Source organism: Oncorhynchus gorbuscha, unplaced genomic scaffold (assembly GCF_021184085.1).
Source record: "Oncorhynchus gorbuscha isolate QuinsamMale2020 ecotype Even-year unplaced genomic scaffold, OgorEven_v1.0 Un_scaffold_714, whole genome shotgun sequence".
Lineage (NCBI taxonomy): Eukaryota > Metazoa > Chordata > Actinopteri > Salmoniformes > Salmonidae > Oncorhynchus > Oncorhynchus gorbuscha.
The window spans coordinates 236,374-308,462 of record NW_025745776.1 but is presented as its reverse complement, the minus strand read 5'-3'; the positions used below and the strand labels follow the sequence as shown (position 1 = coordinate 308,462).

The 72,089-nt window shown below is 45.5% G+C and overlaps 3 protein-coding genes across 4 annotated transcripts in view; 1 reads left to right on the top strand and 2 right to left on the bottom strand.

Annotated features, from left to right (window-relative positions):
- Window positions 1-15,907: 15,907 nt before the first annotated feature.
- Window positions 15,908-23,595, bottom strand: LOC124019885 (26S proteasome non-ATPase regulatory subunit 13-like). The gene is made up of 11 exons (XM_046335330.1): window positions 23,368-23,595; window positions 22,560-22,673; window positions 22,364-22,419; window positions 22,090-22,220; window positions 21,538-21,709; window positions 21,269-21,348; window positions 20,911-21,036; window positions 20,552-20,614; window positions 18,084-18,164; window positions 16,936-17,052; window positions 15,908-16,504 (listed from the first exon to the last, which is right to left on the bottom strand). Exons 1-11 carry the CDS (start codon window positions 23,466-23,468, stop codon window positions 16,409-16,411), a joined length of 1,137 nt encoding a protein of 378 aa, XP_046191286.1. The 5' UTR covers window positions 23,469-23,595; the 3' UTR covers window positions 15,908-16,408.
- A 285-nt stretch (window positions 23,596-23,880) lies between these two features.
- LOC124019886 (NAD-dependent protein deacetylase sirtuin-3-like) lies at window positions 23,881-30,821 on the top strand. Its single transcript, XM_046335331.1, has 7 exons — window positions 23,881-24,185; window positions 24,341-24,584; window positions 24,801-25,033; window positions 27,126-27,223; window positions 27,370-27,531; window positions 27,816-28,028; window positions 30,266-30,821. The coding sequence occupies exons 1-7, from the start codon at window positions 24,089-24,091 to the stop codon at window positions 30,284-30,286; spliced, it is 1,068 nt and encodes a 355-aa protein (XP_046191287.1). The 5' UTR covers window positions 23,881-24,088; the 3' UTR covers window positions 30,287-30,821.
- Window positions 30,822-52,895: 22,074 nt separating this feature from the next.
- Window positions 52,896-72,089, bottom strand: part of LOC124019884 (D(4) dopamine receptor-like) — a 34,593-nt gene continuing 15,399 nt past the window's right edge. The window contains exons 3-4 of one of the 2 annotated variants that reach the window (XM_046335328.1): window positions 69,111-69,721; window positions 52,896-53,684 (exon numbers count right to left, since the gene is read on the bottom strand). In XM_046335328.1, the coding sequence (XP_046191284.1) occupies window positions 53,476-53,684; window positions 69,111-69,721 (820 nt within the window). In that variant the 3' untranslated portion in view covers window positions 52,896-53,475. The remainder of the gene's footprint in view (window positions 53,685-69,110; window positions 69,722-72,089) is intronic. The other variant, XM_046335329.1, reaches the window with a different exon arrangement.

Genomic DNA, 72,089 nt, shown 5'->3' with positions numbered 1-72,089 from the left:
ACTCCTCTCTTTCCCCATCACTCCTTTCTCCCCCCCCACTCCTCTCTCTCTCCCCTCACTCCTCTCTCTCTCCCCTCACTCCCCTCTCTCCCCCCCTCTCCTCCCCCTCCTCCCCCTCCTCCTCTCTCTCTCCCCTCACTCCTCTCTCTCCCCCTCCTCACTCCTCTCTCTCTCCCCTCACTCCCCTCTCTCCCCCTCACTCCTCTCTCTCTCCCCTCTCTCTCCTCTCTCTCTCCCCTCACTCCCCCTCTCTCCCCCTCACTCCTCTCTCTCCCCCTCACTCCTCTCTCTCCCCATCACTCCTCTCTCTCCCCATCACTCCTCTCTTTCCCCATCACTCCTTTCTCCCCCTCCTCCTCTCTCTCTCCCCTCACCTCTCTCTCCCCCCTCACTCCTCTCTCTCTCCCCTCACTCCCCTCTCTCCCCTCACTCCTCTCTCTCCCCTCACTCCTCTCTCTCTCCCCTCACTCCTCTCTCTCCCCTCACTCCTCTCTCTCTCCCCTCACTCCTCTCTCTCTCCCCTCACTCCCCTCTTTCCCCCTCACTCCTCTCTCTCTCCCCTCACCCCTCTCTCTCCCCCTCACTCCGCTCTCTCCCCCTCACTCCTCTCTCTCTCCCCCTCACTCCCCTCTCTCCCCTCACTCCTCCCTTTCCCCATCACTCCTTTCTCCCCCTCACTCCTCTCTCTCTCCCCTCACTCCCCTCTCTCCCCCTCACTCCTCTCTCTCTCCCCTCACTCCCCTCTCTCCCCTCCTCCCTCTCTCTCCCCTCACTCCCCCTCTCTCCCCCTCACTCCTCTCTCTCCCCCTCACTCCCTCTCTCCCCCTCACTCCTCTCTCTCCCCATCACTCCTTTCTCCCTCCTCACTCCTCTCTCTCTCCCCTCACTCCCCTCTCTCCCCCTCACTCCTCTCTCTCCCCCTCACTCCCCTCTCTCCCCCTCACTCCTCTCTCTCTCCCCTCCTCCCCTCTCTCCCCCTCACTCCTTTCTCCCCCTCACTCCTCTCTCTCCCCATCACTCCTCTCTTTCCCCATCACTCCTTTCTCCCCCCTCACTCCTCTCTCTCTCCCCTCACTCCTCTCTCTCCCCCTCACTCCTCTCTCTCTCCCCTCACTCCCCTCTCTCCCCTCACTCCTCTCTCTCTCCCCTCACTCCTCTCTCTCTCCCCTCACTCCTCTCTCTCCCCTCACTCCTCTCTAGCTCCCCTCACTCCTCTCTCTCTCCCCTCACTCCCCTCTTTCCCCCTCACTCCTCTCTCTCTCCCCTCACTCCTCTCTCTCCCCTCACTCCTCTCTCTCCCCCTCACTCCTCTCTCTCCCTCTCACTCTTCTCTCTCTCCCCTCACTCCCCTCTCTCCCCTCACTCCTCTCTCTCCCCTCACTCCCCTCTCTCCCCTCACTTCTCTCTCTCCCCTCACTCCCCTCTCTCCCCTCACTCCCCTCTCTCCCCTCACTCCTCTCTCTCCCCCCTCACTCCTCTCTCTCTCCCCTCACTCCTCTCTCTCCCCCTCACTCCTCTCTCTCTCCCCTCACTCCCCTCTCTCCCCTCACTCCTCTCTCTCCCCTCACTCCTCTCTCTCTCCCCTCACTCCTCTCTCTCCCCTCACTCCTCTCTCTCTCCCCTCACTCCTCTCTCTCTCCCCTCACTCCCCTCTTTCCCCCTCACTCCTCTCTCTCCCCTCACTCCTCTCTCTCCCCCTCACTCCTCTCTCTCTCCCCTCACTCCTCTCTCTCCCCCTCACTCCTCTCTCTCTCCCCTCACTCCTCTCTCTCCCCCTCACTCTTCTCTCTCTCCCCTCACTCCCCTCTCTCCCCTCACTCCTCTCTCTCCCCTCACTCCCCTCTCTCCCCTCACTCCTCTCTCTCCCCTCACTCCTCTCTCTCCCCTCACTCCCCTCTCTCCCCTCACTCCTCTCTCTCCCCTCCTCCTCTCTCTCCCTCACTCCTCTCTCTCTCCCCTCACTCCTCTCTCTCCCCATCACTCCTCTCTTTCCCCATCACTCCTTTCTCCCCCCTCACTCCTCTCTCTCTCCCCTCACTCCTCTCTCTCCCCCTCACTCCTCTCTCTCTCCCCTCACTCCCCTCTCTCCTCCTCACTCCTCTTTCTCTCTCTCTCCATCCTCTCCCTGTTTCCTCTTTAAGATAAACAACTGGAAAGTTAGCTATGTATTTAGTTGTATACTAGTGGCTCTGTGTCTGTGATTGTCTGATTCGTAAAGTGTACTTCGGTCTTCATTTCTGTATTTATAACATTGTAATAAAACAAAGCAGACAAACTGATGAGATCACTTCTGACTGACATGACCTTTAGTTGGAGTTCTCCTGCTCTTCTTCTGGCCAATTGCATGTCAGAGAGTCAAAAGATCTTTACTGTGCATCATGAGATCCATTGTCTTCAGAAAGCATTCATACTCCTTGACTTATTCCACATCTTGTTGTGTCACAGCCTGCATTTAAAATTGATAAAAACATTTTCTTCACCCATCTACACACAATACCTCATAATGAAATATTGAAAACATTATTTTATAAATTTTTGCTAATATATTGAAAATACAGAAACATCACATTTACGTAACCACTGCTAAGGGCACTGCAGCGCCAGCTGTGCCACCAGAGAATCTGGGCCCATACAGGAGTTGTAGCGATGAGACAAGATAGTAGCGACTAACAATTGGATACTTCGAAATTGGGAAGAGAAAAAGGGGGTAAAATTATTCTTCTTTTAAAAAAAAAGTATTCACACAGTCAATACTCTGGGATGTAGAACCACCTTTGTAGGCGTTTACAGCTTAGAGTTGTCTTGGGTATGTCTGTATCAGCTTAGAGTTGTCTTGGGTATGTCTGTATCAGCTTAGAGTTGTCTTGGGTATGTCTGTATCAGCTTAGAGTTGTCTTGGGTATGTCTGTATCAGCTTTGACTTGTCTTGGGTATGTCTGTATCAGCTTAGAGTTGTCTTGGGTATGTCTGTATCAGCTTAGAGTTGTCTTGGGTATGTCTGTATCAGCTTAGAGTTGTCTTGGGTATGTCTGTATCAGCTTAGAGTTGTCTTGGGTATGTCTGTATCAGCTTAGAGTTGTCTTGGGTATGTCTGTATCAGCTTAGAGTTGTCTTGGGTATGTCTGTATCAGCTTTGAGTTGTCTTGGGTATGTCTGTATCAGCTTTGTACATCTGGATTTAAGAATTTTCTCCCATTCTTCTCTGCAGATTTTGTCTCAGGCTATGTATGTTAAGTTAGATGGGGAGTGGCGGTGAACAGCAATCTTCAAGTCTTTCCAAAAAATGTGGGCTTTGGCCACTCAAGGACTTTCACATTCTTATTCTGAACCTTAATAAAAACACATGTGCAGAATATAAAACCAGATGTATTTCCTGTTGAAGCTTCTGTTTCTTCCACATCCCAGTCAGCCTGTCCATAAGACATCCTAATGTATGTAGCACTCTATATCGTGTACAGTGGGAAGAAAAAGGTTGTGATACCCTTTAGAATTATCTGGCTTTCTGCATAAATTGGTCCTAAAATTGTATCTGATCTTCATCTAAGTCACAACAACAGACAAACACAGTCTGCTTGATTAAACTAACAACACACAAACAATCATATGTTTTCATGTCTTTATTGAACACACCGTGTAAACATTCACAGTGCATTGTGGGAAACGTATGCTGACGCTCCTGTGGCAGCAATAACCTCAACCAAACATTTTCTGTAGTTGCGGATCAGAACTGCATAACGGTCACGAGGAATTTTGGACCGTTCCTCTTTACAAAACTGTTTCAGTTCAGCAATATTCTTGGGATGTCAGGTGTGAACTGATCTCTTGAGGTCATGCCACAGCATCTCAAATCGGGTTGAGGTCAGGACTCTGACTGGGCCACTCAGGTTGAGGTCAGGACTCTGACAGGGCCACTCCAGAAGGTCAGGACTCTGACTGGGCCACTCCAGAAGGTCAGGACTCTGACAGGGCCACTCCAGAAGATCAGGACTCTGACTGGGCCACTCCAGAAGGTCAGGACTCTGACAGGGCCACTCCAGAAGGTCAGGACTCTGACTGGGCCACTCCAGAAAGTCAGGACCCTGACAGGGCCACTCCAGAAGATTAGGATTCTGACTGGGCCACTCCAGAAGGTCAGGACTCTGACTGGGCCACTCCAGAAGGTCAGGACTCTGACATGGCCACTCCAGAAGGTCAGGACTCTGACTGGGCCACTCCAGAAGGTCAGGACTTTGACTGGGCCATTCCAGAAGGTCAGGACTCTGACTGGGCCACTCCAGAAGGTCAGGACTCTGACTGGGCCACTCCAGAAGGTCAAGACTCTGACTGGGTCACTCCAGAAGGTCAGGACTCTGACTGGGCCATTCCAGAAGGTCAAGACTCTGACTGGGTCACTCCAGAAGGTCAGGTCTCTGACTGGGCCACTCCGGAAGGTCAGGACTCTGACTGGGCCACTCCAGAAGGTCAGGACTCTGACTGGGTCACTCCAGAAGGTCAGGACTCTGACTGGGCCACTCCAGAAGGTCAGGACTCTGACTGGGTCACTCCAGAATGTCAGGACTCTGACTGGGCCATTCAGAAGGTCAAGACTCTGACTGGGTCACTCCAGAAGGTCAGGACTCTGACTGGGTCACTCCAGAAGGTCAGGACTCTGACTGGGCCATTCAGAAGGTCAGAACTCTGACTGGGCCAGAAGGTCAGGACTCTGACTGGGCCATTCCAGAAGGTCAGGACTCTGACTGGGCCACTCCAGAAGGTCAGGACTCTGACTGGGCCATTCCAGAAGGTCAAGACTCTGACTGGGTCACTCCAGAAGGTCAGGACTCTGACTGGGCCACTCCGGAAGGTCAGGACTCTGACTGGGCCACTCCAGAAGGTCAGGACTCTGACTGGGTCACTCCAGAAGGTCAGGACTCTGACTGGGCCACTCCAGAAGGTCAGGACTCTGACTGGGTCACTCCAGAATGTCAGGACTCTGACTGGGCCATTCCAGAAGGTCAAGACTCTGACTGGGTCACTCCAGAAGGTCAGGACTCTGACTGGGTCACTCCAGAAGGTCAGGACTCTGACTGGGCCATTCCAGAAGGTCAGGACTCTGACTGGGCCACTCCAGAAGGTCAGGACTCTGACTGGGCCATTCCAGAAGGTCAGGACTCTGACTGGGCCACTCCAGAAGGTCAGGACTCTGACTGGGCCACTCCAGAAGGTCAGGACTCTGACTGGTCCACTCCAGAAGGTCAGGACTCTGACTGGGCCACTCCAGAAGGTCAGGACTCTGACTGGGCCACTCCAGAAGGTCAGGACTCTGACTGGGCCACTCCAGAAGGTCAGGACTCTGACTGGGCCACTCCAGAAGGTCAGGACTCTGACTGGGCCACTCCAGAAGATTAGGATTCTGACTGGGCCACTCCAGAAGGTCAGGACTCTGACTGGGCCACTCCAGAAGGTCAGGACTCTGACATGGCCACTCCAGAAGGTCAGGACTCTGACTGGGCCACTCCAGAAGGTCAGGACTTTGACTGGGCCACTCCAGAAGGTCAAGACTCTGACTGGGTCACTCCAGAAGGTCAGGACTCTGACTGGGCCATTCCAGAAGGTCAAGACTCTGACTGGGTCACTCCAGAAGGTCAGGTCTCTGACTGGGCCACTCCGGAAGGTCAGGACTCTGACTGGGCCACTCCAGAAGGTCAGGACTCTGACTGGGTCACTCCAGAAGGTCAGGACTCTGACTGGGCCACTCCAGAAGGTCAGGACTCTGACTGGGTCACTCCAGAATGTCAGGACTCTGACTGGGCCATTCCAGAAGGTCAAGACTCTGACTGGGTCACTCCAGAAGGTCAGGACTCTGACTGGGTCACTCCAGAAGGTCAGGACTCTGACTGGGCCATTCCAGAAGGTCAGAACTCTGACTGGGCCACTCCAGAAGGTCAGGACTCTGACTGGGCCATTCCAGAAGGTCAGGACTCTGACTGGGCCACTCCAGAAGGTCAGGACTCTGACTGGGCCATTCCAGAAGGTCAAGACTCTGACTGGGTCACTCCAGAAGGTCAGGACTCTGACTGGGCCACTCCGGAAGGTCAGGACTCTGACTGGGCCACTCCAGAAGGTCAGGACTCTGACTGGGTCACTCCAGAAGGTCAGGACTCTGACTGGGCCACTCCAGAAGGTCAGGACTCTGACTGGGTCACTCCAGAATGTCAGGACTCTGACTGGGCCATTCCAGAAGGTCAAGACTCTGACTGGGCCACTCCAGAAGGTCAGGACTCTGACTGGGCCACTCCAGAAGGTCAGGACTCTGACATGGCCACTCCAGAAGGTCAGGACTCTGACTGGGCCACTCCAGAAGGTCAGGACTTTGACTGGGCCATTCCAGAAGGTCAGGACTCTGACTGGGCCACTCCAGAAGGTCAGGACTCTGACTGGGCCACTCCAGAAGGTCAAGACTCTGACTGGGTCACTCCAGAAGGTCAGGACTCTGACTGGGCCATTCCAGAAGGTCAAGACTCTGACTGGGTCACTCCAGAAGGTCAGGTCTCTGACTGGGCCACTCCGGGTCAGGACTCTGACTGGGCCACTCCAGAAGGTCAGGACTCTGACTGGGCCACTCCAGAAGGTCAGGACTCTGACTGGGCCACTCCAGAAGGTCAGGACTCTGACTGGGTCACTCCAGAATGTCAGGACTCTGACTGGGCCATTCCAGAAGGTCAAGACTCTGACTGGGTCACTCCAGAAGGTCAGGACTCTGACTGGGTCACTCCAGAAGGTCAGGACTCTGACTGGGCCATTCCAGAAGGTCAGAACTCTGACTGGGCCACTCCAGAAGGTCAGGACTCTGACTGGGCCATTCCAGAAGGTCAGGACTCTGACTGGGCCACTCCAGAAGGTCAGGACTCTGACTGGGCCATTCCAGAAGGTCAAGACTCTGACTGGGTCACTCCAGAAGGTCAGGACTCTGACTGGGCCACTCCGGAAGGTCAGGACTCTGACTGGGCCACTCCAGAAGGTCAGGACTCTGACTGGGTCACTCCAGAAGGTCAGGACTCTGACTGGGCCACTCCAGAAGGTCAGGACTCTGACTGGGTCACTCCAGAATGTCAGGACTCTGACTGGGCCATTCCAGAAGGTCAAGACTCTGACTGGGTCACTCCAGAAGGTCAGGACTCTGACTGGGTCACTCCAGAAGGTCAGGACTCTGACTGGGCCATTCCAGAAGGTCAGGACTCTGACTGGGCCACTCCAGAAGGTCAGGACTCTGACTGGGCCATTCCAGAAGGTCAGGACTCTGACTGGGCCACTCCAGAAGGTCAGGACTCTGACTGGGCCACTCCAGAAGGTCAGGACTCTGACTGGTCCACTCCAGAAGGTCAGGACTCTGACTGGGCCACTCCAGAAGGTCAGGACTCTGACTGGGCCACTCCAGAAGGTCAGGACTCTGACTGGGCCACTCCAGAAGGTCAGGACTCTGACTGGGCCACTCCAGAAGGTCAGGACTCTGACTGGGCCACTCCAGAAGGTCAGGACTCTGACTGGGCCACTCCAGAAGGTCAAGACTCTGACTGGGCCACTCCAGAAGGTCAGGACTCTGACTGGGCCACTCCAGAAGGTCAGGACTCTGACTGGGCCACTCCAGAAGGTCAGGACTCTGACTGGGTCACTCCAGAAGGTCAGGACTCTGACTGGGTCACTCCAGAAGGTCAGGACTCTGACTGGGCCACTCCAGAAGGTCAAGACTCTGACTGGGCCAGAAGGTCAGGACTCTGACTGGGCCACTCCAGAAGGTCAGGACTCTGACTGGGCCACTCCAGAAGGTCAGGACTCTGACTGGGCCACTCCAGAATGTCAGGACTCTGACTGGGCCACTCCAGAAGGTCAGGACTCTGACTGGGCCATTCCAGAAGGTCAGGACTCTGACTGGGTCACTCCAGAAGGTCAGGACTCTGACTGGGTCACTCCAGAAGGTCAGGACTCTGACTGGGTCACTCCAGGACTCTGACTGGGCCACTCCAGAAGGTCAGGACTCTGACTGGGCCACTCCAGAAGGTCAGGACTCTGACTGGGTCGCTCCAGAAGGTCAGGACTCTGACTGGGTCACTCCAGAAGGCATATTTTCTTCTGTTCAAGCCATTCTGTTGTTGATGTACTTCTGTCTTTTGGGTTGATGTCCTGTTGCATCACTATCTTCTGTTGAGCTTTAATTGGCGGACAGATAGACTTACATTCTCCTGCAAAATGTCTTGATAAATTTGGGAATACATTTTTTCATCGATGATAGCAAACTGTACAGGCCCTGAGGCAGCAAAGCAGCCCCAACCCATGATCCTCCCTCCACCATACATTACAGTTGTGATGAGGATTTGATGTTGGTGTGCTGTGCCTTTTGTTCTCAACATATAGTGTTGTGTGTTCCTTCCAAACAACACAACTGTAGTTTCATCTCTCCACAGAATATTTGGCCAGTAGCGCTGTGGAACATCCAGGTGCTCTTTTGCAAACTTCAGACATGCAGCAATGTTTTTTTGGACAGCAGTGGATTCTTCCATGGTGTCCTCCCATGAACATAGTGTTTTACATTTACATTTACATTTAAGTCATTTAGCAGACGCTCTTATCCAGAGCGACTTACAAATTGGTGCATTCACCTTATGACATCCAGTGGAACAGTCACTTTACAATAGTGCATCTAAATCTTAAAGGGGCGGGGGGGGAATACTTATCCTATCCTAGGTATTCCTTAAAGAGGTGGGGTTTCAGGTGACTCCGCTGACCTGGCGTCGTGAGGGAGTTTGTTCCACCATTGGGGGGCCAGAGCAGCGAACAGCTTTGACTGGGCTGAGCGGGAGCTGTACTTCCTCAGTGGTAGGGAGGCGAGCAGGCCAGAGGTGGATGAACGCAGTGCCCTTGTTTGGGTGTAGGGCCTGATCAGAGCCTGGAGGTACTGAGGTGCCGTTCCCCTCACAGCTCCGTAGGCAAGCACCATGGTCTTGTAGCGGATGCGAGCTTCAACTGGAAGCCAGTGGAGAGAACGGAGGAGCGGGGTGACGTGAGAGAACTTGGGAAGGTTGAACACCAGACGGGCTGCGGCGTTCTGGATGAGTTGAAGGGGTTTAATGGCACAGGCAGGGAGCCCAGCCAACAGCGAGTTGCAGTAATCCAGACGGGAGATGACAAGTGCCTGGATTAGGACCTGCGCCGCTTCCTGTGTGAGGCAGGGTCGTACTCTGCGGATGTTGTAGAGCATGAACCTACAGGAACGGGCCACCGCCTTGATGTTGTTTACGTTTTATAGACTCGTCAACAGAGATGTATGTTAGCATGTTCCAGAGATTTCTGTATGTCTTTAGCTGACATGCTTAACCTCATTCAGCATTCTGCACTGTGCTCTTGCAGTCATCTTTGCAGGATGGCCACTCCTAGGGAGAGTAACAACAGTGCTGAACTTTCTCCATTTATAGACAATTTGTCTTTCCGTGGACTGACTTTTAGAGATACTTTTGTAACCCTTCCCAGCTTTATGCAAGGCAACAATTCTTAATCTTCGGCCTTCTGACATCTATTTTGTTTGCGGCATGGTTCACATTAGGCAATGCTTTTTGTGAAAAGTAAACTCACATTTTGTGAGTGTTTTTTATGGTGCAGGGCAGCTCAAACCAAAATCTCTAATCTGGTCTCATTGATTGGACTCCAGGTTAGTTGACTCCTGACTCCAATTCGCTTTTGGAGAAGTCATTAGCCTCGGGGGTTCACACACAATTTTTCCAACCTACACTGTGAATGTTTCAATTATGTTTTCAATATAGACAAGAAAAAATACAATAATTTGTGTGTTATTAGTTTAAGCAGACTGTATTTGTCTACTGTTGTGACTTAGATGAAGATAAGATCAAATTTTATGTCAAATTAATGCAGAAATCCAAGTAGTTCCATAGGGTTCAAGGTTCACATACTATTTCCTGCCACTGTACATAGTAGGGTTGGGATCCATTACATTTCAAGTCAATTCAGGAAGTACATTGACATTCCAATTCCAACTCTCTTCAATGCTTTTCAATGGGGGAAATTTGGTTTTGGAATTTGGTTTACATTTTTGGGAATTGACTGGAATTGAAATGGTACTGAACCCAACCATAGAATATAGCATTTTAATTACATCAAAGGCAGGGGAGGCTGCTGAGGGGAGGACGGCTCATAATAATGTCTGGAACGGAGCGAATGGAATGGCATCAAACACACAAGATCCACTTTTTCTGCTCCGACCGTTACCACGAGGCGGTCCTCCACTGATTCTGCTCCGTTACCACGAGGCCGTCCTCCACTGATTCTGCTCCGACCATTACCATGAGGCCGTCCTCCACTGATTCTGCTCCGACCGTTACCATGAGGCCGTCCTCCACTGATTCTGCTCCGTTACCACGAGGCCGTCCTCCACTGGTTCTGCTCCGACCGTTACCACGAGGCCGTCCTCCACTGATTCTGCTCCGTTACCACGAGGCCGTCCTCCACTGATTCTGCTCCAACCGTTACCACGAGGCCGTCCTCCACTGATTCTGCTCCGTTACCACGAGGCCGTCCTCCACTGATTCTGCTCCGTTACCACGAGGCCGTCCTCCACTGATTCTGCTCCGTTACCACGAGGCCGTCCTCCAATGATTCTGCTCCGACCGTTACCACGAGGCCGTCCTCCACTGATTCTGCTCCGTTACCACGAGGCCGTCCTCTACTGATTCTGCTCCGACCATTACCACGAGGCCGTCCTCCACTGATTCTGCTCCGACCATTACCACGAGGCCGTCCTCCACTGGTTCTGCTCCGACCATTACCACGAGGCCGTCCTCCACTGATTCTGCTCCGACCGTTACCACGAGGCCGTCCTCCACTGGTTCTGCTCCGACCGTTACCACGAGGCCGCCCTCCACTGATTCTGCTCCGACCGTTACCACGAGGCCGTCCTCCACTGATTTTGCTCCGTTACCACGAGGCCGTCCTCCACTGGTTCTGCTCCGACCATTACCACGAGGCCGTCCTTTGAACAAAGTTATCTTTATATTGCAAAATACATGACATCATAGTCAATGAAAGATACTTCTGAACAATGGACATTCTACCTCAAATCTTTTAGAAAGGCCCGGTTCAACAGGGTGATTATAGTGTAGGTATGATATGACCACATTACTGGTAGTAACATGTATAATGACATGGTAGTTCCATTAGGTCGGTTCAACAGGGTGATTATAGTGTAGGCATGGATTGTTCTTCCTGTTTACAGCATGTTGATTCTGTGTTAAACAAACTCATTGATTGTGGCTACACCTACCAGTCTAGGATTATTGATTTAGTTTATTGATTTTGGCTACACCTACCAGTCTAGGATTAGTGTATTAGTTTATTGATTGTGGCCACACCTACCAGTCTAGGATTATTGTTTTAGTTTATTGATTTTGGCTACACCTACCAGTCTAGGATTAGTGTATTAGTTTATTGATTGTGGCTACACCTACCAGTCTAGGATTAGTGTTTTAGTTTATTGATTGTGGTTACACCTACCAGTCTAGGATTATTGATTTAGTTTATTGATTGTGGTTACACCTACCAGCCTAGGATTATTGATTTAGTTTATTGATTGTGGCTACACCTACCAGCCTAGGATTATTGATTTAGTTTATTGATTGTGGCTACACCTACCAGCCTATAGGATTATTGATTTAGTTTATTGATTGTGGCTACACCTACCAGTCTAGGATTATTGATTTAGTTTATTGATTGTGGCTACACCTACCAGCCTATAGGATTATTGATTTAGTTTATTGATTGTGGCTACACCTACCAGCCTATAGGATTATTGATTTAGTTTATTGATTGTGGCAACTGTATTTACACTGTGTTCAGTATGTAGCCATTTAACATGGATGACATCACAGTCTGCGACTCAAATGGCCCCCTATTCCCTGTATGGTACACTACTTTCCACCAGGGACCGTAGGGCTCTATAGGGAATAGGGGTCCATTTGAGTCGCACCCACAGTCAATAACACAATTCACTTTGATAACAGCGCAGATAATCAGAACCTCCCACGTCTTTCGCCGTCTGCCAATATGAAGCTATTGGGAGAGTCTTGAACCGTTTTCTTGGATAAGAACCACACATTTTCCACATTTTCTCTCTTATAAAGTGCATTAAAATAAAAGCAAGGGCATCTTCATAAATTAAGATGATCTAATAATTTTAATAATGATTAAATACCTGATTAAATCAACGTTTTCCATTTTTATATTTGTTTTCTGTTTTCACATCATATTTATGTTAATTCATAACAGTTTCAGATGTTCAATTACATGTTTTTTTTAATCACCTCAATGTTTCCCCTATGATAATCAAGGTGGCATTTTGACAATGTGGTTATGTACAGTGGTTCATGTCCTGATAATGTGGTTATGTACAGTGGTTCATGTCCTGATAATGTGGTTATATAGTTCATGTCCTGATAATGTGGTTATGTAGTTCTTAGCCTGATAATGTGGTTATGTGGTTCATGGCCTGATAATGTGGTTATGTAGTTCATAGCCTGATAATGTGGTTATGTAGTTCATAGCCTCATAAAAATTTATTGATTGAATGGAAGACTTTAATGAATCACCTTGGAAACCACGTAGTGAGCTGGTGGATGTGTTTGTCACGATCTCCTCTCGTTGTTGTTGGTTGCTGTTCCTTTACCTCAGGGACAATCTAAGACTAATTTAGCTCAATAGATTTCCTGTAGACATTTTCTGAAAACCCTTCATTATTAAGATTGAATTAAGATGCTGCATTAAGAATGTTGCAGTTAGAATAGATATTCATAATACCGTTTCTATAAATGTAATGCATCGATTTAATAATTTGTTGTATGGTAAATCAGTGGTGATAATGTTGCCTACGTTTACACTGAGTGGACAAAACATTAGGAACACCTGCTCTTTCCATGACATAGACTGACCAGGTAAAAGCTATGATCCCTTTTTGACGACACTTGTTAAATCCACTTCAGTCAAATTAAGATTTAAGTGCCTTTGAACGAGGTATGTGCCAGGCGCACCGGTTTGAGTGTGTCGAGAACTGCAACGTTTTTTCATGCTGAACAGTTTCCCTGTTTGCATCAAGAACGGTCCACCACCCAAAGGACATCCAGCCAACTTGACACAACTGTAGGAAGCATTGGAGTCGACATGGGGCCAGCATCCCTGTGGAAGGCTTTCAACACCTTGTAGAGACCCTGTGGAAGGCTTTCAACACCTTGTAGAGACCCTGTGGAAGGCTTTCAACACCTTGTAGAGACCCTGTGGAAGGCTTTCAACACCTTGTAGAGACCCTGTGGAAGGCTTTCAACACCTTGTAGAGACCCTGTGGAAGGCTTTCAACACCTTGTAGAGACCCTGTGGAAGGCTTTCAACACCTTGTAGAGACCCTGTGGAAGGCTTTCAACACCTTGTAGAGACCCTGTGGAAGGCTTTCAACACCTTGTAGAGTCCCTGTGGAAGGCTTTCAACACCTTGTAGAGTCTATGCACTGATGAATTGAGGCTGTTCTGAGGACAAAAGGGGGTGAAACTAAATAGTAAGCAGATGTTCCTCATGTTTGGTACGTATAGTCAGCGTATATCAGGAGGCTTTTAAGCTCAGTAGTCGAAGAGATGAATAGAAAATAACTGAAATGATGGAATATTAATTATATGAACAGTTTCCCCCATGTACCCCTGGGTTCACCATACCCCTCTAGTCCTGGACCTCATGTAACCCTGGGTTCACCATACCCCTCTAGTCCTGGACCTCATGTACCCCTGGGATCACACCCTTCTAGTCCTGGACCTCATGTAACCCTGGGTTCACCATACCCCTCTAGTCCTGGACCTCATGTACCCCTGGGATCACACCCCTCTAGTCCTGGACCTCATGTAACCCTGGGTTCACCATACCCCTCTAGTCCTGGACCTCATGTAACCCTGGGTTCACCATACCCCTCTAGTCCTGGACCTCATGTACCCCTGGGATCACACCCCTCTAGTCCTGGACCTCATGTAACCCTGGGTTCACCATACCCCTCTAGTCCTGGACCTCATGTAACCCTGGGTTCACCATACCCCTCTAGTCCTGGACCTCATGTAACCCTGGGTTCACCATACCCCTCTAGTCCTGGACCTCATGTAACCCTGGGTTCACCATACCCCTCTAGTCCTGGACCTCATGTACCCCTGGGTCCATACCCCTCTAGTCCTGGACCTCATGTACCCCTGGGTTCACCAAAACCCTCTTGTCCTGGACCTCATGTACCCCTGGGTTCACCATACCCCTCTAGTCCTGGACCTCATGTACCCCTGGGTCCATACCCCTCTAGTCCTGGACCTCATGTAACCCTGGGTTCACCATACCCCTCTAGTCCTGGACCTCATGTAACCCTGGGTTCACCATACCCCTCTAGTCCTGGACCTCATGTAACCCTGGGTTCACCATACCCCTCTAGTCCTGGACCTCATGTACCCCTGGGTCCATACCCCTCTAGTCCTGGACCTCATGTACCCCTGGGTTCACCAAAACCCTCTTGTCCTGGACCTCATGTACCCCTGGGTTCACCATACCCCTCTAGTCCTGGACCTCATGTAACCCTGGGTTCACCATACCCCTCTAGTCCTGGACCTCATGTACCCCTGGGTCCATACCCCTCTAGTCCTGGACCTCATGTACCCCTGGGTTCACCAAAACCCTCTTGTCCTGGACCTCATGTACCCCTGGGTTCACCATACCCCTCTAGTCCTGGACCTCATGTACCCCTGGGTCCATACCCCTCTAGTCCTGGACCTCATGTACCCCTGGGTTCACCAAAACCCTCTTGTCCTGGACCTCATGTACCCCTGGGTTTACCCCCCCCCCCCGTTAGCCACATGAACTGACCTTAATGTGAAGGTGCCTTGAGTGTATTAGAAATGTCTTGGAAACCAGTGTTATGGCATATGGGCAGAGCAGGGTGCAACAGAGTTTTATACCTTCTGGATCCAAACTGTCACATTTAATATAACCTAAACTCCTCAGGATCCAGGAAACAGTCATTATATTAGTCAATATAACCTGGTTAAACATTTAAACATACCTCAGGATCCAGGACACTGTCACTCTATTAGTTAATATAACCTGGTTAAACATTTAAACATACCTCAGGATCCAGGACACTGTCACTCTATTAGTTAATATAACCTGGTTAAACATACCTCAGGATCCAGGAAACAGTCATTATATTAGTCAATATAACCTGGTTAAACATTTAAACATACCTCAGGATCCAGGACACTGTCACTCTATTAGTTAATATAACCTGGTTAAACATTTAAACATACCTCAGGATCCAGGACACTGTCACTCTATTAGTTAATATAACCTGGTTAAACATTTAAACATACCTCAGGATCCAGGACACTGTCACTCTATTAGTTAATATAACCTGGTTAAACATACCTCAGGATCCAGGACACTGTCACTCTATTAGTTAATATAACCTGGTTAAACATACCTCAGGATCCAGGAAACAGTCATTATATTAGTCAATATAACCTGGTTAAACATTTAAACATACCTCAGGATCCAGGACACTGTCACTCTATTAGTTAATATAACCTGGTTAAACATACCTCAGGATCCAGGAAACAGTCATTATATTAGTCAATATAACCTGGTTAAACATACCTCAGGATCCAGGACACTGTCACTCTATTAGTTAATATAACCTGGTTAAACATTTAAACATACCTCAGGATCCAGGACACTGTCACTCTATTAGTTAATATAACCTGGTTAAACATACCTCAGGATCCAGGGTTGGGGAAACTGTCATTATATTAGTCAATATAACCAATAGGTCTAAAAACACAGTCACATCCACAATTCATGCTTGAAGGGTAATGTTTCATCAACAAACATTTGTAATTTTTATTTCAAAATTGAACAATGTTTTCTTGTATTTATTTACTGCTATAAAGTAACAAGAACGTACACAGAACCCCAACAAAAATACAAAAACACTGAAAAAGTTGGATGCATCAGTCCTTCTGGGAGATAAGTAGGTAGAGGAATGAAGAGAGGATTCCTGTGATGGGGGGTCTGTTCTAGGGGTGAACAGGCTGGGGGAAGGGCCCTGTCCAGAAGAACATCCTGGCACCTACACCCTAGACCCTTGTCTGAGAGGATCTAACTGGTGGAAGCAATATGGCCAAAACTCTACCTAGACTATCAGAGGGCAAGGTACTATCATCATACTGCATAAACCTATCAAATGTTCTCTGATCTCTACAAGTGTCTAGAGGTTAGGGGGTTGTTCTGGACAGGGCCATGGAGGAGACCAGAGGGAGGAGGCCTGTCTAAGTGATGCTAAACCAAGGGGGAGGAGGCCCGTCTAGGTGAGGATATCGTGGGCCTGCTGTTCCACCAACACAGCCATGTTTTTCACATCCCCACACCAGAGGTCCAACCGGTCCTTCATGCCCTTGATCTGAAAAAGGACAAGGAAGAGAGTCAGGGTCAAAGGTTAACATTCAAAAAGCTTTTCCATATGTCGAGCATGATTTCTATAGCTCAAAGCCACTTTAACTACAACTAGGATTGGTCTCAATGTCTTGTTACAGAGGACATTATAGTCCTTCTGTAGCTCAGTTGGTAGAGCATGGCGCTTGTAACGCCAGGGTAGTGGGTTCGATCCCCGGGACCACCCATACGTAGAATGTATGCACACATGACTGTAAGTCGCTTTGGATAAAAGCGTCTGCTAAATGGCATATATTATTATTATTATTATTATTATGTCCCGGTTTCTGGTCCAAACCAGGAGTCATGTCCAGCCTCTGAGAACCGGTGCTTCTCATTGATTGATTATTATTCCTTGGCCCGTGAATATGAATATGTTAAAGGGTGGTATGCATTTACCTGCTGCAGGTCCAGTACTCGGGGCTGCACCCAGGTCATCTGAACCTTCTGGTCCACCTCGTCAATGTTTCCTTTGATCAGACCCACAGACAGAGCTTTCATCACTAGCAGCTCCACCTGCAGGGGACAACCAAGAATCACAATCAGACCCAGTCAGGAGGTTCAAACCGGTTTAAACAATCAACTCTCCCCAGATAAAACCCTGGTGCCCAGATAAACCCCAACCCTGGTGCCCAGATAAACCCCCCTGGTGCCCAGATAAACCCCAACCCTGGTGCCCAGATAAACCCCAACCCTGGTGCCCAGATAAACCCCAACCCTGGTCCCAGATAAACAGATAAACCCCAACCCTGGTCCCAGATAAACCCCAACCCTGGTCCCCAGATAAACCCCAACCCTGGTCCCCAGATAAACCCCAACCCTGGTCCCCAGATAAACCCCAACCCTGGTCCCAGATAAACCCCAACCCCCCAGATAAACCCCAACCCTGGTCCCAGATAAACCCCAACCCTGGTCCCCAGATAAACCCCAACCCTGGTGCCCAGATAAACCCCAACCCTGGTCCCCAGATAAACCCCAACCCTGGTGCCCAGATAAACCCCAACCCTGGTGCCCAGATAAACCCCAGTTGTCACCAACCCTGGTGCCCAGATAAACCCAGTTGTCACCAACCCTGGTCTCCAGATAAACCCCAGTTGTCACCAACCCTGGTCCCCAGATAAACCCCAGTTGTCACCAACCCTGGTCTCCAGATAAACCCCAGTTGTCACCAACCCTGGTCCCCAGATAAACCTCAGTTGTCACCAACCCTGGTCCCCAGATAAACCCCAGTTGTCACCAACCCTGGTCCCCAGATAAACCCCAACCCTGGTGCCCAGATAAACCCCAGTTGTCACCAACCCTGGTGCTCCAGATAAACCCCAGTTGTCACTAACTCTGGAGGTGGAGCCACAGGATGTGCAGGCCTATAGTTCCAGACAGTAAAGCACCGACTCAACTAAATGTTATGTTAATTAGTTGTTATTGTGCTGGGCAAATCACCTGTGGACCAGGTGACCACGGATACAGACCTATGTTCATAAGAAGCCTCCAGATATTAATGATTTGTTATAAGTGACATACGATTGGTGGATTGACGACCAACTGACCTCGTTCACGGGGATCTTGGCACTCTGTCCAATCTCATGGAAGGTCAGCTGTCTGTTGTTGGCGGGACGAGTGAACGTCATCTAGACGGAGGAGAGAAGAAGAGGTAGACCTGTTAGGGCTGTTTGGGAACATCACTTAAATTTATCCTCGTCATTAAGCAGGCGCTGTGACCCAGAGAGACTGACCAATCAGTGCATCCAACAGTAAGCTGGTAAAAATCAGGTGTTGGAACCTAATTTATTTTCATTCTGAACCATAAAAAAAAAAAAATTGGCTCAGCAAAAAAAAGAAGTCCCCCTTTTCAGGATGTAATAAATGTATCACTAGCCACTTTAAACAACGCCACTTCATATAATGTTTACATACCCTACATTACTCATTTCATATGTATATACTGTACTCTATACCATCTACTGCATCTTGTTTACATACCCTACATTACTCATCTCATATGTATATACTGTACTCTATACCATCTACTGCATCTTGTTTACATACCCTACATTACTCATCTCATATGTATATACTGTACTCTATACCATCTACTGCATCTTGTTTACATACCCTACATTACTCATCTCATATGTATATACTGTACTCTATACCATCTACTGCATCTTGCCTATGCCGTTGGGCCATCTCTCATTCATATATTTTTATGTGCAAATTCTTAATCATTCCTTTACACTTGTGTGTAAAAGGTAGTTGTTGTGAATGGTCAGAATGAGAAGCACAAGCATTTCGCTACACTCGCATTCACATCTGATAACCATGTGTATGTGACAAATAAAATTTGATAACTATAGTATCATTAACTAGCATTCTTCTGTTTTCATGCCTGTTTTCATGCAGTAGGCTCCAGTAGCCATGCTTCAGAGGGGGAGGGGCTCCAGTAGCCTATGCTTCAGAGGGGGAGGGGCTCCAGTAGCCTATGCTTCAGAGGGGGAGGGGCCCAGTAGCCTATGCTTCAGAGGGGGAGGGGCTCCAGTAGCCTATGCTTCAGGGGAGGGGCTCCAGTAGCCTATGCTTCAGAGGGGGAGGGGCTCCAGTAGCCTATGCTTCAGAGGGGGAGGGGCTCCAGTAGCCTATGCTTCAGAGGGGGAGGGGCTCCAGTAGCCTATGCTTCAGAGGGGGAGGGGCTCCAGTAGCCTATGCTTCAGAGGGGGAGGGGCTCCAGTAGCCTATGCTTCAGAGGGGGAGGGGCTCCAGTAGCCTATGCTTCAGAGGGGGAGGGGCTTATGCTTCAGAGGGGGAGGGGCTCCAGTAGCCTATGCTTCAGAGGGGGAGGGGCTCCAGTAGCCTATGCTTCAGAGGGGGAGGGGCTCCAGTAGCCTATGCTTCAGAGGGGGAGGGGCTCCAGTAGCCTATGCTTCAGAGGGGGAGGGGCTCCAGTAGCCTATGCTTCAGAGGGGGAGGGGCTCCAGTAGCCTATGCTTCAGAGGGGGGAGGGGCTCCAGTAGCCTATGCTTCAGAGGGGGAGGGGCTCCAGTAGCCTATGCTTCAGAGGGGGAGGGGCTCCAGTAGCCTATGCTTCAGAGGGGGAGGGGCACCAGTAGCCTAGCTTCAGAGGGGGAGGGGCTCCAGTAGCCTATGCTTCAGAGGGGGAGGGGCTCCAGTAGCCTATGCTTCAGAGGGGAGGGGCTCCAGTAGCCTATGCTTCAGAGGGGGAGGGGCTCCAGTAGCCTATGCTTCAGAGGGGGGAGGGGCTTCTTCAGAGGGGGAGGGGCTCCAGTAGCCTATGCTTCAGAGGGGGAGGGGCTCCAGTAGCCTAGCTTCAGAGGGGGAGGGGCTCCAGTAGCCTATGCTTCAGAGGGGGAGTGGCTACAGTAGCCTATGCTTCAGAGGGGGAGGGGCTCCAGTAGCCTATGCTTCAGAGGGGGAGGGGCTCCAGTAGCCTATGCTTCAGAGGGGGAGGGGCTCCAGTAGCCTATGCTTCAGAGGGGGGAGGGGCTACAGTAGCCCACTCACTCACACACTGGCAAAGATCTGACAGGCAGACACTGGAAGAAGTTTCTGAGTGACAAAGTGAGGGCTTCAGAAGGAGGGGGAGGGGCAGGTAGACACTGGAAGAAGTTTGAGTGACAGGGAGGGCTTTGGAAGGAGGGGGAGGGGCAGGCAGACACTGGAAGAAGTTTCTGAGTGACAGAGGGAGAGCTTTGCATAGCCACTGTTTTTTTGTGGGACAAGAAAAAAATACCCGAAATGTAAAGTTATTAATCGGTTCCCATGCTTTCAAAATAACTGTTCTGTTCCGGAAAAGTATAGTTCACTTTCGTTCCCAGTTCAGATTCTGTTCCTCTAAAAATATGCCATTTTTCAGTTCCTACCCTTGGGTAAAACAAACACATTCATTGTGAAAAGTAAAACCTGTATCCAAACGTCAGTTCTCCTGCACTATAAAACATTCAATTAGAGAGAGCATTAGTTCTGCCGTGTGGGGGGGAGAGAGAGAGAAAGGAGAACCCACCTCCATCACACACAGCAGCTGAATCTTCTGCATCAGTTTGGCTTCATTGGCTGCCAGGTCAGGCTGCAACACAGACACACGTTGAGATGAGTTGTGTTTGTTGGTTAAATGACAGGTGATTTCTAATCTTCTGCGATTATTGTAACATTATTAACTTGCATTATCATTTAAACAAAAATGGGCCTCCAATCATAGCACATCAACAAACCCATGTCCATGTGTATAAACAATAACACATTCTGGATCGAGACAACGGGAGCTACAATAGTTTTCGCTCTCTATTTCTTGCAGTGATAGTTTCCATAGAGTACATTCAACCGGCTGTTGTAGGCCGTACTATAGCCAGTTGTGCTGGTTACCTGCGCTCCCCAGGCAGACTTGTAGGCCTGGAACTTCTCCACGTTGCCTCCGTTGAAGGAGTACAATGTGTCTATCAGCCACTGTTTGTCTGTGTTCCTTAGGGACTCCAGTACCGGGTGCATCAGCTAAAAACACAAGCAGAGACAGGCTGTCAAACCGAGGCTGTCAAACCGAGGCTGTCAAAGCCATCTGGTGCTTTGAAGGTAAAACTTGAGCCCAAACTTTGGTGGCTGTAGCTCAGCCAAAACTAGCTTTAAAATGGCTGCTTGATGCTTATTATCAGCCAGACTAATATCTCACCAAATGGGAGGATACCTCAAAAACACAACTATCACAAGGGTGGTGATGGGTAATTACCAGCTCTCCGAAGTTGTAAACTCCTTCTCCTAAGAGTCCAGCCAGACCCAGTGTGAAAGCCCTCTCCTGCTTCTCTGTCTCTGATGGATATAAAGACATCAGTTATGACAGCTAGTGAGTACTAGCACACCAACTAATAACGCCTTCAAACAATTGTAAAAAAAAAAAAAAAGAATTCTAATGATGCTTTTGTGATTTTACCAACATTAAATTCTGCTGTATGATTTCAGTGCAACATACTGCCTCTGTACATTGTAAACAGATGTTACCTGGCAGGTCTTTGATGTCGACACAGCCGAGGTAGCGCAGCGCGTCCTTGTAGTAAGAGGCGTGGTTCCCCACGATGCGGTAGTATTTGCTGGACAGGTCGTAGAATCGCCCGTGGACTGACGTCACACCCGGCAAGTTATTCAGCGTCTCCTCCACCTCCTCAATTAATATCTGTAGGACGGAAGGCAGGGTAGCCTAGTGGTTAGAGCGGTGGACTAGTAACCGGAAGGTTACAAGTTCAAGCCCCCCGAGCTGACAAGGTACAAATCTGTCGTTCTGCCCCTGCACAGGCAGTTAACCCACTGTTCCTAGGCCGTCATTGAAAATAATAATTTGTTCTTAACTGACTTGCCTGGTTAAACAAAGGTAAAATAAAATCAAAATATACACTGAATTGAAATGTACATACATGTACACCCGGCTTCAGTAAGCTATTGTATGTTTTTGATTGTTTTGATTCCTGCCATCTTGGGACAGGTCTCCATTGAGATGTTTGTTTTCCAGGTTTTTTACCTACAAGTAAGTTACTGTATAGCCAGACAGTGTGTTACCTTTGTGGCTGGAAGGTCATTTATCTCCAGTTTAAGGGCTCCAATAGATGTCTTGCACAGAATGACCGACTCGTCGTTGCTCTTCACCTTCTCCTTCGTCTTCTCAAGGAAAGTGATAGCATCTTTAGGATCTGAAAAGGAGAACATGGTTGAGCTGGTTGAAATACCATGAGTGCTGATACATGCTGTATCTGAGTGGATTCATGTTCAATTACTTAGCATCAGCGAAGAAGGTGATAGGACTACAGACTGCATGTCACGACTGTGTTCTTACCTGTCATCTGTCTGGCAACATACAGGATGATCTCCACCAGAGACAGGGGGTTGATTCTAGAAACGACAGAGAGACAGAGAAAGAAAAGGTTACAACTGAACACTCAGAGATTAGACTACTAAACAGTGTTGTAATTCTAGCTACTCTTCCAATTGTCAGAGAAGCAGTTATTACTGTAGGTTGGTGTTGGTCCTACCTGTGGTCAAAGTCACTGAGGAAGTTATCATACAGTTGTATGAGGCCATCTCCTGTGGCAAAGCAAGGGTCTTTTACAAAGTCTGTGAGCTTCAGGGTCAACTGATGCCACAACCTGTCAATGGAAAGACGAGGTATGGTTAGGTACTAGAATTACATGATGAATAAGAAACAAACCTGCACTGAATGGGATTAGTGGCAAGCTGGTCAGATTTATTTGTACCTTTATTTAACTAGGCAAGTCAGTTAAGAACAAATTCTTATTTTCAATGACAGCCTAGAAACAGTGGGTTAACTGCCTGTTCAGGGGCAGAATGACAGATGTACCTTGTCATTTTGGGGATTCGATCTTGCAACTTTTCTGTTAATTTACTAGTCCAACTCTCTGACCACTAGTCTACCTGCCGCCCGATGAAGGGAAGACGGGGAGACTATGAATACCTATGGCCTTGCAAGATTGCAAAAGTCCCTAAATGCAACAAAAAAAACTAACCTTAACTAACTACCTAATTAGCTAGCCTCCCTGTCTACTGAAGCATTTTTAGCAAACGTTAACCGCATAGCATCAAAGGAAGATTGTGGACATGACGACTAATCATAACAATACATTTTCGGTAATGTTAGTCACATGTTACGAATAAAACATATTTCACTGTACACAATTCACAGTTGGTGTGTTGTTTGTGTGTCATTCACTGATGGTTGGTGTTCAGCTAGCTACTGTAGCATTAGTAAGCTAACTCCATGACTCAGCGGCATGAATGACATATAAAACAACTAGCTAACGTAGACAAAGACGCTTTCCTTACTTTTTGTTGTAAAACTCCTCTAGTGTGTGCCATTCCGATGCCATCTCCGGGGTCGAACTGATGCTCTGTTGCGTTTTGAGGTACCCGGTAACATCTTTCATTGTGTCGCGGTAGGTTTAGATTTAGATACCGAATGAGAAACGCGTTGACAAACTTGTATCTTATAAGTGCTAGCGAGCGAGCTAACTGAACAGCTAGCACCACAAGCAGAGAGCAGACGCAAAGGCTCATGGGAGCTGAGCGTGACGTAGGCACGTCTACCGTAATGTTCCTAACAAATACGCGTTGACGTGTTTTTTAATTACCCCATATATATATATATATACTTTAAATAGATGTAATCACGATAAGTAGTTTAATTAGTGAACCAAACTGATATTTACAATTGATAAAATAATGACAGTGAGCACTTATATTTAAATGGTTTATTCTAAACTCTATTATATATATATATATATTTTTTTTTACATATTTTACGGTATAATCAGCCTTCGTCACGAGTTCAAAGGTAATCAGAGCAACAACAGACTAATGCAGCGGCTCACATTTGGTTTTCAGCGAATGTTGTGCATTATGAAATGTAGCTAAACACCTTAGGAGAGTTATGCTATTGAAATGGTTCTTCTTGTGTAAAAACATGCGCTTCAACTGCCTGCTTCCAAAATGAAGATGCGGCTCTAGAGAAAGCTACAAATATACTGTGTATTTCTTGCAGCTAGCTATGACTTATTTCATGTCCTCGCCACTGGTCTACAAGGGCAGGTTATATCTGTATCATACTATTACATCAAGTACAGCTAGATTCATCAAACTCACACGTAAGCAAGAGCCTAAATATCGATTTGAAACTAATTGTCATTTGAAAGGTGCTTTTGAGATTGATGTGAGCATTACATAAAACCTACAGGTAATATGATCGATGAGGATAGTAGCTAGTTACTCAGTAACTTCACCACATGCATTACCTTCTCAGATCAACAGCAAAGAACAGTATTCCTCGCTCCAAGGCAAAGGGATGTCCACGGTCTACGTCCAAGCCAAGACAGGACAGTCTGGTGGCCTGGGTTTCGAGGACTGTTCTGTAGAGGAGGAGTGGAGGACTCCAAGCAGCAGACGCTAGAGGACCTCACTAAGAACATCAGAGGCGGACAGTACAAGAGGATCATAGTGATGGCAGGGGCTGGGATCAGCACACCTAGTGGGATCCCAGACTTCAGGTGACAAGCGGTATATTTTAAATGCTTGAGGTGCACTTGACCGGCGGGCAGGTTGCGGTTTTGCACTTTTGGTATGATTCCATTGGTTGAAGTTCCATCAAATGCAACCTCAAGTATTTGGAAAGTGTTTGAGATGTTCAGTCAACCCATGTCAGGAATACAATGAATGCACAGACTTGGCAGGAAACCTTTTTTCTCCCTACTTTCCTTGGACAGGTCCCCTGGCAGTGGTCTCTATGACAACCTCCAGCAGTATAATCTTCCTTACGCAGAAGCCATCTTCGAGATCAACTACTTCCATCACAACCCCAACCCTTTCTTTGCCCTGGCCAAAGAGCTGTACCCAGGCAACTACCAACCCAACCTCACACACTTTTTCATACGTCTCCTTCATGACAAGGGCCAGCTCCTCAGAATGTACACGCAGAATATCGACGGCCTGGAGAGACGTAAGTGGATACACTAGTATGACCATGTTGAAAAACAGTTCAGATAATACACACAGGAGCCTGTCATCTCTCTCTCTCTCTCACACACACGCTGTGTGGCTGCTGCCAACATACTGACTCAATTCCAGACACTTTAATAATGGAAACATTGATGTAATAAATGTATCACTAGCCACTTTAAACAATGACACTTTATATAATGTTTACATACCCTACATTACTCATCTCATATATATATACTGTACTCTATACCATCTACTGCATCTTGTTTACATACCCTACATTACTCATCTCATATGTATATACTGTACTCTATTACCATCTACTGCATCTTGTTTACATACCCTACATTACTCATCTCATATGTATATACTGTACTCTATTACCATCTACTGCATCTTGTTTACATACCCTACATTACTCATCTCATATGTATATACTGTACTCTATTACCATCTACTGCATCTTGTTTACATACCCTACATTACTCATCTCATATGTATATACTGTACTCTATACCATCTACTGCATCTTGTTTACATACCCTACATTACTCATCTCATATGTATATACTGTACTCTATTACCATCTACTGCATCTTGTTTATATACCCTACATTACTCATCTCATATGTATATACTGTACTCTATACCATCTACTGCATCTTGTTTACATACCCTACATTACTCATCTCATATGTATATACTGTACTCTATTACCATCTACTGCATCTTGTTTATATACCCTACATTACTCATCTCATATGTATATACTGTACTCTATACCATCTACTGCATCTTGTTTACATACCCTACATTACTCATCTCATATGTATATACTGTACTCTATACCATCTACTGCATCTTGTTTACATACCCTACATTACTCATCTCATATGTATATACTGTACTCTATTACCATCTACTGCATCTTGTTTATATACCCTACATTACTCATCTCATATGTATATACTGTACTCTATACCATCTACTGCATCTTGTTTACATACCCTACATTACTCATCTCATATGTATATACTGTACTCTATACCATCTACTGCATCTTGTTTACATACCCTACATTACTCATCTCATATGTATATACTGTACTCTATTACCATCTACTGCATCTTGTTTATATACCCTACATTACTCATCTCATATGTATATACTGTACTCTATACCATCTACTGCATCTTGTTTACATACCCTACATTACTCATCTCATATGTATATACTGTACTCTATACCATCTACTGCATCTTGTTTACATACCCTACATTACTCATCTCATATGTATATACTGTACTCTATACCATCTACTGCATCTTGTTTACATACCCTACATTACTCATCTCATATGTATATACTGTACTCTATACCATCTACTGCATCTTGTTTACATACCCTACATTACTCATCTCATATGTATATACTGTACTCTATACCATCTACTGCATCTTGTTTACATACCCTACATTACTCATCTCATATGTATATACTGTACTCTATACCATCTACTGCATCTTGTTTACATACCCTACATTACTCATCTCATATGTATATACTGTACTCTATTACCATCTACTGCATCTTGTTTACATACCCTACATTACTCATCTCATATGTATATACTGTACTCTATACCATCTACTGCATCTTGTTTACATACCCTACATTACTCATCTCATATGTATATACTGTACTCTATACCATCTACTGCATCTTGCCTATGCTGCTCTGTACCATCACTCATTCATGTATTTTTTAATGTACATATTCTTATTCATTCCTTTACACTTGTGTCTATAAGGTAGTTGTTGTGAAATTGTTAGGTTTGATCACTCATTGGTTATTACTGCATTGTCGGAACTAGAAGCACAAGCATTTTGCTATACTCGCATTAACATCTGCTAACCATGTGTATGTGACAAATAAAATTTGATTTGATTTGTTTCACTGTCTCTCTCCTTCTCTGTCTATCTCGCTGTGTTTCACTGTCTTTCTCCCTCTCTGTCTATCTCGCTGTGTTTCACTGTCTCTCTCCCTCTCTGTCTATCTCGCTGTGTTTCACTGTGTGTGTGTGACTCTAGTGGCAGGAATCCCCCTGAGAAACTGGTGGAGGCACACGGCTCGTTTGCTACTGCTACCTGTACTGTGTGTCTCAGTCTACAAGGGGGAGGAGCTACGTGTGAGTCGGTTAACTATCACTCCATTCTCAGAGCATTTCCCTGTTACAACTGATTCATATTATTGAGAGACTTGTTGGCTTGTTGTTAAAATATATATCTAGTTTTGATTTCCTGTATTTCTCCTGTGTGTTTGTCTACTTCTTAGCCTGATATTATGAAGGGGACAGTCCCTAAATGTCCCACTTGTAAGGGTGTGGTGAAGCCTGACATTGTCTTCTTTGGGGAGGAACTACCTCCTCACTACTTCAGCTACCTGAAGGACTTCCCCCTGGCAGACCTCCTCATTATCATGGGTACCTCTCTGGAGGTGAGGAACGCTGCTATTAATGTGTTACTAAGATGTTATACACATGTTATGTGGCTGTTAGTAAGCTGTTATTCACAGTTATAAACATGTTATAAACCAGTTAACACGCTATTCTCCTGTTATTCACCTGTCAATCAGGCAGGACAGGGTTTCACTCAGTAGTCCAGGGTTCCTATAAAAGATATCTCCGGTGTGTGTGTGTGTGTGTATATATATATATATATATATATATTTTATTTATTTACTGGAGACTTAAAACATGTTGTTCCATGTCAATACACTAGGTGGAGCCCTTTGCCAGTCTGGCCGGAGCTGTGAGGGACTCTGTCCCTCGTCTACTTATCAACAGAGACCTGGTGGGGCCCTTCGCTTGGGGGACCCCGCGACACAATGATGTGGCCCAGCTAGGGGATGTGGTCGGTGGTGTGCAGATGCTGGCTGATGTCCTGGGCTGGAACCACCAGCTGGAGGCTCTCATGGCTGCCAATGCTAAGAATGTTGGTTCATGGGAAATCATCTGATTTACACACGTGTTACGTACGCATTTAACACACATAAACGCAACTAAACCCTGGGCTCTTTGCATTCACTGATATTCAGAGCATTCAGAGACTTCATATATATATCAGGGATTCTTCAAAGTCTGGACAATCCTTGTTCGGCAGGAAAAATGTATAACAAAAATGACAAATTGTTCCGTTATTTGACTTTAAATAATATTTCTCTCAAAACTTTGATTCCTAAAAAATGTGTCTGGAGATTTGGTCGACTCAGTCAGATTTGTCTGAAATCCTAAATGAATCAGGAATGAGCAGGGACAGCTCTACCATCAGGACCCCCTTATTCATGTCCTCATTACATGGAGTGCAACAAGGCCACTCATGGTCTGGAAAGTTCTCAAATGTTGATAGAATTAAACAAATCATATTCAAATCACTATTGGCCACAACCATAAACTGTCAACTCCATCTCCCTGATAGGATGGGAATTTTGGTTAAAATGTGTTTATTTTAAATGAGATTTTTATAGGCATGAAGCAACCGAGGAAAAACTCGATTGCTACTTTGTATACAACTTGAATGAATAAACATTTAAATGTTTGTCTACTCCGTAAAACAAACTCCTCAGATTTTCATGTAACGTAAATTCTGTCTGAAAAATCTGATAGATTGATGCTTTTATTGGCAAATTTTCAAAATGAATTATTTTCTATATTTTACTAAAACTTTGTGTTGAACTTCTATTTTTCAGAGGTAAAAAAAAATGTCTGTTTTGAGTGTTTGTTGTCCACTTCATCAGTGACCTGTCAACTCCGTCACAGATGGCTAAACCCCCCTTAAGATACGTCTTTCTGAAACATACACTTCAACTATTGAAGTACTTCCTGTCCTAAACCTAAGGGATAATGTTTTGGACATTTGGTTTTATGTTCTGAATATTGAACAACATACCAACATGCTATTGAAATTAACCTGGAGCATTTTATATAGCGCTATAAAACAAAACAAAAGAAGTTTGGAGATTTGAATTTAATGTAAGAGACAATCTATGGAAAATAATGAACGACGTGGTAGGTGTGTTCACGGAGTGGAACTGACCTTCCACAGAGTTACATTATTTTCTAAAGAATATATAGAATCTTTAGTTGATTATCCCTTTTATACCAAAGCTATAATTTTAACATATTTGCTGTTAGGAATGTGATAATTTTCCGGTAGAAATGTGTTCAACATCCACTGAAGTAGCTAGCGAGTTTACAGCTTCAGGAGTTGCCATGGTAACCGAACAGACTTGCTAGTTTAGCTCACCAGACCCAAACCACCAGTCCTAGTTCGCCTTTATGAACATCGAATTCAACAATGGCAATGATGTTTTCAATTGGACGTTTTGCTTTCAAAAGCAGCTCAAACATAGAACATGTAAGAATGAACTATAGCCAATGAATTCTATCATGCAAATATACCATGCGTGGGTTATAGGGAAATACTGCACACTCTAGAATGCCCTTCAAGCCAATCAGAAACAAGTATTCAACAATGCCCATGGTATAATTAAGCAATAAGGGTGTGGTATATGGCCAATATACCACGGCTAAGGGCCGTTCTTAGGCACGACCCAGCTAATCAGCATTCAGGGCTCGAAACTGGGTGGTTTGAGCCCCGACCGTATTGGCTGAAAGCCATCATGGTATATCAGACCATATACCATAGATATGACAAAACATTTAGTTTTACAGCTCTTATTACGTTGGTAACCAATTTATAATAGCAATAAGGCTCTTATGGGGTTTGTGATATATGGCCAATATACTTCGGGCTAAGGGCTGTGTCCAGGCACTCTGCGATGCGTCGTGCCTAAGAACAGCTCTTGAATAACCGAATGTTAGAATTAAACAATCAAGGCATTTAAACACTTGTTGAACAATAAACGTAGAGATGTAATGCCTTTTAAGGTGTCTGACTGTGTTCACTATTCATTTGTAATATTAAGAAAAATATTTGTAAAAAAAAAAAGTTTATTTCCTCATCTTTCAAGAATCCCTGATGTATTATAGTGTATGCCATTGAGCAGCTGTTTTTATCCAAAGTGACTTAGTTCCGTACATCCATTTGACATGCGTGTGGTCCTGGGAATCGAGCAGCACTATCCCGGAGCTGCACTGAGCTACAAAGGACCACTTCAAAATATAAATTCAACCTCCACTATGTGGATCTTCTGTGTTTTTAATCTGCAGGCTACAGAGGAGGAGGAATGAGACGGGTCAGTGTCTTTACGATACTATTCAGAATGCCTCACCACTGCAGTCCACCTCAGTCCACCTGCCTCACCACTGCAGTCCACCTCAGTCCACCTGCCTCACCCCTGCAGTCCACCTCAGTCCACCTGCATCACCACACTGCAGTCCACCTCAGTCCACCTGCATCACCACACTGCAGTCCACCTGCCTCACCACTGCAGTCCACCTCATTCCACCTGCTTCACCACTGCAGTCCACCTCAGTCCACCTGCCTCACCACTGCAGTCCACCTCAGTCCACCTGCCTCACCGCTGCAGTCCACCTCAGTCCACCTGCCTCACCACTGCAGTCCACCTCAGTCCACCTGCCTCACCACTGCAGTCCACCTCAGTCTACCTGCCTCACCACTGCAGTCCACCTCAGTCGACCTGCCTCATGGCTCAGGACTACAGCAGACTGTCTACTCAGCAGAGAATCTATCATTGAATGAACTCTCTTCAACAGACTGATCCACACAACGGCCAATCAGCATAACACAGAGGCAACAATGGAGGAAGACGTTTAGGACAAATTGTCAAATGTATTGTGTTGGTTTAATAGATTATAGTTATTCGTTTTCTGTGAAATGTGTAAATATCTGGAGATATTATTTTATGCTTTAAAAAAATTCTGTCTCATGTACAGTTTTTGCAGTAAATAATTAGCATAAAGACCCGTACAGGTCTGGTGTTGTTGTCAATGTCATCGACCAGACCTGTTGACCATGATGTTGCTAATGATCTTGGCACCATGAAACCAAATCAGCTCCTCTGTTTTGTCAGTCACAAGAGATTACGCTGCTAATAAAGCTGAGAAACAATTGGAACTCTTAGCATGAAGTGTGTGTATATGTATGTATGTATGTATGTATGTATGTATGTATGTATGTATGTATGTATGTATGTATGTATGTATGTATGTATGTATGTATGTATGTATGTATGTATGTATGTATGTATGTATGTATGTATGTATGTATGTGTGTATGTGTGTGTGTGTGTGTGTGTGTGTGTGTCCATATGACCACCAGATGGAGCTAAAGTACAGTATTGTGAACTCCGTTCAGCCCTCTTGAACTCAAATAGGTCATTGATTCATTAAATGGAATTCAATCAATGCAGTTCTACTTTGTTTAAGGTCAAATCCATTGACCGGTGAACTTCCTAATGGACAATGCTGCTGAAAGCCACAGGATGAGGACAATGGTAGATCTTCCAGGGCTATGGGTACGACCCTCCCCCCTCTCCTCCCAACGTGCACACACACACACTAGATGATGGTAATACTATAGGACCCCTCTCCTCCCAACGTGCACACGCACACACTAGATGATGGTAATACTATAGGACCCCCCTCCTCTCCTCCCAACGTGCATACACACACACACTAGATGATGGTAATACTATAGGACCCCCCCCTCCTCTCCTCCCAACGTGCATACACACACACACACACTAGATGATGGTAATACTATAGGACCCCCCCCTCCTCTCCTCCCAACGTGCATACACACACACACTAGATGATGGTAATACTATAGGACCCCCTCTCCTCCCAACGTGCACACACACACACACTAGATGATGGTAATACTATAGGACCCCCTCTCCTCCCAATGTGCATACACACACACTAGATGATGGTAATACTATAGGACCCCCTCTCCTCCCAACGTGCACACACACACACACTAGATGATGGTAATACTATAGGACCCCCTCTCCTCCCAACGTGCACACACACACACTAGATGATGGTAATACTATAGGACCCCCTCTCCTCCCAACGTGCACACACACACACTAGATGATGGTAATACTATAGGACCCCTCTCCTCTCCTCCCAACGTGCACACACACACACTAGATGATGGTAATACTATAGGACCCCCCTCCTCTCCTCTCCTCTCCTCCCAACGTGCACACGCACACACTAGATGATGGTAATACTATAGGACCCCTCCTCTCCTCCCAACGTGCACACACACACACTAGATGATGGTAATACTATAGGACCCCCCTCCTCTCCTCCCAACGTACACACACACACACACACACACACACTAGATGATGGTAATACTATAGGACCCCCCTCCTCTCCTCCCAACGTACACACACACACACACACACACACACACACACACACACACACACACACACACACACACACACACACACACACACACACACACACACACACACACACACACACACACACACACTAGATGATAGTAATACTATAGGACCCCCCTCCTCTCCTCCCAACGTACACACACACACACACACACACACTAGATGATGGTAATACTATAGGACCCCCCTCCTCTCCTCCCAACGTACACACACACACACACACACACACACACACACACACACACACACACACACACACACACACACACACACACACACACACACACACACACACACACACACACACACACTAGATGATGGTAATACTATAGGACCCCCTCTCCTCCCAACGTGCATACACACACACTAGATGATGGTAATACTATAGGACCCCCCTCCTCTCCTCCCAACGTGCACACATACACACACACACACACACACACACACACACACACACACACACATACACACACACACACACACACACACACACACACACACACACACACACACTAGATGATAGTAATACTATAGGACCCTTTGAAATGGCCTTCCTCCCTGCTCCACAGCCTTGACTACCTGTCACACCTCATCCTAATGTTAAATAACACCATTCATAATTTAACTTGTTTCTATACTGTCCTGACAGGTTTGCATCAAAGAGATGCACATTGGGTACAGAACATAATATAGCAGATTCTCTCAATAGTAGTAGGTGACTGGAACGAGGCAATGAGAAACTTAACTAGCTGATAAAGAACTAGATAGAAGGTTAGTCACACCACAGTGCATTCATTTCACTGACAGAAGTTGACATTTGGTCAGTCTTGTTACAAAATATTGAACAGAAATGCAATGGTTCATTGGATCAGTCTAACACTTTGCACATACACTGTTGCCATCTAGTGACCAAAATCTGAATTGCACCTGGGCTGGAATAATAACATTATGGCCTTTCTCTTGCATTTAAAAATGATACAAAATAACGTTTTTTTCCCTTCTTTGTATTATCAGATTTATATTCTACCTACATTCCTTTCACATTTCTACAAACCTCAAAATGTTTCCTTTCAAATGGTGCCAAGAATATGTATATCCTTGCTTCAGGGCCGGAGGTACTGGACGTTAGATTTGGGTATGTCATTTTAGAAGAACATTTAAAAAAGTGAGCGGCTCCTTAAGAGGATGTTATTAATATGAATCATTTATTATGTTGTAGTCCACAGCCAATAGAATGAGGTTAATCTGTGTTGTAGTCCACAGCCAATAGAATGAGTTTAATCTGTGTTGTAGTCCACAGTCATTAGAATGAGGTTAATCTGTGTTGTAGTCCACAGCCATTAGAATGAGGTTTAATCTGTGTTGTAGTCCACAGCCATTAGAATGAGGTTTAATCTGTGTTGTAGTCCACAGCCAATAGAATGAGGTTAATCTGTGTTGTAGTCCACAGCCATTAGAATGAGGTTTAATCTGTGTTGTAGTCCACAGCCAATAGAATGAGGGTTAATCTGTGTTGTAGTCCACAGCCAATAGAATGAGGTTTAATCTGTGTTGTAGTCCACAGCCAATAGAATGAGGTTAATCTGTGTTGTAGTCCACAGTCATTAGAATGAGGTTTAATCTGTGTTGTAGTCCACAGCCATTAGAATGAGGTTTAATCTGTGTTGTAGTCCACAGCCAATAGAATGAGGTTTAATCTGTGTTGTAGTCCACAGCCAATAGAATGAGGTTAATCTGTGTTGTAGTCCACAGCCAATAGAATGAGGTTTAATCTGTGTTGTAGTCCACAGCCATTAGAATGAGGTTAATCTGTGTTGTAGTCCACAGCCATTAGAATGAGGTTTAATCTGTGTTGTAGTCCACAGCCATTAGAATGAGGTTAATCTGTGTTGTAGTTCACAGTCATTAGAATGAGTTTAATCTGTGTTGTAGCCCACAGCCATTAGAATGAGGTTAATCTGTGTTGTAGTCCACAGCCATTAGAATGAGGTTAATCTGTGTTGTAGTCCACAGCCATTAGAATGAGGTTTAATCTGTGTTGTAGCCCACAGCCATTAGAATGAGGTTAATCTGTGTTGTAGTTCACAGTCATTAGAATGAGTTTAATCTGTGTTGTAGCCCACAGCCATTAGAATGAGGTTAATCTGTGTTGTAGTTCACAGTCATTAGAATGAGTTTAATCTGTGTTGTAGCCCACAGCCATTAGAATGAGGTTAATCTGTGTTGTAGTCCACAGCCATTAGAATGAGGTTTAATCTGTGTTGTAGTCCACAGCCATTAGAATGAGGTTTAATCTGTGTTGTAGTCCACAGCCATTAGAATGAGGTTTAATCTGTGTTGTAGTCCACAGCCATTAGAATGAGGTTTAATCTGTGTTGTAATCCACAGCCATTAGAATGAGGTTTAATCTGTGTTGTAGCCCACAGCCATTAGAATGAGTTTAATCTGTGTTGTAGCCCACAGCCATTAGAATGAGGTTTAATCTGTGTTGTAGTCCACAGCCATTAGAATGAGGTTTAATCTGTGTTGTAGTCCACAGCCATTAGAATGAGGTTTAATCTGTGTTGTAGTCCACAGCCATTAGAATGAGGTTTAATCTGTGTTGTAGTCCACAGCCATTAGAATGAGGTTAATCTGTGTTGTAATCCACAGCCATTAGAATGAGTTTAATCTGTGTTGTCGTCCACAGCCATTAGAATGAGGTTTAATCTGTGTTGTAGTTCACAGCCATTAGAATGAGGTTTAATCTGTGTTGTAGTTCACAGTCATTAGAATGAGGTTTAATCTGTGTTGTAGTTCACAACCATTAGAATGAGGTTTAATCTGTGTTGTAGTCCACAGCCATTAGAATGAGGTTTAATCTGTGTTGTAGCCCACAGCCATTAGAATGAGGTTTAATCTGTGTTGTAGCCCACAGCCATTAGAATGAGGTTTAATCTGTGTTGTAGTCCACAGCCATTAGAATGAGGTTTAATCTGTGTTGTAGTCCACAGCCATTAGAATGAGGTTTAATCTGTGTTGTAGTTCACAGCCATTAGAATGAGGTTTAATCTGTGTTGTAATCCACAGCCAATAGAATGAGGTTAATCTGTGTTGTAGCCCACAGCCATTAGAATGAGTTTAATATGTGTTGTAGTTCACAGCCATTAGAATGAGGTTTAATCTGTGTTGTAGTTCACAGCCATTAGAATTAGGTTTAATCTGTGTTGTAGTCCACAGCCATTAGAATGAGGTTAATCTGTGTTGTAGTTCACAGCCATTAGAATGAGGTTAATCTGTGTTGTAGTCCACATCCATTAGAATGAGGTTTAATCTGTGTTGTAGTCCACAGCCATTAGAATGAGGTTTAATCTGTGTTGTAATCCACAGCCATTAGAATGAGGTTTAATCTGTGTTGTAGTCCACAGCTATTAGAATGAGTTTAATCTGTGTTGTAGTCCACAGCCATTAGAATGAGGTTAATCTGTGTTGTAGCCCACAGCCATTAGAATGAGTTTAATCTGTGTTGTAGTTCACAGTCATTAGAATGAGTTTAATCTGTGTTGTAGCCCACAGCCATTAGAATGAGGTTTAATCTGTGTTGTAGTTCACAGTCATTAGAATGAGTTTAATCTGTGTTGTAGCCCACAGCCATTAGAATGAGGTTTAATCTGTGTTGTAGTTCACAGTCATTAGAATGAGTTTAATCTGTGTTGTAGTTCACAGTCATTAGAATGAGTTTAATCTGTGTTGTAGCCCACAGCCATTAGAATGAGGTTTAATCTGTGTTGTAGTTCACAGTCATTAGAATGAGTTTAATCTGTGTTGTAATCCACAGCCATTAGAATGAGGTTAATCTGTGTTGTAGTCCACAGCCATTAGAATGAGGTTTAATCTGTGTTGTAGTCCACAGCCATTAGAATGAGTTTAATCTGTGTTGTAGTCCACAGCCATTAGAATGAGGTTAATATGTGTTGTAGCCCACAGCCATTAGAATGAGGTTTAATTTGTGTTGTAATCCACAGCCATTAGAATGAGGTTTAATCTGTGTTGTAGCCCACAGCCATTAGAATGAGTTTAATCTGTGTTGTAGCCCACAGCCAAGCCATTAGAATGAGGTTTAATCTGTGTTGTAGTCCACAGCCATTAGAATGAGGTTTAATCTGTGTTGTAGTCCACAGCCATTAGAATGAGGTTTAATCTGTGTTGTAGTCCACAGCCATTAGAATGAGGTTTAATCTGTGTTGTAGTCCACAGCCATTAGAATGAGGTTAATCTGTGTTGTAATCCACAGCCATTAGAATGAGTTTAATCTGTGTTGTCGTCCACAGCCATTAGAATGAGGTTTAATCTGTGTTGTAGTTCACAGCCATTAGAATGAGGTTTAATCTGTGTTGTAGTTCACAGTCATTAGAATGAGGTTTAATCTGTGTTGTAGCCCACAGCCATTAGAATGAGTTTAATCTGTGTTGTAATCCACAGCCATTAGAATGAGGTTTAATCTGTGTTGTAGTTCACAGCCATTAGAATGAGGTTTAATCTGTGTTGTAGCCCACAGCCATTAGAATGAGTTTAATCTGTGTTGTAGCCCACAGCCATTAGAATGAGGTTAATCTGTGTTGTAGTCCACAGCCATTAGAATGAGGTTAATCTGTGTTGTAGCCCACAGCCATTAGAATGAGGTTTAATCTGTGTTGTAGCCCACAGCCATTAGAATGAGGTTAATCTGTGTTGTAGCCCACAGCCATTAGAATGAGGTTTAATCTGTGTTGTAATCCACAGCCATTAGAATGAGGTTTAATATGTGTTGTAGCCCACAGCCATTAGAATGAGGTTTAATTTGTGTTGTAATCCACAGCCATTAGAATGAGGTTTAATCTGTGTTGTAGCCCACAGCCATTAGAATGAGTTTAATCTGTGTTGTAGCCCACAGCCATTAGAATGAGGTTTAATCTGTGTTGTAGTCCACAGCCATTAGAATGAGGTTTAATCTGTGTTGTAGTCCACAGCCATTAGAATGAGGTTTAATCTGTGTTGTAGTCCACAGCCATTAGAATGAGGTTTAATCTGTGTTGTAGTCCACAGCCATTAGAATGAGGTTAATCTGTGTTGTAATCCACAGCCATTAGAATGAGTTTAATCTGTGTTGTCGTCCACAGCCATTAGAATGAGGTTTAATCTGTGTTGTAGTTCACAGCCATTAGAATGAGGTTTAATCTGTGTTGTAGTTCACAGTCATTAGAATGAGGTTTAATCTGTGTTGTAGTTCACAACCATTAGAATGAGGTTTAATCTGTGTTGTAGTCCACAGCCATTAGAATGAGGTTTAATCTGTGTTGTAGCCCACAGCCATTAGAATGAGGTTTAATCTGTGTTGTAGCCCACAGCCATTAGAATGAGGTTTAATCTGTGTTGTAGTCCACAGCCATTAGAATGAGGTTTAATCTGTGTTGTAGTCCACAGCCATTAGAATGAGGTTTAATCTGTGTTGTAGTTCACAGCCATTAGAATGAGGTTTAATCTGTGTTGTAATCCACAGCCAATAGAATGAGGTTAATCAAATCAAATCAAAATCAAATCAAATTTATTTATATAGCCCTTCGTACATCAGCTGATATCTCAAAGTGCTGTACAGAAACCCAGCCTAAAACCCCAAACAGCAAACAATGCAGGTGTAAAAGCACGGTGGCTAGGAAAAACTCCCTAGAAAGGCCAAAACCTAGGAAGAAACCTAGAGAGGAACCGGGCTATGTGGGGTGGCCAGTCCTCTTCTGGCTGTGCCGGGTAGAGATTATAACAGAACATGACCAAGATGTTCAAATGTTCATAAATGACCAGCATGGTCAAATAATAATAAGGCAGAACAGTTGAAACTGGAGCAGCAGCACAGTCAGATGGACTGGGGACAGCAAGGAGCCATCATGTCAGGTAGTCCTGGGGCACGGTCCTAGGGCTCAGGTCCTCCGAGAGAGAGAAAGAAAGAGAGAATTAGAGAGAGCATATGTGGGGTGGCCAGTCCTCTTCTGGCTGTGCCAGGTGGAGATTATAACAGAACGTGGCCAAGATGTTCAAATGTTCATAAATGACCAGCATGGTTGAATAATAGTAAGGCAGAACAGTTGAAACTGGAGCAGGAGCATGGCCAGGTGGACTGGGGACAGCAAGGAGTCCTCATGTCAGGTAGTCCTGGGACATGGTCCTAGGGCCCAGGCCAGTTGAAACTGGAGCAGCAGCATGGCCAGGTGGACTGGGGACAGCAAGGAGTCATCATGTCAGGTAGTCCTGGGGCATGGTTCTAGGGCTCAGGTCCTCCGAGAGAGAGAAAGAAAGAGAGAAGGAGAGAATTAGAGAACGCACACTTAGATTTACACAGGACACCGAATAGGACAGGAGAAGTACTCCAGATAAACAAACTGACCCTAGCCCCCCGACACATAAACTACTGCAGCATAAATACTGGAGGCTGAGACAGGAGGGGTCAGGAGACACTGTGGCCCCATCCGAGGACACCCCGGACAGGGCCAAACAGGAAGGATATAACCCCACCCACTTTGCCAAAGCACAGCCCCCACACCACTAGAGGGAAATCTTCAACCACCAACTTACCATCCTGAGACAAGGCCGAGTATAGCCCACAAAGATCTCCGACACGGTACAACCCAAGGGGTGGGGGGAACCCAGACAGGCCGACCACAACAGTGAATCAACCCACCCAGGTGACGCATCCCCCCAGGGACGGCACGAGAGAGCCCCAGCAAGCCAGTGACTCAGCCCCGTAACAGGGTTAGAGGCAGAGAATCCCAGTGGAAAACGGGGAACCGGCCAGGCAGAGACAGCAAGGGCGGTTCGTTGCTCCAGAGCCTTTCCGTTCACCTTCCCACTCCTGGGCCAGACTACACTCAATCATATGACCCACTGAAGAGATGAGTCTTCAGTAAAGACTTAAAGGTTGAGACCGAGTTTGCGTCTCTGACATGGGTAGGCAGACCGTTCCATAAAAATGGAGCTCTATAGGAGAAAGCCCTGCCTCCAGCTGTTTGCTTAGAAATTCTAGGGACAATTAGGAGGCCTGCGTCTTGTGACCGTAGCGTACGTATAGGTATGTACGGCAGGACCAAATCAGAGAGGTAGGTAGGAGCAAGCCCATGTAATGCTTTGTAGGTTAGCAGTAAAACCTTGAAATCAGCCCTTGCTTTGACAGGAAGCCAGTGTAGAGAGGCTAGCACTGGAGTAATATGATCAAATTTTTTGGTTCTAGTCAGGATTCTAGCAGCCGTATTTAGCACTAACTGAAGTTTATTTAGTGCTTTATCCGGGTAGCCGGAAAATAGAGCATTGCAGTAGTCTAACCTAGAAGTGACAAAAGCATGGATTAATTTTTCTGCATCATTTTTGGACAGAAAGTTTCTGATTTTTGCAATGTTACGTAGATGGAAAAAAGCTGTCCTCGAAATGGTCTTGATATGTTCTTCAAAAGAGAGATCAGGGTCCAGAGTAACGCCGAGGTCCTTCACAGTTTTATTTGAGACGACTGTACAACCATTAAGATTAATTGTCAGATTCAACAGAAGATCTCTTTGTTTCTTGGGACCTAGAACAAGCATCTCTGTTTTGTCCGAGTTTAATAGTAGAAAGTTTGCAGCCATCCACTTCCTTATGTCTGAAACACATGCTTCTAGCGAGGGCAATTTTGGTGCTTCACCATGTTTCATTGAAATGTACAGCTGTGTGTCATCCGCATAGCAGTGAAAGTTTACATTATGTTTTCGAATAACATCCCCAAGAGGTAAAATATATAGTGAAAACAATAGTGGTCCTAAAACAGAACCTTGAGGAACACCGAAATGTACAGTTGATTTGTCAGAGGACAAACCATTCACAGAGACAAACTGATATCTTTCCGACAGATAAGACCTAAACCAGGCCAGAACATGTCCGTGTAGACCAATTTGGGTTTCCAATCTCTCCAAAAGAATGTGGTGATCGATGGTATCAAAAGCAGCACTAAGGTCTAGGAGCACGAGGACAGATGCAGAGCCTCGGTCCGATGCCATCAAAATGTCATTTACCACCTTCACAAGTGCCGTCTCAGTGCTATGATGAGGTCTAAAACCAGACTGAAGCATTTCGTATACATTGTTTGTCTTCAGGAAGGCAGTGAGTTGCTGCGCAACAGCCTTCTCTAAAATCTTTGAGAGGAATGGAAGATTCGATATAGGCCGATAGTTTTTTATATTTTCTGGGTCAAGGTTTGGCTTTTTCAAGAGAGGCTTTATTACTGCCACTTTTAGTGAGTTTGGTACACATCCAGTGGATAGAGAGCCGTTTATTATGTTCAACATAGGAGGGCCAAGCACAGGAAGCAGCTCTTTCAGTAGTTTAGTTGGAATAGGGTCCAGTATACAGCTTGAAGGTTTAGAGGCCATGATTATTTTCATCATTGTGTCAAGAGATATAGTACTAAAACACTTGAGCGTCTCTCTTGATCCTAGGTCCTGGCAGAGTTGTGCAGACTCAGGACAACTGAGGTTTGGAGGAATACGCAGGTTTAAAGAGGAGTCCGTAATTTGCTTTCTAATAATCATAATCTTTTCCTCAAAGAGGTTAATCTGTGTTGTAGCCCACAGCCATTAGAATGAGTTTAATATGTGTTGTAGTTCACAGCCATTAGAATGAGGTTTAATCTGTGTTGTAGTTCACAGCCATTAGAATGAGGTTTAATCTGTGTTGTAGTCCACAGCCATTAGAATGAGGTTAATCTGTGTTGTAGTTCACAGCCATTAGAATGAGGTTAATCTGTGTTGTAGTCCACAGCCATTAGAATGAGGTTAATCTGTGTTGTAGTCCACATCCATTAGAATGAGGTTTAATCTGTGTTGTAGTCCACAGCCATTAGAATGAGGTTTAATCTGTGTTGTAATCCACAGCCATTAGAATGAGGTTTAGAATGAGTTTTAATCTGTGTTGTAGTCCACAGCCATTAGAATGAGGTTAATCTGTGTTGTAGCCCACAGCCATTAGAATGAGTTTAATCTGTGTTGTAGTTCACAGTCATTAGAATGAGTTTAATCTGTGTTGTAGCCCACAGCCATTAGAATGAGGTTTAATCTGTGTTGTAGTTCACAGTCATTAGAATGAGTTTAATCTGTGTTGTAGCCCACAGCCATTAGAATGAGGTTTAATCTGTGTTGTAGTTCACAGTCATTAGAATGAGTTTAATCTGTGTTGTAGTTCACAGTCATTAGAATGAGTTTAATCTGTGTTGTAGCCCACAGCCATTAGAATGAGGTTTAATCTGTGTTGTAGTTCACAGTCATTAGAATGAGTTTAATCTGTGTTGTAATCCACAGCCATTAGAATGAGGTTAATCTGTGTTGTAGTCCACAGCCATTAGAATGAGGTTTAATCTGTGTTGTAGTCCACAGCCATTAGAATGAGGTTAATCTGTGTTGTAGTTCACAGCCATTAGAATGAGGTTAATCTGTGTTGTAGTCCACATCCATTAGAATGAGGTTTAATCTGTGTTGTAGTCCACAGCCATTAGAATGAGGTTTAATCTGTGTTGTAATCCACAGCCATTAGAATGAGGTTTAATCTGTGTTGTAATCCACAGCCATTAGAATGAGGTTTAATATGTGTTGTAGCCCACAGCCATTAGAATGAGGTTTAATTTGTGTTGTAATCCACAGCCATTAGAATGAGGTTTAATCTGTGTTGTAGCCCACAGCCATTAGAATGAGTTTAATCTGTGTTGTAGCCCACAGCCATTAGAATGAGGTTTAATCTGTGTTGTAGTCCACAGCCATTAGAATGAGGTTTAATCTGTGTTGTAGTCCACAGCCATTAGAATGAGGTTTAATCTGTGTTGTAGTCCACAGCCATTAGAATGAGGTTAATCTGTGTTGTAATCCACAGCCATTAGAATGAGTTTAATCTGTGTTGTCGTCCACAGCCATTAGAATGAGGTTTAATCTGTGTTGTAGTTCACAGCCATTAGAATGAGGTTTAATCTGTGTTGTAGTTCACAGTCATTAGAATGAGGTTTAATCTGTGTTGTAGTTCACAACCATTAGAATGAGGTTTAATCTGTGTTGTAGTCCACAGCCATTAGAATGAGGTTTAATCTGTGTTGTAGCCCACAGCCATTAGAATGAGGTTTAATCTGTGTTGTAGCCCACAGCCATTAGAATGAGGTTTAATCTGTGTTGTAGTCCACAGCCATTAGAATGAGGTTTAATCTGTGTTGTAGTCCACAGCCATTAGAATGAGGTTTAATCTGTGTTGTAGTTCACAGCCATTAGAATGAGGTTTAATCTGTGTTGTAATCCACAGCCAATAGAATGAGGTTAATCTGTGTTGTAGCCCACAGCCATTAGAATGAGTTTAATATGTGTTGTAGTTCACAGCCATTAGAATGAGGTTTAATCTGTGTTGTAGTTCACAGCCATTAGAATGAGGTTTAATCTGTGTTGTAGTTCACATCCATTAGAATGAGGTTTAATCTGTGTTGTAGTCCACATCCATTAGAATGAGGTTTAATCTGTGTTGTAGTCCACAGCCATTAGAATGAGGTTAATCTGTGTTGTAGTTCACAGCCATTAGAATGAGGTTAATCTGTGTTGTAGTCCACATCCATTAGAATGAGGTTTAATCTGTGTTGTAGTCCACAGCCATTAGAATGAGGTTTAATCTGTGTTGTAATCCACAGCCATTAGAATGAGGTTTAATCTGTGTTGTAGTCCACAGCTATTAGAATGAGTTTAATCTGTGTTGTAGCCCACAGCCATTAGAATGAGGTTTAATCTGTGTTGTAGTTCACAGTCATTAGAATGAGTTTAATCTGTGTTGTAGCCCACAGCCATTAGAATGAGGTTTAATCTGTGTTGTAGTTCACAGTCATTAGAATGAGTTTAATCTGTGTTGTAGTTCACAGTCATTAGAATGAGTTTAATCTGTGTTGTAGCCCACAGCCATTAGAATGAGGTTTAATCTGTGTTGTAGTTCACAGTCATTAGAATGAGTTTAATCTGTATTGTAATCCACAGCCATTAGAATGAGGTTAATATGTGTTGTAGTCCACAGCCATTAGAATGAGGTTTAATCTGTGTTGTAGTCCACAGCCATTAGAATGAGTTTAATCTGTGTTGTAGTCCACAGCCATTAGAATGAGGTTAATCTGTGTTGTAGTCCACAGCCATTAGAATGAGGTTTAATCTGTGTTGTAGTTCACAGCCATTAGAATGAGGTTTAATCTGTGTTGTAGTCCACATCCATTAGAATGAGGTTTAATCTGTGTTGTAGTTCACAGCCATTAGAATGAGGTTTAATCTGTGTTGTAGCCCACAGCCATTAGAATGAGGTTTAATCTGTGTTGTAGCCCACAGCCATTAGAATGAGTTTAATCTGTGTTGTAATCCACAGCCATTAGAATGAGGTTTAATCTGTGTTGTAGTTCACAGCCATTAGAATGAGGTTTAATCTGTGTTGTAGCCCACAGCCATTAGAATGAGGTTTAATCTGTGTTGTAGCCCACAGCCATTAGAATGAGTTTAATCTGTGTTGTAGCCCACAGCCATTAGAATGAGGTTTAATCTGTGTTGTAGTCCACAGCCATTAGAATGAGTTTAATCTGTGTTGTAGTCCACAGCCATTAGAATGAGGTTAATCTGTGTTGTAGTCCACATCCATTAGAATGAGTTTTAATCTGTGTTGTAGTTCACAGCCATTAGAATGAGGTTTAATCTGTGTTGTAGTTCACAGTCATTAGAATGAGGTTTAATCTGTGTTGTAGTCCACAGCCATTAGAATGAGTTTAATCTGTGTTGTAGTCCACAGCCATTAGAATGAGTTTAATCTGTGTTGTAGTTCACAGTCATTAGAATGAGTTTAATCTGTGTTGTAGCCCACAGTCATTAGAATGAGTTTAATCTGTGTTGTAGCCCACAGCCATTAGAATGAGTTTGATATGTGTTATAGTTCACATGACATTAGAATGAGTTTCATCTGTGTTGTAGCCCACAGCCATTAGAATGAGTTTAATCTGTGTTGTAACCCACAGCCATTAGAATGAGGTTTAATCTGTGCTGTAGTTCACAGTCATTAGAATGAGTTTAATCTGTGTTGTAGCCCACAGCCATTAGAATGAGGTTTAATCTGTGTTGTAGTTCACAGTCATTAGAATGAGTTTAATCTGTGTTGTAGCCCACAGCCATTAGAATGAGGTTTAATCTGTGTTGTAGTTCACAGCCATTAGAATGAGGTTTAATCTGTGTTGTAGTTCACATGGCATTAGAATGAGTTTAATCTGTGTTGTAACCCACAGCCATTAGAATGAGTTTAATCTGTGTTGTAGTCCACAGCCATTAGAATGAGTTTAATCTGTGTTGTAGTCCACAGCCATTAGAATGAGTTTAATCTGTGTTGTAGTTCACAGCCATTAGAATGAGTTTAATCTGTGTTGTAGTCCACGGCCATTAGAATGAGTTTAATCTGTGTTGTAGCCCACAGCCATTAGAATGAGTTTCATCTGTGTTGTAGTCCACAGCCATTAGAATGAGTTTAATCTGTGTTGTAGTTCACAGCCATTAGAATGAGTTTAATCTGTGTTGTAGCCCACAGCCATTAGAATGAGGTTTAATCTGTGTTGTAGTCCACAGCTATTAGAATGAGTTTAATCTGTGTTGTAGTCTACGGCCATTAGAATGAGTTTAATCTGTGTTGTAGCCCACAGCCATTAGAATGAGGTTGATCTGTGTTGTAGTCCACATCCATTAGTTTAATCTGTGTTGTAGTCCACAGCCATTAGTTTAATCTGTGTTGTAGCCCACAGCCATTAGAATGAGTTTAATCTGTGTTGTAGTTCATATGACATTAGAATTAGTTTAATCTGTGTTGTAGTTCATATGACATTAGAATGAGTTTAATCTGTGTTGTAGTTCATATGACATTAGAATGAGTTTAATCTGTGTTGTAGTCCACAGCCATTAGATTGATTTTAATCTATGTTGTAGCCCACAGCCATTACTTTATAGGCTGCTAACATCATTGATTGTCACACATAATGAAGGTACTGATGTTGCCCTGCTCACTGAAACCCACGCCAACAGAAGACCTCAATCTGTTCTAATCAATAGAGATTGTGTGTCCATTTTGTGAGTTATAATTGTATTTCTGCATTGGTAGGCCCACCATTATCTCCTGTAGGGTGGTGAAATGACACAGAGGCTGATAAGAGACATGGAGCTGAATATAGAACCACAGAATCACTAGGAGATGTGTAATAACTGACCCAGTGTAACGAGGATCATCCTGACCAGGTAAACTACTACCAATACAATAGAATGTAATAACTGACCCAGTAAACTACTACCAATATGATAGAATAATGTAATAACTGACCCAGTAAACTACTACCAATACAATAGAATAATGTAATAACTGACCCAGTAAACTACTACCAATACAATAGAATGTAATAACTGACCCAGTAAACTACTACCAATATGATAGAATAATGTAATAACTGACCCAGTAAACTACTACCAATACAATAGAATGTAATAACTGACCCAGTAAACTACTACCAATACAATAGAATAATGTTGTAACTGACCCAGTAAACTACTACCAATACAATAGAATAATGTAATAACTGACCCAGTAAACTGCTACCAATACAATAGAATCATGTAATAACTGACCCAGTAAACTACTACCAATAGAATAATGTAATAACTGACCCAGTAAACTACTACCAATACAATAGAATGTAATAACTGACCCAGTAAACTGCTACCAATATGATAGAATAATGTTGTAACTGACCCAGTAAACTACTACCAATACGATGTAATAACTGACCCAGTAAACTGCTACCAATATGATAGAATAATGTAATAACTGACCCAGTAAACTACTACCAATACAATAGAATAATGTTGTAACTGACCCAGTAAACTACTACCAATATGATAGAGTAGCATATACATATTGGTAGCATTGCCTTTAATTTTTTTCACTTGGGTCAAACATTTCGGGTAGCCTTCCACAAGCTTCCCACAATAAGTTGGGTGAATTTTCTCCCATTTCTCCTGACAGAGCTGGTGTAACAGAGTCCGGTTTGTAGGCCTCCTTGCTCACACACTCTTTTCAGTTCTGCCCACAAATGTTCTATGGAAGTGAGGTCAGGGCTTTGTGATGGTCACTCCACTACCTTGACTTTGTTGTCCTTAAGCCATTTTGACACAACTTTGGAAGTATGCTTGGGGTCATTGTCCATTTGGAAGACCCATTTGCGACCAAGCTTTAACTTCCTGACTGATGTCTTGAGATGTTGCTTTAATATATCCACTTCATTTTCCTACCTCATGATGCCATCTATTTTGTGAAGTGCACCAGTCCCTCCTGCAGCAAAGCACCCCCACAACATGATGCTGCCACCCCCGTGCTTCACGGTTGGGATGGTGTTATTCGGCTTGCAAGCCTCCCCCTTTTTCTTCCAAGCATAACGATGGTTATTATGGCCAAACAGTTCTATTTTGGTTTCGTCAGACCAGAGGACATTTCTACAAAATGTGAGATATTTGTCCCCATGTGCAGTTGCAAACCGTAGTCTGGCTTTTTTTATGGTGGTTTTGGAGCAGTAGCTTCTTCCTTGCTGAGCGGCCTTTCAGATTATGGACTCGTTTTACTGTGGATATAGATCATTTTGTACCTGTTTCCTCCAGCATCTTCACAAGGTCCTTTGCTGTTGTTCTGAGATTGATTTGCACTTTTTGCACCAAAGTACGTTCATCTCCAGGAGACTTCCTTCCTGAGCGGTATGATGGCTGCGTAGTCCCATGGTGTTTATACTTGCGTACTATTGTTTGTACAGATGGGCGTGGTACCTTCAGGCATTTGGAAATTGCTCCCAAGGATGAACCAGAGTTGTTGAGGTCTACAATTTGTTTTCTGAGGTCTTGGCTGATTTCTTTTGATTTTCCCATGATGTCAAGCAAAGAGGCACTGACTTTGAAGGTAGGCCTTGAAATACATCCACAGGTACATCTCCAATTGACTCAAATGATGTCAATTAGCCTATCAGAAGCTTCTAAAGCCATGACATAATTTTCTGGAGTTTTCCAAGCTGTTTAAAGGCACAGTCAACTTAGTGTATGTAAACTTCTGACCCACTGAAATTGTGATATAGTGAATTATAAGTGAAATAATCTGTTAACAATGATTGCAACCATAAATTACTTTATATCATACAAAGTAGATGTCCTAACCGACTTGCCAAAACTATAGTTTGTTCACAAGATATTTGTGGAGTGGTTGAAAAACGACTTGTAATGACTGTAAGTGTATGGAAACTTCCCACTTCAACTTGATTTGTCTGTCTGTTGTTGGAGGTACTGAAATACTTTATCAGGGCAAAAAATATATTATTTCAGAGTTCTTTCTTTCTTTCAAGCATTGAATTATAGATTTGAATTACAAAATGGTGCCTTGTTCATACAAGCAACAGTTGAGACTTTATATGAGTAGGAAAGTGAAACTGTAAAAACCCCACATTTGATCAGAAGGATGACGGGCCAGTGGTCAACACCCCTCTTCATCTAAATCAGAAGGATGACAGACCAGTGGTCAACACCCCTCTTCATCTGAAAGATGACAGACCAGTGGTCAACACCCCTCTTCATCTGAATCAGAAGGATGACAGACCAGTGGTCAACACCCCTCTTCATCTAAATCAGAAGGATGACAGACCAGTGGTCAACACCCCTCTTCATCTGAATCAGAAGGATGACGGGCCAGTGGTCAACACGCCTCTTCATCTGAATCAGAAGGATGACAGACCAGTGGTCAACACCCCTCTTCATCTGAAGGATGACAGACAAGTGGTCAACACCCCTCTTCATCTGAAGGATGACAGACCAGTGGTCAACACCCCTCTTCATCTATATCAGAAGGATGACAGACCAGTGGTCAACACCCCTCTTCATCTGAATCAGAAGGATGACAGACCAGTGGTCAACACCCCTCTTCATCTGAAGGATGACAGACCAGTGGTCAACACCCCTCTTCATCTGGATCAGAAGGATGACAGACCAGTGGTCAACACCCCTCTTCATCTGAATCAGAAGGATGACAGACCAGTGGTCAACACCCCTCTTCATCTGAAGGATGACAGACCAGTGGTCAACACCCCTCTTCATCTGAATCAGAAGGATGACAGACCAGTGGTCAACAGCCCTCTTCATCTGAATCAGAAGGATGACAGACCAGTGGTCAACACGCCTCTTCATCTGGATCAGAAGGATGACAGACCAGTGGTCAACACCCCTCTTCATCTGAAGGATGACAGACCAGTGGTCAACACCCCTCTTCATCTGAATCAGAAGGATGACGGGCCAGTGGTCAACACCCCTCTTCATCTAAATCAGAAGGATGACAGACCAGTGGTCAACACCCCTCTTCATCTGAATCAGAAGGATGACAGACCAGTGGTCAACAGCCCTCTTCATCTGAATCAGAAGGATGACAGACCAGTGGTCAACACGCCTCTTCATCTGGATCAGAAGGATGACAGACCAGTGGTCAACACCCCTCTTCATCTGAATCAGAAGGATGACAGACCAGTGGTCAACACCCCTCTTCATCTGGATCAGAAGGATGACAGACCAGTGGTCAACACCCCTCTTCATCTGGATCAGAAGGATGACAGACCAGTGGTCAACACCCCACTTCATCTGGATCAGAAGGATGACAGACCAGTGATCAACACCCCTCTTCATCTGAAGGATGACAGACCAGTGGTCAACACCCCTCTTCATCTGGATCAGAAGGATGACAGACCAGTGGTCAACACCCCTCTTCATCTGGATCAGAAGGATGACGGGCCAGTGGTCAACACCCCTCTTCATCTGGATCAGAAGGATGACAGACCAGTGGTCAACACGCCTCTTCATCTGAAGGATGACAGACCAGTGGTCAACACCCCTCTTCATCTGAATCAGAAGGATGACAGACCAGTGGTCAACAGCCCTCTTCATCTGAATCAGAAGGATGACAGACCAGTGGTCAACACCCCTCTTCATCTGAAGGATGACAGACCAGTGGTCAACACCCCTCTTCATCTGGGTCAGAAGGATGACGGGCCAGTGGTCAACACCCCTCTTCATCTGAAGGATGACAGGCCAGTGGTCAACACCCCTCTTCATCTGAATCAGAAGGATGACAGACCAGTGGTCAACACCCCTCTTCATCTGAATCAGAAGGATGAAAAACCAGTGGTCAACACCCCTCTTCATCTGAATCAGAAGGATGACAGACCAGTGGTCAACACCCCTCTTCATCTGAATCAGAAGGATGACAGACCAGTGGTCAACACTCCTCTTCATCTGAAGGATGACAGACCAGTGGTCAACACCCCTCTTCATCTGGATCAGAAGGGTGACAGACCAGTGGTCAACACCCCTCTTCATCTGGATCAGAAGGATGACAGGTGGAGCAGAGAGAGACTCCAAACCACTCAGCATGGCTAGATGGAGCAGAGTCTCCAAACCACTCAGCATGGCTAGGTGGAGCAGAGAGAGCCTCCAAACCACTCAGCATGGCTAGGTGGAGTAGAGAGAGCCTCCAAACCACTCAGCATGGCTAGGTGGCTGGTGGAGTAGAGAGAGCCTCCAAACCACTCAGCATGGCTCGGTGGAGTAGAGAGAGCCTCCAAACCACTCAGCATGGCTAGGTGGAGCAGAGAGAGTCTCCAAACCACTCAGCATGGCTAGGTGGAGCAGAGAGAGCCTCCAAACCACTCAGCATGGCTAGGTGGAGTAGAGAGAGCCTCCAAACCACTCAGCATGGCTAGGTGGAGCAGAGAGAGCCTCCAAACCACTCAGCATGGCTAGGTGGAGTAGAGAGAGCCTCCAAACCACTCAGCATGGCTAGGTGGAGTAGAGAGATTCTCCAAACCACTCAGCATGGCTCGGTGGAGCAGAGAGAGTCTCCAAACCACTCAGCATGGCTAGGTGGCTGGAGGAGCAGAGAGAGTCTCCGAATCAAATCAAATCAAATGTATTTATATAGCCCTTCGTACATCAGCTGATGTCTCAAAGTGCTGTACAGAAACCCAGCCTAAAACCCCAAACAGCAAGCAATGCAGGTGTAGAAGCACTGTGGCTCGGAAAAACTCCCGAGAAAGGCCAAAACCTAGGAAGAAACCTAGAGAGGAACCAGGCTATGTGGGGTGGCCAGTCCTCTTCTGGCTGTCCCGGGTGGAGATTATAACAGAACATGGCCAAGATGTTCAAATGTTCATAAATGACCAGCATGGTCGAATAATAATAAGGCAGAACAGTTGAAACTGAGAGGAAACTAGCCACAGAACTGAGAGGAAACTAGCCACAGAACGGAGAGGAAACTAGCCACATAACTGAGAGGAAACTAGCCACAGAACTGAGAGGAAACTAGCCACAGAACTGAGAGGAAACTAGCCACAGAACGGAGAGGAAACTAGCCACATAACTGAGAGGAAACGAGCCACAGAACTGAGAGGAAACGAGCCACAGAACGGAGAGGAAACTAGCCACATAACTGAGAGGAAACTAGCCACAGAACGGAGAGGAAACTAGCCACAGAACTGAGAGGAAACGAGCCACAGAACTGAGAGGAAACTAGCCACAGAACTGAGAGGAAACTAGCCACAGAACTGAGAGGAAACTAGCCACAGAACTGAGAGGAAACTAGCCACAGAACGGAGAGGAAACGAGCCACAGAACGGAGAGGAAACGAGCCACAGAACTGAGAGGAAACTAGCCACAGAACTGAGAGGAAACGAACCACAGAACTGAGAGGAAACTAGCCACAGAACTGAGAGGAAACTAGCCACAGAACTGAGAGGAAACGAGCCACAGAACGGAGAGGAAACTAGCCACAGAACTGAGAGGAAACGAGCCACAGAACGGAAAGGAAACGAGCCACAGAACTGAGAGGAAACTAGCCACAGAACTGAGAGGAAACTAGCCACAGAACGGAGAGGAAACGAGCCACAGAACTGAGAGGAAACGAGCCACAGAACTGAGAGGAAACGAGCCACAGAACTGAGAGGAAACTAGCCACAGAACTGAGAGGAAACGAGCCACAGAACTGAGAGGAAAAGGTACTTTAGAATTCTCCTCATTTTCCTCTGCCACTTTGTCTGACTGACTGAAAGTCATTTAAATGTAAAATACGTTCTGCCATGTTTTGTTAGATGGATTATTTAGCTGGAAAAGCTGATGTGTTGATATCTAGACCTAGTTATTTCTTTGTGTGCATGTGTATAATCGACCGACCTAAGTTGTTGTTTCTGCAAGGAGTTTTTAGCTGACAAACTGGTGTTATTGCTGATACTGAAGAGAACAAGGCATTGCTTTACAAAGAAGTGTCATTTTTAAAAATTTTATTGGAAAGCTTTCCACATAAAACGTGGATATGGTAAACAGTAGGCACTGTCAATGAGCCGGCAAACAGACTGCTGTTACAGGCAGATACAGTCAAAGTAGTGGCTTCAGTTAAAATGGCAAAAACAAACAACATTACAACAAACTTCAAAAAAATAAGATAAAACAACATTTGAATGGATTTGTATACGAGGTTACAGGCTAAAGCTTCAGTATCATACACACTGTATGAATGCATTCATTGATTAGCTTCTGTTCTTCATAATGCTGTCAGCTAAATAACTGCAGATTTAAAGGTGTCTTCACAGGGCTGTAATAACACCATCGTAAGACTGTTATAATGCTAGTATTAAGCCTCATACCACACCTGTAATAAACAATGCAAAGCCAGTATCGCCATGGTATCCAGGACGGATAGCGATGTTACTTTAGAACAATTGGAATGGTCTCAGACTCCGCCCACCCAACTCCGCCCACCCACCAGATAAACACTCATATACCCATATCTCAGTGGCATGACTATGGGGTTGAGGGGGCAGGTAGCCTAGTGGTTAGAGCGTTGGGTCAGTAACCAGCAGGTAGCCTAGTGGTTAGAGCGTTGGGTCTGTAACCAGCAGGTAGCCTAGTGGTTAGAATGTTGGGTCAGTAACCAGCAGGTAGCCTAGTGGTTAGAGCGTTGGGTCAGTAACCAGCAGGTAGCCTAGTGGTTAGAGCGTTGGGTCAGTAACCAGCAGGTAGCCTAGTGGTTAGAGCGTTGGGTCTGTAACCAGCAGGTAGCCTAGTGGTTAGAGCGTTGGGTCAGTAACCAGCAGGTAGCCTAGTGGTTAGAGCGTTGGGTCTGTAACCAGCAGGTAGCCTAGTGGTTAGAGCGTTGGGTCAGTAACCAGCAGGTAGCCTAGTGGTTAGAGCGTTGGGTCAGTAACCAGCAGGTAGCCTAGTGGTTAGAGCGTTGGGTCAGTAACCAGCAGGTAGCCTAGTGGTTAGAGCGTTGGGTCAGTAACCAGCAGGTAGCCTAGTGGTGAGAGCGTTGGGTCAGTAACCAGCAGGTAGCCTAGTGGTGAGAGTGTTGGGTCAGTAACCAGCAGGTAGTCCAGTGGTTAGAGCGTTGGGTCAGTAACCTAAAGGTTGCTGGATCGAATCCCCAAGCCGACAAGGGTTGTTCTGCCCCTGAGCAAAGCAGTTAACATACTGATCCCCGGGAGGCCGTCATTGTAAATAAGAATGTGTTCTTTAACTGACTTGCCAAGTTAAATAAAGGTTTAACTTGTAACCTCCTCCTGGAGATCTACAGGGTGTGCTGGCTCCATCCCTGTTGAATCAGCTGGTCAATCTGTTTAGGGTAGGGTTGGAGCAAAAACCTGTTCACTAAGTAGCTGTCCAGGAGGGTTGGCCACCCCAGAGCAATACATACAGATTTAGCCCTGGGCCATCCCCAGACAATTAAGAATGTCAACCAAATTCCAATTCCACATTCTCCTCACCGAAAAGCATTGAAGATAATTGGACATTTTTTGTTTTGTGTACCTTCTGAACTGAGCCCACCCCTGGCCCTTGGAAATGCCTGTGCAGTAGTACACGCCTTCTGTGAGCGTACGGTTAGCGCTACCATTGTCCCTGCGGTGCGGGGCTGACGTCAGCAGCAGCTGAATGAGTGGAGGGACTTCTTGAAGAACTTCCTGAACTCCGTGTTGAAGACCGTGTAGATAATGGGGTTGAGGGCGCTGTTGACGTAGCCCAGCCAGGTGACGGTGCTTATCAGGGCCTGCGGGATGTAGCAGGTAGCACACAGGGCCCGGGTGGTGTGGACGACGAAGAACGGCGTCCAGCAGAACAGGAAGCAACCTGAGGGGAGGAAGAGGAGAGGAGAGGTTAGGGGACTGTTCTGAATAATGGATCCATTAATTGATTCACGGATGATTGATTGATTAGATGAGGTGACTTGACCTCCTTACTGTGTAAGAGCTTTCAGAGTCTGGAAAATATCCCATCAATTATAAATCAATCAACTTATATCTACCTACTGTAGGTCTTTATCCACCTACTGTAGGTCTTTATCTACCTACTGTAGGTCTTTATCCACTTACTGTAGGTCTTTATCTACCTACTGTAGGTCTTTATTCCTCTACTGTAGGTCTTTATCTACCTACTGTAGGTCTTTATCTACCTACTGTAGGTCTTTATCTACCTACTGTATGTCTTTATCTACCTACTGTAGGTCTTTATCTACCTACTGTATGTCTTTATCTACCTACTGTATGTCTTTATCTACCTACTGTAGGTCTTTATCTACCTACTGTAGGTCTTTATCTACCTACTGTAGGTCTTTATCTACCTACTGTAGGTCTTTATCTACCTACTGTAGGTCTTTATTCCTCTACTGTAGGTCTTTATCTACCTACTGTAGGTCTTTATCTACCTACTGTAGGTCTTTATCTACCTACTGTAGGTCTTTATCTACCTACTGTAGGTCTTTATCTAGATGATAGTTCCGGTTCCGGTTGGAGCGAGTGGTCGCATCTGCACGTCGCTCCAACGGGTAGTATAACTTTTTCATTATATTTCATTATATCACAACGGTTTGATTTGTCTTATCTTAGCAATTTCTTCTCAGCTAGCTACATAGCCGTCTTTGTATCAAAGATAATTGCGTAATTATCGTATTTCGCCGTCCTAACGTAGTCTTCACTAGCCAGCTAGCTAACGTCCACTGATTAGCTGCACTGAGAAACTTTTACACTCAACTGAACGACTTGATTAGTTTAGTGTTAGCTACCTACATAGCTGTCTTTGCTGTCTTCGTATCATCGTATCATCGTATCCAAGATAATTGTGTTGTTTAGGTTTAGAGTGTGTAGTCTTAGAGTGATTATCTTAATTTACCGAGGTTAGCTAGCCAGCTATTTGTCGTCCTTAACGTAGGTGACTCTGCTAGCTAGCCAACAGCTAGCCAACGCTAGCCAACGTCTTCTGTATAGAACTCAACTACCCGGTCGCATTCACAGGTTGTATCACATTTTCACTTCATTTCATTACAGTACAACGGTTTGATTTGTTTGATCGTAGCTAGCTACTTAGCTAGCTACATAGCCGTCTTTGTATCAAAGATAATTGTGTAGTCTAGAGCGATTTTCTAGGTTCGCTAGCCATCTATTGTCGTTCTTTTAACGCAACGTAACGTAAACAACACTGCTAGCTAGCCTGCTAGCCCCCGAATAGCAACACTGCAGAAACTATTACACTCAACGGAATGACTTGATTAGTGTAGTGTCAACAACGCACCCACTGCCAGCTGGCCTACTTCAGCAGTACTGTATCATTTTAATCATTTTAGTCAATAAGATTCTTGCTACGTAGCTTAACTTTCTGAACATTCGAGACGTGTAGTCCACTTGTCATTCCAATCTCCTTTGCATTAGCGTAGCCTCTTCTGTAGCCTGTCAACTATGTGTCTGTTTATCCCTGTTCTCTCCCTCTCTGCACAGACCATACAAACGCTCCTCACCGCGTGGCCGCGTCCACCCTACTCTGGTGGTCCCAGCGCGCACGACCCACGTGGAGTTCCAGGTCTCCGGTAGCCTCTGGAACTGCCAATCTGCGGTCAACAAGGCAGAGTTCATCTCAGCCTATGCCTCCCTCCAGTCCCTCGACTTCTTGGCACTGACGGAAACATGGATCACCACAGACAACACTGCTACTCCTACTGCTCTCTCTTCGTCCGCCCACGTGTTCTCGCACACCCCGAGAGCATCTGGTCAGCGGGGTGGTGGCACCGGGATCCTCATCTCTCCCAAGTGGTCATTCTCTCTTTCTCCCCTTACCCATCTGTCTATCGCCTCCTTTGAATTCCATGCTGTCACAGTTACTAGCCCTTTCAAGCTTAACATCCTTATCATTTATCGCCCTCCAGGTTCCCTCGGAGAGTTCATCAATGAGCTTGATGCCTTGATAAGCTCCTTTCCTGAGGACGGCTCACCTCTCACAGTTCTGGGCGACTTTAACCTCCCCACGTCTACCTTTGACTCTTTCCTCTCTGCCTCCTTCTTTCCACTCCTCTCCTCTTTTGACCTCACCCTCTCACCTTCCCCCCTACTCACAAGGCAGGCAATACGCTCGACCTCATCTTTACTAGATGCTGTTCTTCCACTAACCTCACTGCAACTCCCTCCAAGTCTCCGACCACTGCCTTGTATCCTTTTCCCTCTCGCTCTCATCCAACACCTCCCACACTGCCCCTACTCGGATGGTATCGCGCCGTCCCAACCTTCGCTCTCTCTCCCCCGCTACTCTCTCCTCTTCCATCCTATCATCTCTTCCCTCCGCTCAAACCTTCTCCCACCTATCTCCTGATTCTGCCTCCTCAACCCTCCTCTCCTCCCTCTCTGCATCCCTTGACTCTCTATGTCCCCTATCCTCCAGGCCGGCTCGGTCCTCCCCTCCCGCTCCGTGGCTCGATGACTCATTGCGAGCTCACAGAACAGGGCTCCGGGCAGCCGAGCGGAAATGGAGGAAAACTCGCCTCCCTGCGGACCTGGCATCCTTTCACTCCCTCCTCTCTACATTTTCCTCCTCTGTCTCTGCTGCTAAAGCCACTTTCTACCACGCTAAATTCCAAGCATCTGCCTCTAACCCTAGGAAGCTCTTTGCCACCTTCTCCTCCCTCCTGAATCCTCCGCCCCCTCCCCCCTCCTCCTCTCTGCAGATGACTTCGTCAACCATTTTGAAAAGAAGGTCGACGACATCCGATCCTCGTTTGCTAAGTCAAACGACACCGCTGGTTCTGCTCACACTGCCCTACCCTGTGCTCTGACCTCTTTCTCCCCTCTCTCTCCAGATGAAATCTCGCGTCTTGTGACGGCCGGCCGCCCAACAACCTGCCCGCTTGACCCTATCCCCTCCTCTCTTCTCCAGACCATTTCCGGAGACCTTCTCCCTTACCTCACCTCGCTCATCAACTCATCCCTGACCGTTGGCTACGTCCCTTCCGTCTTCAAGAGAGCGAGAGTTGCACCCCTTCTGAAAAAACCTACACTCGATCCCTCCGATGTCAACAATTACAGACCAGTATCCCTTCTTTCTTTTCTCTCCAAAACTCTTGAACGTGCCGTCCTTGGCCAGCTCTCCCGCTATCTCTCTCTGAATGACCTTCTTGATCCAAATCAGTCAGGTTTCAAGACTAGTCATTCAACTGAGACTGCTCTCCTCTGTATCACGGAGGCGCTCCGCACTGCTAAAGCTAACTCTCTCTCCTCTGCTCTCATCCTTCTAGATCTATCGGCTGCCTTCGATACTGTGAACCATCAGATCCTCCTCTCCACCCTCTCCGAGTTGGGCATCTCCGGCGCGGCCCACGCTTGGATTGCGTCCTACCTGACAGGTCGCTCCTACCAGGTGGCGTGGCGAGAATCTGTCTCCTCACCACGCGCTCTCACCACTGGTGTCCCCCAGGGCTCTGTTCTTGGCCCTCTCCTATTCTCGCTATACACCAAGTCACTTGGCTCTGTCATAACCTCACATGGTCTCTCTTATCATTGCTATGCAGACGACACACAATTAATCTTCTCCTTTCCCCCTTCTGATGACCAGGTGGCGAATCGCATCTCTGCATGTCTGGCAGACATATCAGTGTGGATGACGGATCACCACCTCAAGCTGAACCTCGGCAAGACGGAGCTGCTCTTCCTCCCGGGGAAGGACTGCCCGTTCCATGATCTCGCCATCACGGTCGACAACTCCATTGTGTCCTCCTCCCAGAGCGCCAAGAACCTTGGCGTGATCCTGGACAACACCCTGTCGTTCTCAACTAACATCAAGGCGGTGGCCCGTTCCTGTAGGTTCATGCTCTACAACATCCGCAGAGTACGACCCTGCCTCACACAGGAAGCGGCGCAGGTCCTAATCCAGGCACTTGTCATCTCCCGTCTGGATTACTGCAACTCGCTGTTGGCTGGGCTCCCTGCCTGTGCCATTAAACCCCTTCAACTCATCCAGAACGCCGCAGCCCGTCTGGTGTTCAACCTTCCCAAGTTCTCTCACGTCACCCCGCTCCTCCGTTCTCTCCACTGGCTTCCAGTTGAAGCTCGCATCCGCTACAAGACCATGGTGCTTGCCTACGGAGCTGTGAGGGGAACGGCACCTCAGTACCTCCAGGCTCTGATCAGGCCCTACACCCAAACAAGGGCACTGCGTTCATCCACCTCTGGCCTGCTCGCCTCCCTACCACTGAGGAAGTACAGCTCCCGCTCAGCCCAGTCAAAACTGTTCGCTGCCCTGGCCCCCCAATGGTGGAACAAACTCCCTCACGACGCCAGGACAGCGGAGTCAATCACCACCTTCCGGAGACACCTGAAACCCCACCTCTTTAAGGAATACCTAGGATAGGTTAAGTAATCCCTCTCACCCCACCCCCCTAAGTTTTAGATGCACTATTGTTAAGTGACTGTCCCACTGGATGTCATAAGGTGAATGCACCAATTTGTAAGTCGCTCTGGATAAGAGCGTCTGCTAAATGACTTAAATGTAATGTAAATGTACATATCTACCTACTGTAGGTCTTTATCTACATATCTACCTACTGTAGGTCTTTATCTACATATCTACCTACTGTAGGTCTTTATCTACGTACTGTAGGTCTTTATCTATATACTGTAGGTCTTTATCTACATATCTACCTACTGTAGGTCTTTATCTACATATCTACCTACTGTAGGTCTTTATCTACATATCTACCTACTGTAGGTCTTTATCTACCTACTGTAGGTCTTTATCTACATACTGTAGGTCTTTATCTACGTACGGTAGGTCTTTATAACCGTTGTTACCAAGACCAAGCAGAAGCTGAATCAAAGTGGTGTAAAATCTCCCTACAACCACCAGACTTTACTGTTCCACTGCCAACCCCATCTGATCAGCACAGCCAATCTACCATGTCAGTCTTAGTGATATTTCATGGAGACACAAAGAACATTAATCAGCAGTTTAACCGTCACACATTTTTTTACAATTATTTTTTATTCTTCTTTTGCCCCTGAAGCAGAAAACACTCCATTTTATAAAGTGGCGTGCTGACGTTTTACCAAAACCGATGCACACTAATGAGAGAGAGAGAGAGAGAGAGAGAGAGAGAGAGAGAGAGAGAGAGAGAGAGAGAGAGAGAGAGAGAGAGAGAGAGAGAGAGAGAGAGAGAGAGAGAGAGAGAGAGAGAGAGAGAGAGAGAGAGAGAGAGAACTCATTCTGTGTAAAACATTTGTTAATATCCCTTTCCAACCGTGAGAGGGTAAGTAAGTGTATAGCCGGTTGATTAGCAACCCAAGCTATTTCTTCACACGCAATCAATTCACAACGACACCTCGGCGGCTGGGTAACACTCATTTACACTGCCTAGACCCCGTCAACATTAATACGGGGGAATCCCAAATAGCACCCTATTCCTGGTCAAAAGTAGTGCACTATGTAGGGAATAGGGTGCCATTTGGGACGAAAAAGTGTTTACAATATGGAGATAAGAGTGAGATAAATTAACAGCATGGCTGATGTCCTTGTAGATTAGAAACCTGCCTGCCTCTCTGGTGAGGTGAATAATGCAGGAATGTTGATGGGATTGCTATAAATACTCAGTCAAGCGCTTGGAGGTCGGGCTGAAGTAGCGATACAGATTAGGGTTGCGCCCTAAACTGGACCCTATTCCCTATGTAGTGCACTACCTTTGACTAGAGCCGTCATAAACCTCTGGACAAAAGTAGTGCACTAAATAGGGAATAGGTTGCCATTTGGGAGTACCATGTCCTGAACAGGGAAGCTCTTCCTCCACCTGGAACTGATACTGCAACCTAATAAGCTTAGTTTCCCTCTACAGCTGTGAATCAGAGCTTCCCTGGACACTTGATCAAGACCTACCAACCACCTACAGCTGTGAATCAGAGCTTCCCTGGACACTTGATCAAGACCTACCAACCACCTACAGCTGTGAATCAGAGCTTCCCTGGACAGACACTTAATCAAGGGGCAACTGACAGTAGATAGAAGCCATTTGTCTGGAGTGTCTCCATGCGTCTCCATGCGTTGTATGATTCATTGGTTAGGTGTTTAGGTGTTCATTGGACTGGGTTGAATTTATACCTCAACTCTCTGGGAGATGGAGAGACTTTACTCTTAAGAGACAGTCTGTCTTCATCTGGAGAGACTTTACTCTTAAGAGACAGTCTGTCTTCATCTGGAGAGACTTTACTCTTAAGAGACAGTCTGTCTTCATCTGGAGAGACTTTACTCTTAAGAGACAGTCTGTCTTCATCTGGAGAGACTTTACTCTTAAGGGACAGTCTCTCTTCATCTCCATGGATAAACGGGGGTGATCATTTTAATATTGATGTGGACCCCCTCCCCCCCACAAGCCAAACACTTTGATGTCAGGCACCCCCAAGATATGTCTGGCACCCCCTACAGAGTATGAGCACCCCCTAGAACATCCCAAAATGTCAGTTGGATTAACCTTCATAAATGTTTCCAATTTCCACTGGGTCATTTGAACCCTGCTTGCCAGTCCCTAACTAATCCGGAGCACCCCTGGAAGGAATTACAATAGGATTGTGTGCTTGAGCTTCCTTATTCCTTATTGAGCTTCCTTATTGAGCTTCCCCATAAAGCAATCAAACAATTACAGTCAACATATGCTTTTTACAAATTGGAAACAGAAAATTGTCTGTCCTTTAACCCTTCGACAGAATAAGTGTTGTTGCCAAAGAGGAAAAATAGAGGATGTCTGTCTGTCTGTCTGTCTGTCTGTCTGTCTGTCTGTCTGTCTGTCTGTCTGTCTGTCTGTCTGTCTGTCTGTCTGTCTGTCTGTCTGTCTGTCTGTCTGTCTGCCTGCCTGCCTGCCTGCCTGCCTGCCTGCCTGCCTGCCTGCCTGCCTGTCTGTCTGTCTGTCTGTCTGTCTGTCTGTCTGTCTGTCTGTCTGTCTGTCTGTCTGTCTGTCTGTCTGTCTGTCTGTCTGTCTGTATTAGCTAAATGCTTCTCCTTCCTTTCCCCTCTTCTGTTCCCAACGTTCCGTGTAGAATCACTATCCTCAGTGACATCTTAATATCTACCCTCAATGTAAAGACCAAGACCAACGCCGGCCGTGCACAGCCTCGTCTCTGACCACAGAACAGACACATTGCTCTGTTCGCTTCCCAACTGTTTGACACCCAGCCGGTGATCTACTGAGTGGAGACGGCCGACGTTGTTATTGATCTGTGTTGTCTTCAACAGGAACCACCCTCACTGACTGCCTGGTGTTATGAGGGACAGCCTGTCGTGTCCCCAGCAGAGGGCCCTGCATGGTAAACTGTGTCTCCTGCTAATACTAATTGATGTGACGCTCTGAGTGTTACCTGATACCAACTGCCTCCTGTCCTGGGACACGATCAAACTTAAGGATCAACTTCAATTCAAAGTCAGCAGAAATCTGATCTGTTGAACAGCAGAGACTCTTTTTTTTCTCTTACTTTAAACTCTGTTTATTAGAAACGCAGATGGGATTTTCACACTGCTGAACCAAACCAAGCTTGTACAGAGCTGACCTGATTACGCAAATCACAATTATAGTTTCTGGAACTTTTGCTGACAATATCCACATTATGTTTTGGATTGGGCATGGTACTGTGAAATGACTATCTTTGTAATGAGTCACCACCCACATGGTCTCCCACATAGATTACCAAAGACAGAGAGGAACATCCGTCAGTCTGGCTGGAGACTAATGAAGACATTTAACTCTCCTCAACACTTCCATCTGTTTCTGCTCATTAGTTCAAGCCGTGAACGAATCAGTAGGCATCTCTGTACTTAAACCTGTGGTCATGTGTGTCGTGGGGTTATAAGACGATCCAAAGTGGAACATCATGTCTGGAGTGAAGGCATTAAGCTAAACTTAGTCAGGTAGAGAACGGTGGCCTAAAGTCACACTTCTAATAGGTCTACAGACCTTCTGTCAGACCTAGCGTCTGATGACTACAGACCTTCTGTCAGACCTAGCATCTGATGACTACTGACCTTCTGTCTAACAGACCTTCTGTCAGACCTAGCATCTGATATCTACAGACCTTCTGTCAGACCTAGCGTCTGATGACTACAGACCTTCTGTCAGACCTAGCATCTGATGACTACAGACCTTCTATCAGACCTAGCATCTGATGACTACAGACCTTCTGTCAGACCTAGCATCTGATGACTACAGACCTTCTGTCAGACCTAGCATCTGATGACTACAGACCTTCTGTCAGACCTAGCATCTGATGTCTACAGACCTTCTGTCAGACCTAGCATCTGATGACTACAGACCTTCTGTCAGACCTAGCATCTGATGACTACAGACCTTCTGTTAGACCTAGCATCTGATGAATAAAGACCTTCTGTCAGACCTAGCATCTGATGACCACAGACCTGTCTACAGACCTTCTGCTAGACCTAGCATCTGATGACCACAGACCTGTCTACAGACCTTCTGCTAGACCTAGCATCTGATGAATAAAGACCTTCTGTCAGACATAGCATCTGATGACCACAGACCTGTCTACAGACCTTCTGCTAGACCTAGCATCTGATGACCACAGACCTGTCTACAGACCTTCTGCTAGACCTAGCATCTGATGACCACAGACCTGTCTACAGACCTTCTGCTAGACCTAGCATCTGATGACCACAGACCTGTCTACAGACCTTCTGCTAGACCTAGCATCTGATGAATAAAGACCTTCTGTCAGACCTAGCATCTGATGAATAAAGACCTTCTGTCAGACCTAGCATCTGATGACCACAGATCTGTCTACAGACCTTCTGCTAGACCTAGCATCTGATGACCACAGACCTGTCTACAGACCTTCTGCTAGACCTAGCATCTGATGACTACAGACCTTCTGTCAGACCTAGCATCTGATGACTACAGACCTTCTGTCAGACCTAGCATCTGATGACCACAGACCTGTCTACAGACCTTCTGCTAGACCTAGCATCTGATGAATAAAGACCTTCTGTCAGACCTAGCATCTGATGACTACAGACCTTCTGTCAGACCTAGCATCTGATGACCACAGACCTGTCTACAGACCTTCTGCTAGACCTAGCATCTGATGAATAAAGACCTTCTGTCAGACCTAGCATCTGATGTCTACAGACCTTCTGTCAGACCTAGTGTCTGATGGCTACAGACCTTCTGTCAGACCTAGCATCTGATGACTACAGACCTTCTGTCAGACCTAGTGTCTGATGGCTACAGACCTTCTGTCAGACCTAGCATCTGATGTCTACAGACCTTCTGTCAGACCTAGTGTCTGATGACTACAGACCTGTCAGACCTAGCATCTGATGTCTACAGATCTTCTGTCAGACCTAGTGTCTGATGACTACAGACCTTCTGCTAGACCTAGCATCTGATGACTACAGACCTTCTGTCAGACCTAGCATCTGATGACCACAGACCTTCTGTCTAACAGACCTTCTGTCAGACCTAGTGTCTGATGACTACAGACCTTCTGCTAGACCTAGCATCTGATGACAACAGACCTTCTGTCAGACCTAGCATCTGATGTCTACAGACCTTCTGTCAGACCAAGCATCTGATGACTACAGACCTTCTGCTAGACCTAGCATCTGATGACCACAGACCTTCTGTCAGACCTAGCATCTGATGACTACAGACCTTCTGTCAGACCTAGCATCTGATGACCACAGACCTTCTGTCTAACAGACCTTCTGTCAGACCTAGTGTCTGATGACTACAGACCTTCTGCTAGACCTAGCATCTGATAACTACAGACCTTCTGTCAGACCTAGCATCTGATGACTACAGACCTTCTGTCAGACCTAGCATCTGATGACCACAGACCTTCTGTCTAACAGACCTTCTGTCAGACCTAGTGTCTGATGACTACAGACCTTCTGTCAGACCTACAGACCTTCTGTCAGACCTAGCATCTGATGACTACAGACCTGTCAAACAGACCTTCTGTCAGACCTAGCATCTGATGACTACAGACCTTCTGTCAGACCTAGCATCTGATGACTACAGACCTTCTGTCAGACCTACCGTCTGATGACTACAGACCTTCTGTCAGACCTAGCATCTGATGACTACAGACCTGTCTAACAGACATTCTGTCAGACCGAGCATCTGATGACTACAGACCTTCTGTTAGACCTAGCATCTGATGACTACATACCTTCTGTCAGACCTAGCATCTGATGACTACAGACCTTCTGTCAGACCTAGCATCTGATGACCACAGACCTGTCTACAGACCTTCTGCTAGACCTAGCATCTGATGACCACAGACCTGTCTACAGACCTTCTGCTAGACCTAGCATCTGATGACCACAGACCTGTCTACAGACCTTCTGCTAGACCTAGCATCTGATGACCACAGACCTTCTGTCAGACCTAGCATCTGATGACTACAGACCTTCTGTCAGACCTAGCATCTGATGAATAAAGACCTTCTGTCAGACCTAGCATCTGATGACCACAGACCTGTCTACAGACCTTCTGCCAGACCTAGCATCTGATGACCACAGACCTGTCTACAGACCTTCTGCTAGACCTAGCATCTGATGACCACAGACCTGTCTACAGACCTTCTGCTAGACCTAGCATCTGATGACCACAGACCTGTCTACAGACCTTCTGCTAGACCTAGCATCTGATGAATAAAGACCTTCTGTCAGACCTAGCATCTGATGAATAAAGACCTTCTGTCAGACCTAGCATCTGATGACCACAGATCTGTCTACAGACCTTCTGCTAGACCTAGCATCTGATGACCACAGACCTGTCTACAGACCTTCTGTCAGACCTAGCATCTGATGACTACAGACCTTCTGTCAGACCTAGCATCTGATGTCTACAGACCTTCTGTCAGACCTAGCATCTGATGACTACAGACCTTCTGTCAGACCTAGCATCTGATGACCACAGACCTGTCTACAGACCTTCTGCTAGACCTAGCATCTGATGAATAAAGACCTTCTGTCAGACCTAGCATCTGATGACTACAGACCTTCTGTCAGACCTAGCATCTGATGACTACAGACCTTCTGTCAGACCTAGCATCTGATGACTACAGACCTTCTGTCAGACCTAGCATCGGATGTCTACAGACCTTCTGTCAGACCTAGTGTCTGATGACTACAGACCGTCTGTCAGACCTAGCATCTGATGTCTACAGATCTTCTGTCAGACCTAGTGTCTGATGACTACAGACCTTCTGCTAGACCTAGCATCTGATGACTACAGACCTTCTGTCAGACCTAGCATCTGATGTCTACAGACCTTCTGTCAGACCTAGTGTCTGATGACTACAGACCTTCTGTCAGACCTAGCATCTGATGACCACAGACCTTCTGTCTAACAGACCTTCTGTCAGACCTAGTGTCTGATGACTACAGACCTTGTGTCAGACCTAGCATCTGATGACCACAGACCTTCTGTCTGACAGACCTTCTGTCAGACTTAGTGTCTGATGACTACAGACCTTCTGTCAGACCTAGCATCTGATTACTACAGACCTTCTGTCAGACCTAGCATCTGATGACTAGAGACCTTCTGTCAGACCTAGCATCTGATGACTACAGACCTTCTGTCAGACCTAGCATCTGATGACCACAGACCTTCTGTCAGACCTAGCATCTGATGACCACAGACCTTCTGTCTAACAGCTCTTCTGTCAGACCTAGCATCTGATGACTACAGACTTTCTGTCAGACCTAGCATCTGATGACCACAGACCTTCTGTCTAACAGACCTTCTGTCAGACCTAGTGTCTGATGACTACAGACCTTCTGTCAGACCTAGCATCTGATGACCACAGACCTTCTGTCTAACAGACCTTCTGTCAGACCTAGTGTCTGATGACTACAGACCTTCAGTCAGACCTAGCATCTGATGACCACAGACCTTCTGTCTAACAGCCCTTCTGTCAGACCTAGCATCTGATGACTACAGACCTTCTGTCAGACCTAGCATCTGATGTCTAACAGACCTTCTGTCAGACCTAGCATCTGATGTCTACATACCTTCTGTCAGACCTAGCATCTGATGACTACAGACCTTCTGTCAGACCAAGCATCTGATGTCTACAGACCTTCTGTCAGACCTAGCATCTGATGACTACAGACCTGTCTACAGACCTTCTGTCAGAACTAGCATCTGATGACTACAGACCTTCTGTTAGACCTAGCATCTGATGACTACAGACTTTCTGTCTAACAGACCTTCTGTCAGAACTAGCATCTGATGACTACAGACCTTCTGTCAGACCTAGCATCTGATGACTACAGACCTTCTGTCAGACCTAGTCTCTGATGACTACAGACCTTCTGTCTAACAGACCTTCTGTCAGAACTAGCATCTGATGACTACAGACCTTCTGTTAGACCTAGCATCTGATGACTACAGACCTGTCTACAGACCTTCTGTCAGACCTAGCATCTGATGACTACAGACCTTCTGTCAGACCTAGCGTCTGATGACTACAGATCTTCTGTCAGACCTAGTCTCTGATGACTACAGACCTTCTGTCTAACAGACCTTCTGTCAAACCTAGCATCTGATGACTACAGACCTTCTGTCAGACGTAGCATCTGATGTCTAACAGACCTTCTATTAGACCTAGCATCTGATGACTACAGACCTTCTGTCTAACAGACCTTCTGTCAGACCTAGCATCTGATGACTACAGACCTGTCAAACAGACCTTCTGTCAGACCTAGCATCTGATGACTACAGACCTTCTGTTAGACCTAGCATCTGATGACTACAGACCTGCTAGACCTAGCATCTGATGAATAAAGACCTTCTGTCAGACCTAGCATCTGATGACTACAGACCTTCTGTCAGACCTAGCATCTGATGACTACAGACCTTCTGTCTAACAGCCCTTCTGTAACACTGTAGCTTTTTCCTAACAAGCTGTGTATCTGCTGTCAACACTGTAGCTTTTTCCTAACAAGCTGTGTATCTGCTGTCAACAATGCAGACTTCTCCTACCAAGCTGTGTATCTGCTGTCAACACTGTAGCTTTTTCCTTGCAAGCTGTGCATCTGCTGTCCACAATGCAGAATTCTCCTACCAAGCTGTGTATCTGCTGTCAACACTGCAGCATTCTGTATTTTCCTAACAAGCTGTGTATCTGCTGTCAACACTGTAGCATTCTGTATTTTCCTAACAAGCTGTGTATCTGCTGTCAACAATGCAGCATTCTGTATTTTCCTAACACGCTGTGTATCTGCTGTCAACACTGTAGCATTCTATATTTTCCTAACAAGCTGTGTACCTGCTGTCAACACTGTAGCATTCTGTATTTTCCTAACAAGCTGTGTATCTGCTGACAAGCTGTGTATCTGCTGTCAACACTGTAGCATTCTTTATTTTCCTAACAAGCTGTGTATCTGCTGTCAACACTGTAGCATTCATTGTACATTAGAAAGGTTGTTTCTCCCATGAATCATTTAAAAATAAAAGTAGCACATGACAGTGGGCACACCACACTTACAGTTCTACCTAAAAAAGGATATTTGGTTGTCCTTTTCCAAGCAGAACCCTTTGAGTTCCATGTAGAACCCTTTTTTCACAGAGGGTTCTACCCGGAACCCAAAAAGGTTCTTCGAAAGAGTTATCCTATTAGGACAGCCAAATAACCTCTTTTTGAAAGCCTTTTTAAAAGTGTGAAGCAGTTCATTGTGACAGATCAGGAAGCCATGAGAGCACTGCAGGACACAGCACCTTTTTTATAGAAGGGTTTTGTTTTTCTCTCACCGATGAAGATGAAGGATGTGTCACCAGCATCCACCACTCAAACATAGTGCATGTTTCATAAAAAATGCACCTCATCAGCCTGACACTGAGAAAATGACTCAACCACCTCAAATTATTCATGAATGATGACGCTGTGACCAAAAGTGAATATGTTCAGAAATGAGAGATAGAGAATTCCCCCGAGGTATATCACTGCATCATTTCCATTTAGCGGCCCCTTAATCAATGTCCAGGTCAGTGTGACTCCAGAGAAACACAATACTCTCCCAGTGGACCAAACTGGATGACATCCTTTCAACCAGCTCGGCCTGCTGGGTATTTTATCCTTTTCATCACTTCATCTCATGATTTAACGTTTCTATCCATTTCCAGGTTCTGGTTTGATGAACATTATCATCCATTAAGCAGGTCAGTGAATCAGAAGCTGGAAACACAATACTTTCATCCTTTTATAAATGTAGCCTGTCATTATAACTGGAGAACCGGTTCCCAGTACTATCTGATAGTGACTGTCTAGTCTAGCTTTTAGGGCTCCCAACGTGTGTGTTTTAATTATATATTTCATTTTTTATTTTATTTTAAGCCTTTGGAGAAAGCAATGTGTGCTTTGAGGCCGGCCATAAGGGGTTTATACAGTATGAACCCAAAACATGCATTTGACCCAAGTCTGATCACGACCAGTCAGAACCTACCCTATGAGCCCTCAGTAGAACCTACCCTATGAGCCCTCAGTAGAACCTACCCTATGAGCCCTCAGTAGAACCTACCCTATGAGCCCTCAGTAGAACCTACCCTATGAGCCCTCAGTAGAACCTACCCTATGAGCCCTCAGTAGAACCTACCCTATGAGCCCTCAGTAGAACCTACCCTATGAGCCCTCAGTAGAACCTACCCTATGAGCCCTCAGTAGAACCTACCCTATGAGCCCTCAGTAGAACCTACCCTATGAGCCCTCAGTAGAACCTACCCTATGAGCCCTCAGTAGAACCTACACTATGAGCCCTCAGTAGAACCTACCCTATGAGCCCTCAGTAGAACCTACCCTATGAGCCCTCAGTAGAACCTACCCTATGAGCCCTCAGTAGAACCTACCCTATGAGCCCTCAGTAGAACCTACCCTATGAGCCCTCAGTAGAACCTACCCTATGAGCCCTCAGTAGAACCTACCCTATGAGCCTTCAGTAGAACCTACCCTATGAGCCCTCAGTAGAACCTACCCTATGAGCCCTCAGTAGAACCTACCCTATGAGCCCTCAGTAGAACAGTAGAAAGGGGAGGAAACAGAGATGGCGACTTCAGTCAGTCACAAACACTTGTAACTTGATTCTGGACTCATAGGACTCTGACTCGGAAGTTTGAAGGAAACCTTTGTACAATTTTTGACAGGTTTGAGGGGAACGTATTCGTTTTTGACAAGTCATGGGAGCCTTTTGTGAGTTTTTTGACAACTTTTTGACAAGTCTGTATCTTTAATCTGTGGCACTTACCCACCACAACAGGAAGAACCCTCATGGCCTTCCTCTCCCTGCCGTTGATCTTGGCTCGCTTCCTCTTCTGCGGCGGCTTCTGCTGGTAGGAGATAGACGGTACGGAGCTGATCCTCTCCCTGTACGCCGAGGGGAACGGGGGGCAGTCCGGCTGCAGATAGTCATCGGTATCCTCCAGCCCCAGCCGGGCCTGAGCCAGGTCCCTCTCGATGATCCTGGGCAGGGGCATGGGCAGCGGCCCGGGGATGGTCCCCGAGGTCGGCATGGCGGCGGCGGCGGCTGCATGCTGAAGCTTCCTGCACGTCTGGATGCTGTTCCTCAGCTTGGCCTTGCGCGCCTCCTCCCACCTCTTCAGGCCCCGGAACATGCCGAAGTAGAGGAGGAGCATGATGGGACAGGGGATGAAGAAGGAGCAGACAGAGGAGTAAACCACGTAGTTGTCATCTTCCAGTTTACACTCGGTGGGGTCCCGGTGTGGGATGTTGTTGATACCCAACATGACTGGGGAAGCCACGGCCAGGGCTATGAGCCAGGTGCCTGACAGCAGGATGATCTGACGCTGGTCAACGTGCTTCCTGTTGTAGTTCAGAGGGATTGACACAGCAATGAACCTGAGGGAAGGGGGGGGGGAGAATTACTTTTACATGGAATGAACTACAGGACAAAATACAAACCCTCCAATAATATAATATAATAATAATAATATATGCCATTTAGCAGACGCTTTTATCCAAAGCGACTTACAGTCATGTGTGCATACATTCTACGTATGGGTGGTCCCGGGAATCGAACCCACTACCCTGGCGTTACAAGCGCCATGCTCTACCAACTGAGCTACAGAAGGACCACTAAAAAAGGCCTGTTGTGTTGATGGTTTCCTAAATGAAATGATGAAATATACAGACCACAAACTCTATTATTAAACTCTTTAACATCATCCTCAGCTCTGGTATCTCCCCCAATATTTGGAACCAAGGAATGATCACCCCAATCCACCAAAAAGTGGAGACAAATTTGACCAGAATAACTACCGTGGGATATGCGTCAACAGCAACCTTGGGAAAATCCTGTGCATTATCATTAACACCAGATGTGTACATTTCCTCAGCAAAAAGAATGTACTGAGCAAACGTCAAATGGGCTTTAACATTTTTTTTTTACCGTACAACAGACCACGTATTCACCCTGCAAACCCTAATTGACAAACAAACATGTAAAGTTTTCTCGTACTTTGTTTATTTCAAAAAAGCTTGACTCAATTTGGCATGAGGGTTGTACAAATGAATGGAAAGTGGTGTTGGGGGAGACACATCCGACATTATAAAATCCATGTATTTGTGTACACAAACAAAGTGCATAGTTAAAATGGGCAAAAAACGACCATTTCTTTCCACAGGGCCGGGGGGTGAGACAGGGATGCAGCTTAAGCCCCACCCTCTTCAACATATATATCAACAAATTGGCGAGGGCAACAGTCCGCAGCACCCGGCCTCAACCTACTAGAATCTGAAGTCAAATGTCTACTGTTTCCTGATGATCCTGGTGCTTCTGTCCTCAACCAAGGAGGGCCTACAACAGCACCTAGATCTGTCCCCAACCAAGGAGGGCCTACAACAGCACCTAGATCTGTCCCCAACCAAGGAGGGCCTACAACAGCACCTAGATCTGTCCCCAACCAAGGAGGGCCTACAACAGCACCTAGATCTGTCCCCAACCAAGGATGGCCTACAACAGCACCTAGATCTGTCCACAACCAAGGAGGGCCTACAACAGCACCTAGATCTGTCCCCAACCAAGGAGGGCCTACAACAGCACCTAGATCTTCTACACAGATTCTGTTAGACCTGGGCCCTGACAGTACATCTCAGTAAGACCAAAATAACGGTGTTCCAAAAAAGGTCCAGTCGCCAGGACCACAAATACAAATTCCATCTAGACATCATTGCCCTAGAGCACACAAAAAACTATACATACCTTGGCCTAAACATCAGCGCCACAGGTAACTTCCACAAAGCTGTGAACGATCTGAGAGACAAGGCAAGAAGGGCCTTCTATGCCATCAAAAGGAACATAAAATGTAACATACCAATTAGGATCTGGCTAAAAATACTTGAATCAGTTATAGAACCCATTTCCCTTTATGGTTGTGAGGTCTGGGGTCCGCTCACCAACCAATAATTCACAAAATGGGACAAACACCGAATTGAGACTCAGCATGCAGAATTCTGCAAAAATATCCTCAGTGTACAACGTAGAACACCAAATAATGCATGCAGAGCAGAACTAAGTCGATACCCGCTAATTATCAAAATCCAGAAAAGAGACGTTAAATTCTACAACCACCTAAAAGGAAGCGATTCCCAAACCTTCCATAACAAAGCCATCACCTACAGAGAGATGAACCTGGAGAAGAGTCCCCTAAGCAAGCTGGTTCGGGGCTCTGTTCACAAACACAAACACACCCCACAGAGCCCCAGGACAGAAACACAATTAGACCCAAACCAAGTCATGAGAAAACAAAAAGATAATTACTTAACACATTGGAAAGAAATTACCAAAAAAACAGAGCAAACTAGAATGCTCTTATGGCCCTAAACAGAGAGTACACAGTGGCAGAGTAACGAGTACACAGTGGCAGAGTAATGAGTACGCTGAGAGTCGGGAAGCAAGTTCAGGGAGGGAGTGTTTCAATACATAAATGCGACTAAATACACAACAAGACACACAAACGACACATAGACATGACACTGGAACAGAAACAATAACGCCTGGGGAAGGAACCAAAGGGAGAGACATATATAGGGAAGGAACCAAAGGGAGAGACAGACAAACAACACATAGACATGACACTGGAACAGAAACAATAACGCCTGGGGAAGGAACCAAAGGGAGAGACATATATAGGGAAGGAACCAAAGGGAGAGACATATATAGGGAAGGAGCCAAAGGGAGGGACATATATAGGGAAGGAACCAAAGG

Excerpts from the sequence above, each read along its gene's own strand:
- LOC124019885 (XM_046335330.1), bottom strand. The coding sequence starts at position 23,468 with ATGAAAGATGTTACCGGGTACCTCAAAACGCAACAGAGCATCAGTTCG. Across the intron at positions 22,420-22,559 it reads CTCAGTGACTTTGACCACAG|AATCAACCCCCTGTCTCTGG; the intron begins GTAGGACCAACA and ends TGTCGTTTCTAG. Across the intron at positions 21,349-21,537 it reads CGACATCAAAGACCTGCCAG|AGACAGAGAAGCAGGAGAGG; the intron begins GTAACATCTGTT and ends TATATCCATCAG.
- LOC124019886 (XM_046335331.1), top strand. The coding sequence starts at position 24,089 with ATGACTTATTTCATGTCCTCGCCACTGGTCTACAAGGGCAGGTTATAT. Across the intron at positions 27,532-27,815 it reads TCATGGGTACCTCTCTGGAG|GTGGAGCCCTTTGCCAGTCT; the intron begins GTGAGGAACGCT and ends TCAATACACTAG. Across the intron at positions 28,029-30,265 it reads TGGCTGCCAATGCTAAGAAT|GCTACAGAGGAGGAGGAATG; the intron begins GTTGGTTCATGG and ends TTTAATCTGCAG.